Below are 72089 nucleotides of genomic sequence, written 5' to 3'. Positions count from 1 at the left end.
GTAGGGGTGACTTTTGTAATCTACACAGATTTATATTCCATTGCAATTCTGTTTTCTGGATTCCATGGTCCTGTTCCCTGGGGTTTGGGCACATTTACAGTGGCTGAAACACATACTTTTTTAAGTTTGTAAACTATATCTTTTAGAAATAAATGACCCCCAATTTTGTTATTGTTCATCATGTCTGAAAATAACTAATCCCCAACTTGCTGAAGATATGTTTAATAACATGCACTGACATTTTTCTTTATTGATGTTTTATTTTTCAGGATTGATGTACTATATCTACTGAACTGACTAGTCACTTCCTCATGGGTGCTCTAGATAATACTTATCTTAGTACTAAGAGGGAAGAAACGTTAATTAAACACATGGATTTTGATAAAAAGATCTCTCTCTCTCTCTGAACCTGGGTCCTCTGCAAGAATGAAAAACATTTTTAACTGCTAAGCCATGTCTCTAGCCCAGGGTATTGACATTTTAAAGATGCTAATGAAGAGGAACATTTGTCATTTAAAGCCAAGTCATCTATGAAGGTTCATTCACATCTATAGTAACTCAATAGTAGATGGACAAATCCAGGCATGGAAAAGACTGTATAGCAAAGCTAGATAAGGTACCATGAGCTTGACTAATTAAGAAGGAAAAAGTATGTGAGAAAAAAAATGTATATTTCTTTACATGACTCAAACAAGACTTATAGCTTTTAACTATTTAGCTTTCTGTTGGAGAGTATTCTAATTTTGCTATGCTTGTGCTCCATTAGAAGCATAGCAGTACTCATAGACTCATAGTTCTTATTGATGTATTGACTATTTTTTTAGGTTCCAGCTTAATAGGACCTGGTAAAGAAAATGACTTCAGTGCAGAAATAGGTTTGAAGCATAGCATCTTGAAGAAAGACAGATGTTGCTTCAGGGAATGTGTTTCCTTCACTTAGAGCAAGATTTAAAGCTAGGTATATATTGGGTTATTATTCCTTGATCTTGCCTGGTAGGAGTAATGCTACAGAAAATTGCTTCCTTAGAATAAAGATGTTCAAATAAAATTTTTGTCATTTGATAAGTCACACTTAGACCAAAATTTGAATAAATACAGGCAATCTATAGTGAATGCATACCAATCTTGGCTCTTCTAAAGTTTGTAAATTAAGTTGTTGGTTGTATCTATCCATTTACCCAAAGCACCTCATGACTATATCATTTTAATATTACAGGGTTATTAAAAAACCTGAATTCATAGGTAATTGATCATCAATATCATCTTCAAGCTATAGAAATTACAATGCATAGGCAGGGGAGGTATCTCAGTGAGTAAGAGTGCTTGCTACACTAGCAGGAGGACTAAGTTCAAATTCCCAGAATGCACTGGCATGGCTACCCATGTGTATGATAGAATCATAGGATCTGACAGAGACATACAGATCTCTATTGCTTTCTGGGTAGCCAACAACCTGTTTTAAGGCAACGAGGCAACTATCACCAGAGGAAGTGACACCCTTGATCTGGCTACACATTGTTCACATACCTATACACATATATATCTATATAATACATATTTGCACATATATACAGCATACATATCACAACTACCACTTAAAAATAAATGAATAAATGAATACATTAATTTTAGAACTTCATATCCTATGGTATCCAGGTTCTTGCTCAGATTCTGATTTCTTTGTTTAGTTCTGGATAGGTACATGATTATGAAAAATTCTTATGATTATTACCATATATTTTATGCAGTTGTGCTTTTCTTTTCTTTTTATCCAAATCTGCATGTAGGCCATTGGTGACACACAGGAATCTCTCCTTATGGCAGAGTTTGAAAACAGATGAAGCATTCATTGTTAAAATTGAGAAATTTCTCATAAAATCCCAAGCCTATGGCTTCTCTGGAGGACATTTACACTCTTGTAAACTAAGTCTATGTTTCTTCAGGGAAGCCATGGTCCAGAACAAAGGAAATGCTACTCTTAGAGGAATCTCAGGGTCCTCACCCTTTTCTGTTGCTTCTGCATGTACTCACTTTCCAGATCTCTGGGATCACTTTGGGGTCTCTGGGAGTCAATATACATTTGAAATGTTTGTTCCATCCTAGGTTAAGACTCACAATGCTTCTGACAATTGTAATGGTGGGGAAGAGGAAAAATAGAGGACTGGCTTAGTACCCTGGGAACCCTGTTTGCTTGGGCAAGGAATATATCCATTTCCTAAAAATGCACTGAGCAACCTGGGATGTACCTTCCTGCATCACGTTACTTACACTCCCCTAGTCACTTCTCTTAGCAATCTCATGGTAACACACATTCTCTATTCCAGAACAGCTTTTGATGCCAATGTGATGGTCCAGTTAGGTCTGCAGTGATTTAGAATATATGAATAATAAGGAAAATGAAATTTGAAGGCAGATCCCATGTTTTCCATCTTGTGCCTTTGCTTGACATGGGAGTAGGTATGAGTTAAATAAGTTATACCATGGAAAACTGATAGAGAAAAGTTTAGTTAACACGAGTCTGTCATTCAAAACAGAGAACCCTGTTGCAGAATATTTGTGTTTGAAGATCTGTCACTGTGACTGGTTTAATAGAGAGCTGAATGGTCAATAGCTAGACAGGAGAGATAGGTGTGATTTCCAGGGACAGAGAAGAGGAGAAGGAGGGATCTACATACAGGGGTTGAGGGGGACACCACTGAGACCCTGAAGAAGGTGGATATACTTACAGAGCAGAGGTAACCTAACCAAGTGGCAAAATGTAGATTAATAGTAACAGGTTATTGGAGTTACAAGAGGTAGATGGGGACAACCCTAGGCTAAAGGCCAAACTTTCATAATTAATAATGTCTTTGTGTTGTTATTTGTGGGCTGCTGGTACCAGCAAAAATGTACTATTACAGAACCACCCATACAAAGCCCCCAGCAACAAGCTCCTCCTCCTTTAAAACCTCTAAAAGGAAAATTCAAGGGACCCTTGAGTATTCTATAATTCTGGTGGCAAGCTGTCTCTCCTGGCAATGTCTCCAAAACTTACACATGGACTTTGCTCTTAACAAAATTTGGTACATAAGTTTGTCTGTATGTGTCTTTTTCAAATCTTTGAAGAGGCATCAAGAACCTGGAAACATACATCCAGACAGTGATGGCCAGGAATAACCAAATAGGGATTGAACATACTGACATTTCAGAATCTCATTTCCTGGGTGGCTTTAGATATCCAAAGATATGCTGAAGAATCCAAATAGTTACATGCCAGTCACCCAAAATAAGCTATGCTACCATTAGGTATGACATTGGTACCTACAGCTGCTCCAATTCCACAGAGTCCAGCAGGGAGTGGATATCTCACTTTCTAAGGAAGGCTCCAAAAAATTCTGCATACAGAGTCAACTCTGTGCAGAACTCTAGCACACAGAAAGGCTGTGAAGACTTCTGTGTTAGGCTATGAAGACTCCTGTACTGGTGTCCGTGTTGTGTTTGTGGAAATAAGACTTACTGTGTCTTTTATCTCAAGGTCAAATATGCTGCTGAGAGTGAGCAAACCCTGAGTTAGAATGCAAATTCTGTGTGTGACTGAATCTGTGCACTCATTTATTTCTCTGAAAAGAACTTTTCATTAAATTTTCAAAAGGGAGCAGCAACCCAGAGAAAAGGCTGAGGAATATGAGTACTTGACACATGTAATGCAGAAAATTAGAATTAGGACAATTTACCAATTTTGCTTCAGGCATAAACTACCTGTTTCTTATGTAATCCATTTGCCAAGCATCAACAAATTCATTTGGGTCCATTAGTTACCCTCACAGTTTGATTGTGCCCAGTTTTCAAATAACTTATTTTTTTTAAAATAAAAACAAATGTCTTCTGATTAATGATATTAAAATTGTTTCCACTGTATTAGAATGTTATAAATTCCCTTTTACTAAATGCGACAAAATTATGTGGTGAGATGGTTCACAATCATGGTAATACACACACACACACACACACACACACACACACACACACACACACAGAGGTTTTTTTTGATGCAATAAAAGTTTTATATCTGTAAAAAGAATGTTACACAGGGACAATAAACATCAGTGCCTTACCTTGTTCATATCATTTGTTTGATATTCAGTATGCATATTTGATAGTGTTTAACAGCTACTACCATCTTGGAGGCTTACAGTCATTCTTAGTGCCAACAAACTCAATCTTATTTTCAGCTTTATTTTCACAACGTTCTCTTGCTAAAGTCAGAAAGTCTGTAACTTTTGTAAAGAAAAGCTGCAATGTGTCTTAAGGCATTTTCTTAAGTTTATTTAATCATGCCAAGCCTGTCAGAAACAGTTAAAGAATCACATTTGTTTATTGGGGCCACATGGTGATTGAAAGAAGTAAAGTCAAAACCGAATGAAATAAACTAAATGCCCAAGACAGACAAGCACAGCCAACCCAGAATGCTTCCTGCAGTGACAGGGACCACAAGGAAATGAAGGGAATTCACAGAGGAGTCAAAAGCAAAGAGCAGATTCATATTAGAGTGGCTCCATGGAAAGGAAACAAATCAGGTTGTTTTTGTGGATATTGGCAACGATAAATCCTCTATATTCCAAAATTTTAAGCAGTCCTTTATATGTCACAATTCAGCTTTGATGTTGATTGTATCTTAAAATGAAATTTTCCTGAATCACCCTAGGTTTGCAGCTATTTCTCTTTTCAGATATAATGGAGATATTATCTGATGACTGCGGGTCCTTTCTACATTATTGACAAAGGCTGAAACTGTCATTCTGTCTGTCATCCCAGTGAGTGGTTCTGTGCCTCTGGCTCAGAGTCAGTATTTAGAAAAGTAATTTCTCATCTCTTCTTTGGAGTTTTTGTTCAATTTGGTTTAAAGATATTCACTCTCTTTCGGCTCACCCCAGTTCTGCCCCTACTTCCCTACCCACACCGATTTGTGTTATCAGTTTTTGTTTTGTTTTTTGTTTTACACAAATCAATTACAACCATGTATTCTTGGATGTATTTATGGAAGCATCGTCATACCACCTGGGGCTATCCTCTCAAAGAAAAATATTGTTGAATAGATGCAATAAATGTACAACAGGCAAGTTTTGAATATTTCAGTTGAAGATTAAAGATGCATATTGTTAATGCTTTTACTATATACACACATACCATGTTTGGTGTAATCTATGATATTAAAATATTGCATGAACAAAATCTGTATTAATTTCCAATTGGATTAAATGTCTTCCTGAATAACACAATTGCTGAATGTTCCACTTGTCTTTCTTTCAGAAATCCATGGTGTTTTTGGTCACTGGGTCTCTATGGTAGAGTCCTGTGGTCCTCATGGACAGAGCAAAATGTGCTCTATGAGAGCAGAATAGGGGCAGCAGACATGCAAATGTTAAGTGCACATGAGAATGATAGTGTCTGTTTTCTTCTCTCCCAATCTTCCCTACTCCATTCCTTCTTTCTTCCCTACATTCCCTTCTCCTTTCCCTTCACTATATTCCTTTCTTGTTGCCTTCCTTTCTTCTTAATCTCCCTCCCCTTTCCCCCTATCTCCTTTCCCTCCTTCTCTTTCTGGGTTTGTCTCTCCTCTTTCCTTTCTCCCTCACTACCAATTCATACTCTCCTATTCACCATTTCTGAAGCCTCCAAAAGCTTAGTTCCTGACAGCCAGGGCCAAGCATCACCCTACTGTGTTCTGAACAAGAAAATTAGCAAATTCTCATAGGAATGATTTAATATTATATAAGATATGCTTGGCTTGTTCTTTCATTATATTGAGTCATTTTTGATGGAATATATTTTAACATTGGTGCTTTTCAGAGGTTACCACCTTGTTTCTATTAATACATTTTAAACTTAGTAAGCAGTAGCTCTGTCTGGCATGGAGTTGGCACTGCTTAAAGACAGGGTTGGGTAGATAAGTTGCTGGATGGTTAATACTGTTCTTTTCAAATAAGCATTAGTTGTAATTAGTTGTAAGTACTTCTGCAAAGCAAAAAAAAAAAAGAATCTTCTTTCCATGAAGATGAAATGGAATATTCAACTCACTGGATGTTAATATTTTTATATAATTTTTAAAATTTATATTTGAAATAAGGTTGCTTCCAGGTTTTCAGCTATTACAAATAATGATGCTATGAACATAGTTGAACAGATGTCCTTGTTGTATGAATGTGCATCTTTTGGGTATATGCCTAAGAGTAGAATTAATGGATATCAGTCTATAAATTGTGAATACTACAATAAGTTTAAACAAAGCCAAGCATCTTTTTCAATTTAAGACATTTCAGAGACTGATATTCCAACATACCAATTATTCATTTCCAATAAGGGCTTAGAGTGTACAGTATTTCCAAACTGTATCTGATTGTAAGATATTTCCTTGTGTGTGGGACACTTTATAATAGGGATTCTCAACCTTTTAAACCCTGACCATTAATAACAGTTCCTCATGTTGTACTGATCCCAAACATAAAATTACTTTGATACTTATAACTGTGATTTTGCTATTTTTATGAATCATAATGTATATCTCTGTGTTTTCTGATGGTCTTAGGTGACCCCTGTGAAAGAGTCATTCAGCCCCTAAAGGGGTGGTGACCTATGGGTTGAGTCTTCTAGGGTTATGTTCTGAGAACTCACTTCTACAAGGTGGCTTTACATGGTAGTAATTCATAGCTATTCAATGTGTAAAGGTGTCAAGCTCTTTGGTAAGATACAGAGACAAGAATGTCTTAAAAAAAAAAACAGGTATGCACAATACTCACAAAGTATGGAGTCAGATTACAGAGGATTCTGTAGATGTGGGAACAGTCCTTGGGGAACAAGGAGGTTACTAGAAAGAAGTGGATATGAGGAAGATAGTTCATTCCAAAGACATGTAAACTGAATCAGTACTTGCTTTTTTTTTTTTTTTAATAACAAATGGTAAAAAAGAATATTGAGGGTACCTGAATGAAGTTTTGTTTGTTTCTTAAATAGATAAAGAAGTGAGATATTTTCTTCTTACACTGGCATGTTGGCATCTCTTTTTTTAATGAGAGGAAGAGAGAGATGTGTGAATGCATAGGATTCAAACATATCGTTATTTCTATGCTTAGAAATGTCACAGTGGAACCTGTTTATTTGTACAGTCAATAAACACTGATGAAGAATGGGAAAAGGGTGTGGTGCTGGGCTCTCCAAGACTGAAGAGTGTCTTGATGGAGATGCATTTGACCCGGATTCACATAGCTAAAGGGTGTGTGTGTGTGTGTGTGTGTGTGTGTGTGTGTGTGTGTGTATTTTTTTCTCAATACTTATTGCCACTTATGTAGTGCAATGGGATCACACTAGGTTTACTGTAGAAGAACCTGATAGGAGATGTCATTCTGTAAATATGTTTCTCACACTGGTTTATGAATAAAGCACTGTTGACCAATAGGAAAGGAAGATAGGAGGGACTAGGAGACAAGGAGGAAAGAGGAAGTAGTAAGGAGGGGTCAAGATGGAGAGACCGGGGAGATCACAATGCCAGCCCATTCCCTGGTAAGATGAAAGCATGTGGAAATATGTAGATTAACAGAAATGGGTTAATAATTAAGACAGAGCAGGCTGATAAGAAACTAGTACCTGGCCAACAGCATTATATCAAATACAGAGTCTCAGTGTGTTAATGGGGCTGGCGTGGCAGCATGACAAGACCAGCAGCTGGCTGAAAAACATTACTCCTTACAAGAAACACTTTTTTAAAAAATATATATTATTTTATTTTTTTATTTTACATATCAATCCCAGTTCACGCTCCCTTCTTCCCTCCCTCCCTCTTCCCCTCTCTCCCACCCTCACATACACCCCGACCAGCCTCCCCTCCTATCCCTACAAACTCTACATGTAGGGTGATACCCTCCAGGAGGGGTCATATAAATCTTTCAAGTAATTTGGCGTAGGGACTAGGACTTCTCTCCTGTCCTAGGTTAAGAGAGTATCCCTCCATGGGGGATATGCCCAAAAAGTCCTTTTGTGCACCAGGAATACATCCTGGTTCCACTCTCTGAGGACCCTTAGACTGCTCACTCCTTCTAGCTGAGACACATGCTCAGGGGGTCTGAGTCAGTCCCATGCTAGATTCACAGCTATCTGTCTGGGTGTCCATTAGGTCCTCCTTGTTCAGGTAAGCTGTCTATGTGTTTCTGCAACATGGTCTTGTCCTCTCTCTCTGCATCTGGATTCTAGTTCAGCTCAGTGTTTAGGTGTGGGTGTTTGCTTCTGTTTCCATCAGCTACTAGATGAGGGCTCCATGATAGTGGTCATTATCAGGGAAGGGCATTTATGGTAGCCTTTCCACTATTGCTCAAATTTTTAGTTAGGGTCAGGCTTGTAGGTCTCTGGACATTTCTTTAGATTCAGTTTTCTCTTCAATCCTATAATGGCTCCCTCTTTTATGTTCGTTCACTCTCTCTTTCTCTCTTGTTCTCTCTCTTCTGTCTTCTATTCCTCCCCTGACTCAATCTTCTGAGTCCCACTTAGTTTTCTCTCCTCCTCTTCTGTTTCTCCTAGTTCTCTCTCCACTCACTGACCCACCCATTCCACATGTGCTCTAGAGTACTTGTCTCTTCCCCCTTCTGTGAGGGACCTTATATGAATCTCTTAGAATCCACCTTGTATCCTAGTTCCTCTGATGGTGTGAATTATAGGCTGGTGATCCTTTGCTCTATGTCTAAAATCCATACATGAGTGAGTATATACAATGTTCCTATTTTTGTAACTGGGTTAGCTCATTCAGGATGGTTTCTTCTAGTGCCATCCAATTGCCTGAAAATTTCAAGATTCCATTGTTTTTTCCCCACAGAGTAGTATTCCATTGTGTAGATCTTCTTTATCCATTCTTCAGTTGAGGAGCATCTAGGTTGGTTCCAGGTTCTTAATATTACAAATAATGCTGCTATGAATGTAGTTGAGCACATGTCTTTGTTTCATGGATGTAGCTCATTTGAGTATATGCTTAGGAGGGGGATTGCCAGGTCCTGTGGTACACTGATTCCCATTTTCCTGAGGAACCACGAAAATGGCTGTTCAAGTTTGCACTCCCAGCAGCAGTGGAGAAATGTTCCCCTTTCTCCATATCCTCTCCAGCATAAGTTGTCATTGGTGTTTCTACAATTAGCAGGACTAAGATGGTAATTCAAATTTGTTTTGATTTGCATTTCCCTGATAGCTAAGGATGTTGAGCACTTTCTCAAGTGTCTTTCAGCCTTTTTGATTTCTACTATTTATTTTGTTGACTAGTTTCTTGAGTTCTTTGTATATTTTGGAGATCAGCCCTCTGTCAGATGTAGGATTGGTAAAAATCTTTCCCAGTCTGCAGGCTGCCATATGGTCTTGTCAACTGTGTCCTTTGCCTTATAGAAGCTTCTAAGTTTGAGGAGGCCCATTTATTAATTGTCGATCTCACTATCTGCTACTGAAGTTATGTTCAGGAAGTGGTCTTGTATACCAATTTGTTCAAGTGTACCTCCCACTTTCTCTTCTAAGAGGTTCAGTGTGGCTGGATTGATGTTGAGGTCTTTGATCCATTTGGACTTGAGTTTTGTGTGTGGCAATAGACATGGGTCTATCTGCAGTCTTCTACCCACCATCATCCAGTTGTGCCAGTATCATTTGTTGAAGATGCTTTCCTCCTCCCATTGTATACTTTTAGCTGTTTTGTCAAAAATCATGTGTTCATAGGTGTGTGGGTTAATATCAGGATTTTCAATTCGATTCCATTGGTCTCCTTGTCTATTTTTGTGCCTATACCAGGCTGTTTTCAGGAATATAGCTCTGTAGTAGAGCTTAAATCAGAGATGGTGATGCGTCCTGAAGTTCTTTTATTGTACAGGGTTGTTTTGGCTACCCTGTGTATTTTGTTTTTCCATATAAATTTGATTATTATCCTTTCAAGATCAGTGAAGAATTGTGCTGGGATTTTAATGGGGATTGCATTGAATCTGTAGATTGCTTTTGGCAAGATTGCCATTTTTACTATGTTTATCCTACCTATCCAAGAGCATGGGAGATCTTTCCATTTTGTGGTATCTTCTTTAATTTATTTCTTTAAAGATACAAAGTTCTTATTATATAGGTCTTTCACTTGTTTGGTAAGCATTACCCCAAGATACTTCATGTTTCTTGTGGCTATTGTAAAGGGTGATGTTTTTTCATAATCAATACAACTGAAATATGCTCACAATTCTTCCTTCTTAAAGAAATGGCATGTGATATAAGACTTTCTAATTAGACACAACTTCTTGCACACAGTGGCAGGTTCAGTGTTTTAATTCAAGTCACTGATAGTCAATAGAGGCTCAAATGTAATGACAGTCTCACAAAACAGCATTTCCTTGTCTCAGTTACTATTCTCATGTTCTTTTATAAAATACCTACAGAAAAGAAGTTGTTTAGAAGAAGGAAGAATTTACATTGAGTTTCTCTTTGAGTAGGCAAGAAGATGAGGCATCTTGCTTACATCTTGGTAGATCAAGAAGCACAGAAAAACGAAGGTAATAGTCACACAGTCTTCTTTTATTTTGTTTTGTTGAGAGTCATGGATGACATTACTCACATTCAAGATATTCTTGTTATGTCAGTTACACCTCCCTGAAATACCCTCATAGACATACCCAGAGCTGCATCTTCTAGATCATTCTAAATTCAGTCAAGTTGTCCATGTGATTATCCCATAAACTCTGTACATGATAGATTGGAGGGTGATGAACTGCAGATCTGTAGTTGGTAATTCAAGACAACTCTGTAGATAGACAACTCTCTATCTGTAGATAGAGCTTTCTTAGAATCAACTAAAAGTGGGGAATTTGGAGCTGAGAGAATGGTGAGGGAGGGATGTACAAGTGTCTAGACATAATTCTATTTGAAAATACTCTGAATTTTATTATGTCAATGAGATTTGTTTTTGAGTCCATTTGACTTAGGGGTTTTGTCTTTGCCACAGAGTGTAAGGGACATGTAAAGTTGTTGCTAAGTATTTGTGTGCCCACTGTTTAGTCACAAATGACTCCATTTTTAATCTAGAATATAAAATAGTTGATTAAATAAGTGAGTTTTATGTTTTGCCTTAAAACATATTTCACTTTCAATGGTATTTTCTGTGTCTTATCAGAGTTAGATGTCTAGAAGTGTAGACAACCTTATATCACAATTCCATGTCACTGGCCCGTTGGTATTCTAAAAGTATTTTTAACTGTAGTGTTTCACAATTCTGTTCCTTGAGGTTAACATTTAGGCAAATGTTTCAGGATTAAACAAATCAGCTTAATTTTACATTGGAACATGAGAAATCTACTAGTCCAGAGGAATTTTAGGATTTGGGGAAATTCCAGGGTAAAACTCAGCTAATGGCCCAGAAGTATAGATAAAATCTCAGCTGTGATATTAACTGTGCATCATTTATGAAGGATCTAATCGTGTAAACAGAGGGATATCTAACATGGCCATTATTTTCTGTGTGGTTGATTGGATTCACCAAGAGCTCTGATACAAATGACTGGGGAACCAGTTGCAGGCAAGCAAGACCTTTATTTCTGAAATGGATTAGACCAATATGTTGAGTGACCCATTTATTCTTTTCACATTGCATTTGGATTTCATTACAGGAAAAGTCAAAAGGCCATTTTCATTTTGGACTCCAGAAAGGTCATTTGTTACTCTTGTTTTTATTTCCCTGTTCTTAGTTTGATGATGAAGAAGAAGAAATTGCATGCTAGTAGTATTTGATTAGTCTCACCATGAATTCATTATTTTTTGACGATGCCTGCTGGGCTTCAGACTCTAATTGTGTCTGTCAACATGGTTAAAAAAAAAAAAAAAACATTTTGGATTTAGCCAGCCTACTGTAGGAAAGGAGGCGTCATATCTCCTGAAGTCTTTCTATGCTGGTGGTATCAAAAATCCCCTGAGAGATACTCAGCAAAGTACAATAAATAAAATAAAATAATTTTCCTTTATGAATAAAAACAAGAAAGAAGAAAAATAATCCCACGACTTTATTTTGTGGATTAATCTTGGTCACAGTCCTGAAACGATAAGGAACTAGGAATGTTAACGGCATGAATAACTCAAAAACTTCATCTACCCAAGCTAGTGTATTGAGTGTTATGACTCCACGTAATGGAGTCCATATTTTATTCCAAGAAAATAAATGAAATTAATCTTCTTGGTACCTGGTAAACAGCCTTTATTTGTTTAAATCCTATTTTTATAATACCATACCAACAGCTAACCATAAGAAAGAACTCTGAAAAGCCTCTTTATTAATATTAATTTTTTTAACTCAAGAAAGATAGCTTTAAAGTACTTGAGAATTTAAAAAAGAGCAGCTATTAAGGAAAAAATATGAGCAAAGTGGCTTCCAGCTGCGTGAAACCCACTAGATCTGAACACACCTATTAGTAAACAAAGGTAAAGGGATGGTGCACCCATTCTCTGGCCAGTTTACTCTTGGAATAAAAGGATAGCACATCATGAAAATAAGCTGGACTTCTGATTTTATATATTGATTTATTTTGAAACCAAGAAGATGCAAAAAGAGTAGTTTGGGATCTAATATCCAACCATTAACTTATCCATTTTCATACCTTCTCTTAGACAAAAATAAGTGAACTCATTCTTTTGAAAACTATCTTCTTTTACTGCCTCTATGCAAAGGCAAAAAACAAACCAGAACAATCAAACAAACAAAACAGAAAAAACATGGATTTTATTGTCTTCCGAATTTCCTAAAAATATCCCAAGGTCACGATTAGGATACAAATAAATTAAATCTTTTATCTTTAAATCTTTTGCTTTTATAAACAAAATATCTTTGAAGGATATCTTGTGTTAGAATATAGTTTGCTTCTATTTATATGATTATATTTTTAAAATGCTTATCAAGCTACATTCCATGTAAACATGTTCTGACATATTTTCCTTTACTAGAAAGCACATAAAAACACTTTGGTATACCATATACTAAAATGAAGATATGGATTTATTGGGGAAATTGTCCAATATTTGGTATCTTATATATGCAGTCAACAAATGTTTAAAATGGACTGATTATAAATTATAAATGGGTGGGAACCTTAGTATGAATGATAAAACAATAGATAGTAATTCTTATCCATAACAGCTTTTAATGGGATCGGATACATAATAAACAAGCATACACAAAAGACATGCTATTTGTTAGAGATGTTAGGACCATTGATAAGAGAGAAAGAAGTGGGCTACAAGTTACAAAGGGAAGGTGATAAAACCCCCACATTATATGAAGTGGTCAGGAAGGCCTTTTTGAAAGCAATATGTTAAGAGTGGGAGGTATCCATGTTGTGTATTACTGCCTCAGTTTCTCTGCTACACAAACAATTTCAGAATAATGCTTTATATATGTTCTGATGTACAGGTGCGTTTCAAAGTTCTATCACAGTGAGAGAAACTCCAGTGTGCAGAAATTTGTATATCTACCAGTACAAAAATGCTATTTATGAATATCAAAACCAAACATCATCTACAGGAAAATTAACACACTAAATTGAAGAGTAAAGGCATGTTATAAGCCATAAGAGATTTTGACCAAATCAAGGGAAATCAGACTCCAATATTCAAGTACGTTACTCTGTCTTAATTCTATGACCCTTTAATAATATAGTTTATCTTGTTATGGTGACCCCCAACCATAAAATTATTTAGTTGTCACTTCATAACTATAAATCTGTGATTTTATGAATTGTAATGTAAATATCTGATATAGAGGGTATCTGCTATATGACTCCTAAAGGGGTCATGACTCATGATTGAGAAACACTACCCTGTACATTCAAAATTGAATGGAAGTGATTTTCGGAAAGGCAATTCTAAACTATGTTATATGGAGTGCTTAAAAAATGAAATACTGTGACATTCCATGAAAACCAATTTTCTGTCACTAGAAAATGTTTAGGAAATGTCACTGTCATTGGTGTCAGACTATAAACTCACTAAAGGCAGGTTCCACATCTATGCTTCATATACATGAATCATTAAAGCCTAGGATGGTGTTATACACAGAATAAGTGTTGAAACCTGTTTGTTGAATATGGAATGAGACCAGAGTGGTGAGTTCTATCATAAAAAAATATCCCAGAGGCTGATACAGTGTAGAAATCTATAAAGGAGGAAAATACAAGACAAGTTCCATATGATAACCCCTTCATCTGTGAGTGTTAGGTTGTGAGATCATCCACTTTGCATAAAATAAGTATCTCTTAGCTTACATGGCTTTGGTTTTAGGTTGAATATGATGGCTTAGGTTGTGTTGTTCAGCCCTATTGTCTTTATACTTCTTTTCATTTCTTTCTTTCTCCTATATGATAACTGTCCTTGTTAGCTTTGGTTGTCAACTTGATATAGCTTAGTGTCATTTGACAGAAGAGGCCTCAATTAAGAAACTTTTAGGTCATGTTGATCTGATATCTATGGGGCATTACCTTATTAATTGATGTAGAAGGCCCCAGGCCATTGTTCTAGGGCAGGCAGTCCTACATTACATAAAAGTACTGAGCACAAGCCCTTGAGCAAGCCAGAAATCATTTTTCCTTAATTGGTTCCTGTTCTGGGTTTGTGCCTTGGGTTTCTGTTTTGATTTCCCTCAATGATGGGTTGTGACTGCAGATATAATGTCACCATCCTTCTTGGGTTCCTGTTGCCATTATTTCTCCTCCATAGTTGACTTTATCCTCAAACTATGAGCCAAAACAAGGTCTCTCCTATGTTGCTTTTGTCATGTATTTTGTTACAGTACTGAGAACAGTGACTAACCCACACCCTTTCCCTATTTCATCCCTCCTTCCCCCTCTCCCATGGTTCCTTAATTCCTTTTGTTCCCTCTGTCTTTTCTTGGGACATGATGAAGATTAAATGAAGCAGTTTTATATAAAGCCATTAGAAAAATATCTGTCACATAGCAAATGTATAATAGATGTTAATTAAAATAATGATGATCACTCCTTTACTTAATGTCTTTACTTCTTCTTGCATTTTTAATGGAAAGGCTCCTAGTCAAGTGTTAATCTAATTAATCTTAACAATAAAAACCAGAATTCAGATATCAGGGTAAAAACCTGGAAGACCAGAGAAACTTGGAGCAGGTGACAGTTGCTTCCTACCTGTCTCCTTCCTCTGTACAAAAAGGCCAAATCCTGTCTCCACCTCACCTTATCACTTCCTCCTGCTTACTTTCTGTACAGTCCTCCAGACCTCAAGTGGCTAGCTCCACCCTCTGACTCCAAGCAAGCTTTATTTGTCAGAATACAAACAAAATAACACACAACATCCTAGAGTTTTTTTTTTTAAATTTAAAAATATCAGCTTCTTATGTATTTCTAGTGCTTTCTCAACTTGGTAGGGAGTGAGTATTTCAAAGTATACACCATTATAAAGGAAGACAATGAACATAAAGCAAGTAAACAGCATGTGCTTCCATGGGAGCTGTTCTCAAATACTGGCCTTTTTCAACTTAGACTCACAGTTTCTATGTTACTCTTCCTAGGGATCCTTGAATGCAAGCTCAATATCACTCCATTGTGGAAGTAAACTTTCTTTTACTTTTCCTGTGTCCTCTGCAATGTGACTGGATGTATTAGTGAGGATTCCCCAGAGGAACTGATCAATTTGTTAAATTGGCTTATATAGTACAGTCTGAGGAATCTGCCTATGACAGTCTTCATACTAGAGGCCTGAGAACCTCATAGACACTTAGCCCACAATGTCTGGGGGATTCCTGGAGAGCCACTAGTCTCTAATCCGCATTGTAAGGCTGAAGAAGCTGCGTGTTGTTGCTAGCAGTATCAACAGAGTAGATGAATGTAACAGCCAGATAAAATCAATATCCAAAGCTTTATCCTTGAACCGCTGGCTTCCACTGGATTGTGCCACCCATCTTTTTCATATAAGTAGATCAAGAAATTCCCCAAGATATGTCCAATGGCCTTTATTTTCATTGATTATAAATTTTTCCTAGTTGACAACCAAGATCAATCATGACACTGGATTACAGATTCTACATTACACTAATACTTGCATCATTTTATATGTGAATGTATACATATATGTATAGTCCTACACCCATATGTATTTCATAAGCTACTATGATTTGGGCTAATGAGGTAGCTCAGTGTGTAATGGCACCTGCTGCTAGGCCAAATGTGCCTTGACCCACTTGGTAGGAATAGAAAACTGACTCCCACGAAGTTTCCTCTGACACACACACATACACACACACACACACACACACACACACACACACACACACACACACACACACACTCGGTGTGGTATGTTTTACCTGGACATAATAAATTTTTAAATGTAATGAAAGCCATGGTTTCATGAATTTAATAATTTGGTGATTAAATTAAGTATTTACTTGAATCTTGTATATTTTCACAGAATTTAAATTAGGTAATAGATAGTGATATGGGCACCAATCTGTCATCAGAAGAATCAAAGTAAGGTTTCAATTCATAAATGCTGGCTATATTATCTGATCTTTTGTATGTTATCAGAGTCTCAAATCTGCTTTCCTGTGTATAATCTGGAGTGACTTCAATGATTCACAAATTGACTATTTTATTCTATGCAGAGAGTTTATAGAAATATTATATCAAGAAATATTATATAGATATGATTTCAGCTATCAAGGGTGTTATGTTACAATATGCTCAAATCATACTTACAAAATTTACATAGTATTTATAAATATCCTGTTTTTAATCATATTTAATTATTTTAACACCTAAAAATAAAAAGTTGATTATACTTGAGCCAATAACATGTTAATTTTCTGCATTTTGCAGTTTGTTTAATTCAGATCTAAAAGCTCAGTGTAGTGACATGGCTGTTTGATATACAAAGCAGACCTACAGAGATAACAACAATGGGAAGCAGACACATGTTCCAATTCATTTTCCTTTCTTGATCAATCATTCTTTTACTGGTGTATATGTGTACATGCTGTAACATATGTATGTACAAGTGAGCAGTTTCATGAACACAGGTGTGTACATGTTTGTAGAGGTCAGAGGTTGGCATGAGGTGTCTTCATCAACAGCTCTGCACCTTATTTTTTTGAGAAAGGCTTTATCACTGAAAATGTAGCTCACTGATTTAACTACACTTACTTGCCAGAGAACCCCAGAGATATTCCTGTCTCTTCCTCCTCAGTGCTGGGGTTACAGGCATGTGCTACCATGCCCATCACATTACAGGGGTGCAGGGAATCTGGATGCAGGTTCAAGTGCTTGGCTAGCACTTTGCACCTAGAAAGGTGCAAAGCTAGAAAGCTCCTAACTGATATTTTAAATAAAGACTTTCTTAGCCACACTTGGCCCCTGACATCACAGGCCTCACTTATTGGCTTGAGGAAGAAACAGGAGACAAAAACTGTATGAAGTAACTGCTTTTTCTAAACATTTCATATATGTTTTCCTGGTATTAAAATGTTAGAAATTAAAAAAGAGTAAAGCAAATTTGAAATTCATATCTGAGATTTTGCCCTGTGATAAGGACAGAATTGAGGATAGAGAGATGACTCAGTGTTGAGTGCTTGCTGCTCTTCCAGAAGTCTTGAGTTTGGTTTTCAGTACCCAAGTTGGGTGTCTCATAAGCACTTTTAACTTCAGCTTCAATCCAGGCAACTCAATACTGATGCCCTTTTCTGGCCTGCAAGAACACCTTTATTAACAGGGCATACATGCACATACACACACACACACACACACACACACACACACACACACACACACATACACACATACATACACACACTCACATACACATACACATACAAGTCTTGTTTAAACATAACAGATTTGAACAATGAACTTTAGAGAAATAGTTACCATAAACAGAATTTTGTTTTCATTTCTAAAAGCCTGAAACGGCCATTCCAGTGGATTACAAGATTAACATAAATTCATTATTAAAGATAAGACAGGGACAACATGGTATGGGTCCACTTACATTTTCATTGTGTTATAACATTATATCAATTTCTATAATTCCTGTGTACTGAAGTTACTAAATTCAGAGTAGAAGGTCCCTTAGACTGATGAAATAGAGAGGAATTTTCCATTCTTGTGGAGGTAAAGGTATATAATTATTGCGGTAAATAAGGATCTGGATAAACAAATAGGCCGAATAGATGTTTATTCAGGGAGAAATAACTTACAACCTAGACAGATGAACACCAGGAAATTCAACCTGATCCTCTCCTGTCCGAGTCACGCCAGCAAGAGAGAGCGCCTTCCTGGCCCCCTCCGACCTCCTTCCTCAGGTCCTCTCCGCCCATCGCTCCACCCCCCCAATGGGCGTGGTCAGTGCTACAGAAGGACTACCTCACTACAATTCCCCTTTTAGTCTAAAGAAAAGATTTAGGCTTAATACAAAACTATATACAAAACAGTGAATAACAAGTGTGCTCTAAGAAAAGGAAAATCGAGAACAAAATGACCTACATATCTAGTCCTAGGGTGAGGGCATAATGGAGTTTACAATAGAGTTGTCCTAAGCTGGAAAACGTAAGTCTAGTACCTAATATATCTAACTAGGAAGAGAGAATAATAGTTGTGATAGTTTAATCTTCAACCTCATCAAGACCTGAGAAGGAAATTAACAATACTAGAGTAGACAGGAAATGCGGATGGACAACTTCCAAAAGGTGCAGCAAGGACAGAAACAGCAAGCCACCTGAACAGTCACTCTAGGTCTCACAGCGACGTTGGTACACCCAGATTTGGCTAAGGCCAAGAGAACTTGACAGACCACAACAACAGCAGGGAAATAGAATGGCTATCTTACCCTGACTTGGCAAGGTCAAGCAGTCTTCTATATTTGTCTCCTGCAAGCACATAGGACTGCATGTCCAAATCAGTGGTCAAGGTGGGGGCAATTCTATGCCCAACAGGCCATTAGCTGAGGCGAGATTGAACTCCAGCAGGAGCAACAACAGTGTCCAACATATTTTCGGGAAAGTGCACGGTGCTGTCAGGAGCAACAGTGTCTCATGTCAATGGAGTACTAATATTAAAACATTTAAATGCCATGTTCTGCATGTCTATGAAGTGATTGAAGATTAAGCATCTATATCTGACTAATCTCATAGGTACAGGAAATGTGAGTGAAGATAATCTGTAATACTCGGGAACTTAGCTAAAAAGACTGATTAAAACTTTCCTGAGTAAAGCAGGAACAAATACTTAAACAATATAACTATTTACATATACCTACATGTAAATCCCTAAAATAGAGGTAGAGTATAAGTGTCAAGACAAGAGGTAGAACTATAAAGGGCAGCAAGATAAATATCCCAAATTGTATCAATATACAAAATGTCATGAATACAGGAAAAGTATACATACATAGAATATGGTAAAAAATAATGTGCATAAAATATTATAAGTGGAAACATTTAACACAATATAACAAAATATAAACTTAATTTTACATAGCTTACCACATAAGAATACACAACAATGTAAGCTGTAAAATACTATCTCATTCTTACTCAAATTCTCAAGAAAATAGGCTAATCTACCTATATCCCATCTAAACCATACCTTTACCAACCATTCCCTATTCCTGTCTAAAAGATAAACCCGAGTGTAAGCATCACCCAATCCCAAATAACTAAAACCAACCCAAAGACGATGACTATTATCCCAAAATTCCAAGGGTAGGGAAAGGGGGTATAGTCATATTAAGATTACTTCCTGCTGAAATGGGACGATGATTGCTCCAATGGATCCTGTAGGAAGAAAATTTTTAGCAACCAAATTTCTCAACAGAACTGGCTGTGACATATGTAGTTAGTCACTGTGTGGCAGAAAATTCTTGACTGTAGTTCTATTTGAAACTGGCCAGGGTGTAATAAAAAGGTGCACCATTACAGCTAGCTAGTCATGAGTTGTCTCGAGCAAAACAGTCTCAAACCGGTTTTAGGGTGATGTTTGTAGTTCCGATGCATCAGGTTGAGTCAAGTGGAAATGATGATGTGGGGCCCCATCTTCTTTCCGGAAAGTTCAAAGACTGCTGTTAGGAATCGTTATTATTCCTTGTGGAAAAGTTACACATCAATATTAAAGTAAAATTTTCAAGTTTTAAGGTATGCATTAGGGAAAGACAACAATAAGCATTAAAAGTATGTGAGAAAATTAGGATTTCAGAGAGAAAATTGCATAAGATATGAGTCCCCAGATTTTGTTTTCTTCTGCCTTACACCAATTGGCTTCTTGATTTAAGGCAGAAACCATGAATTTAATCTTAACAACATGCTTGAATTTAGAGAAGGAAAGCCAAATCCAACTCCAAAGCCAGCATTGGTTTACAAAATTTGGGACTTCAGGAATACTAGATAGTAGAGAGAAATAGATTTCTATATAGAAATAGTTTACTACAATTAAATATTTTTTTTTACCATATATCAGATTCTGCTTCCTTAAGTGATTGTTTCTGAAGAGCTGTCTTCTCTTCTGTAGGCACCTACATGTTCATTGTCTTTTGGCTGTTTGATGATAGGTTTTCTCTGTTTTCCTGTAAAAACAAGAACAGAACACTTCCCCTACCTTTGAGAGGCCTCCGCACACCTCATAGGACCTAGTTTGTTGGATGACTTGTCATTTCTCTTCATTAAGATGTTTCTCTTGTTCAACTCGGATCTTGATTAACTTAGATGGTATCCATAGTTTTTCTTCTCCTGTAGATACAAATGCAAAACCCCTACCCCAACGTAACACATATCCTGCTTTCCATTCTGAGGTCAGTACATCCTTGAAATACACTGGCTGATTTAGTTCAGAAGTTTTTTCTATTGTCCAGTGTCTTTCTGCAGCTGTTTTTCCTTTTTCATCAGCATTAAGAAAGTTTAATGTTAATAAAGCATTATGTAATCTGTGTTTGGGTGTTTTGGTTCCTCCTGCCTGTTTATGGAGCATTTCTTTTAAAGTACGATTGGATCTCTCAACCACTGCTTGTCCTGTAGGATTGTGTGGTATACCAGTTATGTGCTTTATCTTGTAATACTCAAAAAACTCTTTCAATTTGCTGGAGACATATGCTGGAGCATTGTCAGTTTTTATTTGTGCAGGTATGCCCATAATGGCCATTACCTCTAAAAGGTGCGTTATAACAGAATCAGCCTTTTCAGAGCTCAGAGCAGTAGCCCACTGAAACCCTGAAAATGTATCTATAGTGTGATGTACATATTTTAATTTTCCAAATTCTGCAAAATGAAACACATCCATTTGCCATATTTCATTCCTATTTATACCTTTAGGGTTACTGCCTGGTGGTAAAGGAGTTTGGTTATAGAATGAGCAAGTAGGACATTTCCTTACTATTTCCTTGGCTTGTTCCCAAGTGATAGAAAAATCTTTTTTTAAACCTTTACTGTTCACGTGGTGTTTCTTATGAAACTCTGAGGCTTCTAGCACACTTCCTATCAATAAACGATCAATTTCATCATTGCCTTGTGCTAGAGGACCTGGCAGACCCGTATGGGATCTGATGTGTGTTATATATATAGGATGAGTCCTCTTTCTGATAGTATCTTGTAACTGTATAAACAATGAAGTTAATTCTGTATTGTCAGGAATAAATTCTGCAGTCTCAATGTGTAAAACGACTCTCTCTGCGTATTGAGAGTCAGTAACTATATTGAGGGGTTCTTTAAAATCCATAAGTACCATGAGAATGGCATACAATTCTGCCTTTTGTACAGAATTTTAAGGGCTTTGAACCACTTTGCTAATATTTCCTGATTTATATCCTGCCTTACCTGATTTATTTGCATCAGTGTAGAATGTATGAACTCTAGAAATAGGTGTTTTTCTTACAATGCGTGGAAGAATCCAAATAGTTTTCTTTATGAATTTGATTCTCTCAGTTTTGGGATAGTTGTTGCTAATTGTTCCCAAAAAGTTACTGCAAGCTCTCTGCCAATATTCGTTATCTTTCCATAAGGAAGAAATTTCCTCATTAGTTAAAGGTACTATAATTTCTGCTGGGTCCCTTCCTATTAGCTGACGAAGTCTTAATTTACCGTTTATAATCAAGTCAGAGATCTTTTCTATATATGTTTTCAGTTTTTTATTCTGTTTATGTGGTAGGAATATCCATTCTAATATGATATCTTCTCTCTGCATCAAAATCCCTGAAGGATATTCTCTAGATGGTAATATAACCAGAATACAGTCTAGGTTTGGATCCACACGGCCCACATGTGCTTCTAGTATCCTCTTTTCTATCCATTCTAATTCCTTCTCAGCTTCAGCTGATAGTATTCATGGACTATTCAAGTCCTTATCTCCTTTTAGGGCCATTTTCAAGTTTTTCAAATCATGCCCTTCTACTCCAATTATGGTTTGCAGTTGAGAAATCTCTCCTAGTAATTTTTGAAGATCATTAAGAGTCTGATAGCGATCTCTTCTGATCTGTACTTTTTGTGGTCTAATTTTCTGTAGACCTATTTTATATCCTAAGTAGTTGATAGACTCTCCTTTTTGTATTTTTTCAGGTGCAATTTGTAATCCCCAGCGAGGTAAAACTTCCTTTACTTTCTCAAACATTTTTTCTAATATTTCTCCTTTAGAGTCAGCTAACAATATATCATCCATGTAATGATAGATTATGGATTGTGGAAACTGTTTACGAATTACTCTAACGGTTTTTGTATGAAATATTGGCACAGGGTGGGGCTATTTAGCATTCCCTGTGGCAAAACCTTCCATTGATATCTCTTCACCGGTTGAGAATTATTATAATTAGGTACCGTGAAGGCAAATTTCTCTTTGTCTTGTTCTTGTAAAGGTATAGTGAAGAAGCAATCCTTTAAATCAATAACTATAATAGGCCATTCTTTGGGTATCAAAGAAGGCAAGGGCATTCCAGGCTGTAGAGAGCCCATTGGCTGGATAACTTTATTGATGGCTCTCAGGTCTGTAAGCATTCTCCATTTACCAGATTTCTTTTTGATCACAAATACAGGAGAATTCCAAGGGCTGGTTGATTCCTCAATATGTCCAGCATTTTGCTGTTCCTGAACCAGGCTTTCTAAAGCTTCTAACTTCTCAGAGGTCATAGGCCATTGTCCTACCCAGACAGGTTCCTCTGTTAGCCATTTTAAAGGTAGGGCTTTTGGTTCCTCTGTTCAGCATTTGTATTTTGTTTTTGTACTGCCTGGATATTTGGTCTCTGTCTTGTATAGTACTTAACAGTATTCTTTCCACAATCATGAGGTCGTCTATGGTTCCTATCTAATACAGGAGGAATGTTAATCTGTGTATTCCATTGCTGTAATAGATCACGACCCCATAAATTTATCACTACATCAGCCTCATATGGTCTCAACCTTCCTCTCTGTCCTTCTGGTCCTATACATTCAATCCATCTCGTGCTTTGTTTTACCTGAGCCAGGGTTCCAATCCCTAAGAATTGAACATTTACCTCATGCAGGGGCCATCTTTGAGGCCAAGATTTATTAGATATGATAGTTACATCAGCTCCTGTGTCCAGGAGACCCTCAAACAGTCTATTATTCATCTTAACTATCAATCTAGGCCTATGACTATTTATAGCAGTTTGCCAAAATATACGTTTTTCATTTCCTTCTGTCATGTTTGATTCAACTTCCGTCACTAGTTCGTCATCCAGAGCAGTATGAGTTTTTATAATAGGCACAGAATTTTCTAATTGTCCTGTGGGAGATTGTCTTCCACTGTGACTGGGAATGTTTGAACCACCTGTGACGTGGGGGCCTTCGAGAGGCCCCCCAAGGAGTTTCCCGATGGTAAAGGGTTTCCTTGCTTGTCTCTGGTCGATCTACACTCATTTGTCCAGTGTCTGCCTTTGCCACACCTTCTACATAACCCAGGAGGCTGAGGCCTTCTGTTTGATTCATTCCTGGGGGTGTTACTTCTAGGGAAGCTTTGCCTACAATTTCTTTTTAGATGTCCTATCTTACCACAGTTATAACATCTGACATTATGATATCTTTTCAAACCTTTGGGGATGGCTTCTCCTACCCAAGCTTCTAAGTCACCATAGTAAGGAACTCTGTTATCTTGATATCGTCTCTGACCTTTAGATATGGCTTCTCCTATCCATGCTTCAGTCTTATTGTCATTATACTCAATGTTGCCTGTATATAGGACCCATTCATCCAAGGGTGCTGATCGCATTTTTAAAGGCCAAAGCACCTGTTTGCATTGAGGATTCGCATTCGTATAAGCTAAAGATTCTATGAGTATTCGCCTAGCATCTATGTCTGCTATCTCTAATTGTACTGCCCTAGATAATCTTTCTAGAAAGATACTAAAACGTTCTCTAGGTCCTTGCTTTATCTTAGTATAGGGTTCTATCCTCTCTCCTAATTCATGAACCTTATCCCAAGCATTCAAAGCTGCTGTACTGCATAGAGACAAGATGTGTTCATCATAGGCAGCTTGGGTTTCTGGGTCAGCATAGAGACCCTCACCAAGAATTTTATCTTGGGGAGCTTTATACCCTTTCTTTAAGCCCTGAAGTTCAAGAGCTTTTGCTTCCTCTCTCCATAAAGCCCTCCATTCTATTTGAGAGGAGCTTTCAAGGACAGCTGATATTAATTGATCCCAATCCTTAGGGGTTACCTTGTTATTCCATGCCCATGATTCTACTAATTGCTTCACATAAGGTGAGTGCATGCCATAAGAGACTACTGCTTCCTTTATACCTTTTAAATCTTTCATACGTATTGGTTCCCACTGATATGCAACGACACCTTTTGGATGTTTCTTCGTTGCTGGCTTTTCATGAATAGATACAGGGAAAGCTCCCCTGACCCTAAATGGTGTGGAAAATTTTAAATCTTTTTCATGCCCTGTTACCTGTAGTTCTTCTTCTGATGTATCAGACTGAAGGTCTTCTAAAGCCTGAAATCTATTCACCATTGTTTCTTTGAGTGTCTGAACTTCTTGAATCAAATAACTTTCTAGAGACTTCATTGCATCAGTCAGTTTCTTACTTTCTCCAACTACAAATGATTCCATGTTTTTAATCTTATCATCCTTAGATATTATCTGAATGGCGTGTAAACTGCCTTCCAGAAACAATGTTCTATCCGCTAGCTTGCCATTATCCTCAGACATGGAAGAGATTCTGTCATCTAGTCTTTCTATCTGATGTTCCAGTTTTTTAAACTTATTAGTAGCTTCCTCCGACCAGGAGTGGGCTGTTTCTGCTAGTTTGTTAATGCATTGCATTGTTTCTGTTCTGGTTATTGAGGTATCTGACATTAAACAAATTATACCTTTCAGCTCACCAATGCCATCTTCAATATTCTGAACCTTTCTTTCTATATTTTCTATGCTTTGAATTCTATCATTTTCAATGTTTCGAATCTTTGTCTCTATGTTTTGAATTCCATCATTTTCAATGTTTCGAATCTTTGTCACTAAGTCTCCCATGGTTTGTACAAGTTCCTTATTGTTTGCTGTAATCTCAAACCATTTTTTTAAGAATATCATGTTAATGATGAAACCCATTGCTATTACAAAATAAAAGTATATATTGGTCCAGTCATAAGTTTCTTCTGCTAAAATCCCTTCTACATATGAAGTAAAATAATTCCTAAAGTTCTGCATAGTAAAATTATCTGCCATAGTTATGGAACAATTTATCTCAGATTTTATATCAGCTTAAATTGCAAAGGATGTTACAATTACCTTAGGTGTAATTCTGCTGTCCTGGAACTTTGATGCTTTTAGTTGTATATCTCAGCTTGTGGTAGCTACGCCTGGAGGTGTGTCATCAAATAGCGCCTAGCCGCCCAGGCTCGTCTGATCCCGGTTCCTGTAAAAAGTTCTTAACAAACTATGGCAAGCAGAATTTTGTTAAAAGGGGACTTTTGGAGTTACTTGTAACACAAGACGAAATGCGTGCAAGCCGGGCGGGTGCCCCTGGGTGGGTGCTGCCGGGCGGGTGCCGCGGAGAGGCTCTGTGCAAATGCAAAGTCCCGTACGGAAATGGGCAAAAAATGTTCAGGGGTAAGTGCCTTCTCAGGTCTGCTTTAGCGGCAAAGATCTCCTTTGCAGTAAGGAAGAGGCAAATGTCCCAAAGCTGTGGTGAGTCCACCTGGTTAAACCCTGCCCGTTGGGGAAGGTGGGGGAGGGGGCGGCTTCTGCCGCCTGGGGGGCAAAACCCAGGTAAATCCCGCTTCTGACACCAGATATTGTGGTAAATAAGGATCAGGATAAACAAATAGGCCGAATAGATGTTTATTCAGGGAGAAATAACTTACAACCTAGACAGATGAACACCAGGAAATTCAACCCGATCCTCTCCTGTCGGAGTCACGCTAGAAAGAGAGAGCGCCTTCCTGGCCCCCTCCGACCTCCTTCCTCAGGTCCTCTCCGCCCATCGCTCCACCCCCCAATGGGCGTGGTCAGTGCTACAAAAGGACTACCTCACTACATATAATATTTCCCTAGGACATTCGGGACCTTAATATTCCTCAGGAATGTGTGTATGTGAGGAGAGCCTGAATATCCTCAGAAGAATACCTTTAGCAACCCATTTCGTGTCACTTTCTTAGGCATGTCATGTGGTTTCTATAGTTTTCCACAGGTTGAGTAAAGGTAGTTCTTTGATGAACTCCATTATTGATCTAACCATTATCAGCTTTTTGTGTGGCTGACGGGAAAAATCTTCCAACTCCCTTCTCTCTTTAGTCTTTTCTACCTCAGTGACTTCTTAGAAATGATCTGCTGTTCTGGGCAAGTTGTTTTATTTTTATATTTGTGTGTGAGAGAGAGAAAGAGAAAGAGAGAGAGAGAGTGTGTGTGTATATACATATGCATTCAGATGTAAACTTGTGTGTTCTGCTCTGTTAACTTCATTACCTGGAGATCTGGTCTCTCATGGAGCCTGGTGCTAGGCTAATAGCCAGGGAAGCCCCAGTAATCCTGTCTGTACCATCCACAGTGCTGCGGTTACTACTTCCCCAAATCTGTCTGTAGCTTTTAAACATTTTCCAGTCACCTTTTTCTTGCTCATTGTGTAAATAAAGAAACAGTGTCTTGACTTTTGCTTATACAATATTATGTGACCTTTTGTTGGTCACAAGTTTCTACTTGGACTATAGTACTCACAATTGTATCTCCTTTTAAACTTCTAAATAACAGTGGTAAGCCCATATCTGATGATATTCCTGATCAATTACCCCAAATTTCATTCATTCTTTTGATTCTTAACATTCCTAACTAAACAGCCCACTGCCTTTATCTGATACATTGTTTCCCTTGAGTACAGACTGCATGTTTGCATTAAATGTGAGTTCTGTCACAAAGCTCAGACTTTCTCCCTGTTATACAGTAATAGAAACAGATTTTTATTCCTTCAAATCTTTAACAAAGATTTTTAATTTTAGTGTTTCTTCATAGAAGTTTTCTCCCTAATGTCTTCTACTTCCATCCTTGCACATTTTATCTTCAGCATAAACTACTAGGTAGTTATCCCATTGGGCCATCTTTGTAGAGAACCAAGTTTACTGCTTGTACTGTTTTTAGCTAGTAAACACAACAAAACAACACAAAAGCATCGCCAGTCTACTTTTCCAGGATGCATTAATTTTCCTACTGCATAAAATGGATAATTATTAGTTGTTAAAGAATAAATACTTTAATGTTAGGACATTAAAATAATACATCCACAGTCTTCAACCTTTAGCCCATGGAGGAATGACACTGCCCAAATCCAAGTTCATTGCTAATTGTAGCTGTTATAAATAATCCTAGGACTTAAGGTATAGGCTTAACTGATGGTTATCAAATGTGTGAACTATATTTTATGTATCAAAATATTGAATGTACTTTGATAATTACTTAACATTAACATTTTAAACTAATTATTTACTAGCTTGAGTCAGAATTAGTTTACTATAATCTCTGTGCAGATGAATTTTTAGATTTAATCTGTATTACTCTGACTTGTTTAAACTTATTTACATTCCTTTTTCAGTTTTCCTCACTGTTTTTACCTGAGCTTGTGATGCGTATTAGTTTCCTCCCAGATTGAAAATTTCATCTAGTAGGGGCTTCTTTAAAAGAGAAGGTGAACAACTCAAAACAGTCTCAGGAAGTCCCTGAAACTGGCAGGGGTCACTAGGCCCCTCCCTCCAAGAGTAAACAGCAATGACTGTTGAGAGTCACTCTCAGTGAAGCCAAACTGCAAAGACAACTCTGAGACCAGATCAGCTGCTTTGAAGAAACAGAAACTAGCTCAGTTCCCTGAAAGAGGCTTAAGCCAACTTGTCACTTGGAAAGAAAGGACACTCCAACCTGTTGAGTTGCCTGCAGGCTGTGTCATGTGCTTCAGTTTTCCAGCTTTTGTGAGTTGTCAGCCATGCCAGGGTGAATTTGGTGATGCAGATGTCTTCGAGTCATTTCTGCTCCTATAAGTAGACCCTCACTCATATTCTTGTAAGTAACCCCAATAAAACTCACTTGGTTCACCAAGTTGGACTTGGGTGACATTCATAATTTGGTCTGTTGGGGGCTCCCTATCTCGGGTGAGTAGAAATATATTGTATTGTCTAGGAATAGTCTTGCCACACAACAGCTGGCCTTTTGATGTCCTGACTACCATCTTTGCATATTTTATTCCTGGGGATGATATTATCAGAGGGCAGTCTCACTACACATGAGGCTTTGTGAGTTGTATGCTACACAGTCCTATGAGTATCTTGAATTGGACACTTGTGTTGAATATTCTCACTCTCAGAAATATTCAGTTATATAACCTATAGGGATAGAGGCAGTCACCCTAAGCAGAGGCATACTCAAGTTTTAAGTCAATAGATATGGGAAGTTATTGGTATCATTTAGTAACCCCTGGGTATTTTAAATTTCTTTGACAGGTACATTTTTTTCTTTTCCCATTTTAATTAATTTTGCTTTGCGCTCATGAGACCAAATGGCTTTGATAGAAAGTGACACAGAGAATCCCTATACCCTGGTTTCCTGGGAAACCAGGCCAAGGAGAGTCATATTACACATCCTGGTTTCCCCTAATGAGGGCTAGTGATAAGAATGTGAATGTCACTATGCAAGCCATACATCCCAGGAAATCATTATTTTGTAAAACCTTTAATGCATTTTTGCAGATTCTCAGATTAGAATGCAATCAGATATTTACTTATGTTTAATTACTCATGGGCCCTTTTATAGGTGTGTATTATGTGGGCTTGTATGCCTGTGTCTGTGTATATTGTTATTTTCACATTTTGAGGTATAAAAGTGCATGCATGGAGAATGATTTGTTGACTATGACGGCTTCCAGCAAGAAAAACATTTCCTGAGATATGAGTACTCAAGATTTTCAAGTTAAAAAAATACAAAGCTTTAAAATACCTTTAAATCCAAGCTGATTGTTTTCATCAATCAATCAATGCTTTGTGATGCTCATTCTCAGGGCTCAAACTCATTGAAGTACTCAGTTGTCTCTCTTCAAGCCTTTTCCTGACTACATTTATTTATTTCATTCCTTTACTTTTCATGAGTGATTTGACAAGCATCTCTTGGTTATTCAACTTGATTTATGATTCAGTAAGGAAACTTCTGGGAGCCAAGTTTTTAATTGCTAACATACAGCAAGTTGCTGTTTTTTTTTTCATACATTTAAAAGATGCATTGTATATACTAATAGTTTTTTATACATTGCAAATCTTATTTTAATGTAATAGACATTACTTTAGGAGGACATATATTTGTCATGTGTGTAATTAGTTCCAGATACTATTTGTTGAAGGTTCTCTAGCATAAGTTATGGACCGAAGATAAGTGTGGCCCAGATGCTCAGGATTTTATTGTGTAATCAGATAACAAATCACAAATACAATGAATGGTTGTGTTTGCAGACTCATAGTCATCTTTTATTACAGAGCCCATTCAGGGAAGACTAAGTTACAGTATAATTGACCACTGATATTCCAAACTATTTTAAGATTAACAGTGGTTGAGTTTATTACTGATTATTTCTGAATGCTGAGAAATCAGAATTTCAACTGTTTAAATATCATTTAAACACTATTTAATGTGGATTGAGGTTGCATTTATAGGCATATTGGGGAAGCTACATAATGTTCAAAAGGGATCAGTGAATTATGAATTCTTCCTAGGCAATTTGACTATGCAACCAACCACCATGAAAAAGAATTCTAACAGATTTCTAATGCAGCCATCTACCTCCATGTTTCCATTGTTTCCTCCCAAGCAGTAAAAGGAAAAATAATATACAAAAGAATGCCCTTCTCATAACTTAAATATCATCTAAACTTTAATAAATAAGATTTCCATGGATGTTTTCTCTTGACTGTAACACCAAGGCTCCATGGCAAAAGATGACAAAGTTAGCTATAAAACATTACCACCAATCAGAAATTAAAATATGAACATGGAAATGGGTAGACTGAACTAGGAAAACTGCAAAATTATTTCAGGAAAGAAAGTTACCAGAAGGAGGCCAGCTCTATAAGTTAAGATGCTGACCTGCAACCTTGACCACTTGAGTTAAATCCCTGGGACCCATGTGATGGAAGGAGAGAACCAACTCCCTCAGTTGTTCTCTGACTTCCAATAATTAGTATTGACTAATTAATAGGAAATAACACACCATACCCCAATGATGCTTATTCCAGGAATTTGAAGTTGGATGGCTCCTGAGAAATCATTAATAAGATACACCATACACATGCAGGAGGACATCATGTGTTCTTGAGTGAATGTTCCTTACAGATTGAATTATTGACAACTTGTCCTTCCAGGCAATGCTGTCAGGAGGTGGGGCCTTTTGGGAGGTGGCAGGCAGTGTCATCAGGAGGTGGCTAAGTTGTAATTTCAGAGTCAAATGGGATTTATGTAAGCAGTCCAGCTCAGATGGAAAGGTATCCCAGTAGTTGGGAGCCAAGAAATACTACAAAGTCACACCCCACAACAAACTCCATGCAAAAGATTTATTGGGAGGGAAAAAGCCAGGAGGGTGGCTGTCTCTGCTCAGGTAAGAAACAGTAGTGAAGTATGCAGAAAGCAGGGTTTATATAGAGTTTCTTGGGAAAGGGGTAGAACTTTCCAGGGTAGAGAGTGGTAGGATTTCCTGTCCATATTTTTGTGATTTTTACTTTGTAGAGTAGGGCACTGGGTCCAGCAATTAGGGCAGTTAGAGTGTTCTGTGGGTGGAACCTGGCAGTTGGAGCTCCTAAGGGGAGGGCCCTGGCCACTCTTGTGGCTGAGGGGCTTACAATTTATAATCTTGTTAAACAGGTTCATTTGCTGGTTCTTCCCTTCCATGCTGTCAGTAGTTCTCAAACTTCCTAATGCTACGATCCTTTAATACAGTTTCTCATGTTGTGGTGACTGTGAGCACTGCAGCTGGGATGGAAAGGTATCCTGGCAGTCAGGAGCCAAGGAATACCACAAAGTCACTCTAAACTTAGCAGCTTACTGCTCTACTCCAGGGAAAGGTTTCCGCAATATAACAACTCTGCCCTGGCATGGGAGGGTATTTCCCATGAAGCTCTGCTCTGCTCAGGTCCAGTGAAATGTTACAACTCTCTCTGTTCCGCTTAACTGAAGTTTCACCAGCAAATGTTACAGCTCTGCTTAGGTCCACTCTGGCAAAAGAAGGTCATCACCCAAACCCCATTCAAGAGATTTATTTGAAGGAAGAATCCAGAAGGGTAGCTGCATTCAGGGTGAGGTGGCAGCAAATGAACAGAGTATAAAGCTTATATAGGGTCCCTTGTAGAGGGCAATGCTTTCCAGGGTGGCTTGAGATTGGTAGGTTTCTATGCTCAGGGATAGGTGGGATTTAGTGCTCAAAGCGGCTCATGGATTGATGGAATTTGAATCCCTGTTCCCAAGTCAGAGTCAGTTTGTTTTTCCTTGGCCCCTTTCACTCTATAGTAACACACAGCCATAAAATTATTTTATTTCTACTTCATAATTATAATTTTGCCACTGTTATGAATCTTAATGTAAATATATGATAGGCACCATATCTGATAAGTAACTCTCAGAGGGGTGGTGACCCAAAGGTTGAGAATAAATGCTTTATTACATTGTAGGTAGTAAGTGCTTTCTCTCAGTCTGAAGACAGGTCTCCCCATTCTTCACTATGGACTTCCCAGCCTGTAGATCTTGAGATATGATGAATTTCAGTTGTTTATGGGCATTACAACTCATGGTATCCTCTTAGAGAAGGACAAAGTTATTAGGACATATATCTTCCAACATGTTTATACAAAATTCTAACTCCCACCATTCATGAAATCAAGAAAACAAAAACCATGGGATCTTTTCTTAGGAGAGTAAAACACATGTGTATGGGAGGGATGGAAGGAAGTTCATCTCCAATTCTAGTCAGTATAAAACTATCTTGAAATTATGTGGAAGAAAACATGGGGTTATAATATGGGTAAGAAGCTGAGCAGTTGTGGCTCATGTCTTTAATTCTAGCACTCAGGAGGCAAAGATAGGAAGATCTGAGTTCAAGGCTAGTGTGATTTACAGAGCAAGTTCCAGGCACCTAGGATTACACGGAGAACCTTGTCTCAAAAAAATAATAATAAAAATAAAATTATCTCTACTACACTAGGATAGGATTGAAGTCAGGATAGTCTCAGAAAACCCTGAAGAATCAATGGCATAAATAATTTAAGCAACATGATAATTCAGTTGTATAATACATTTATATACAGAAATCAAAAGACATTTTCTAACCGTGTACATTGTGCACACAAAAGCAAGAAAAGGAAAGCCCTCATAGGATACACAAAAATAGTTATATAAATTGAATAGTATGAATATTTTTCAGCTAAAGCAAGTCAGAAGTCCAAAAATATAAGTTTTATGAATGCCATTTTTGAAACTCATCATGCATGAGGTCAAAATGCCACAAAGTGCTATTTATGAAGTCAAATTAATATTAAAGTTCACATGGCAAAATAAAAATGCAAAAAAATCTATCAGTTACTTTTATCCTTGTTGATCTAAATACCCCACAAAAACAATGTAGGGAAGCAAGGGAGTATTGTATCTCGTAGTTCTAGAGTACAGTCCATCATAGCTGGAGAAGGTGTGGTGATAAAAGTGGCTCTCATTTTGTTAACAGGAGTGTGAAGTAGATGGTGAGATTGTATCTGTCAGGAAGCAGAAAGGGATGAATATTCTTCTTCAGCTCACTCTCTCCTTTTTATTCAGCCAGAGACTCTAACCTGTGGGTTGGTAGTTCTACTCAGACTTAATCTGTCTACTTTGGTTGATGGTGTTTGCGGATACCCTCAGTCACATTAAGGTGTGTTTTTATGGCCATTCTAAATGCATTCCACTTGGCAATGGAGATTAACTGTCACATCTAATAAGTAAATGTCCAATATGTAAACAGCTTTGTCAGGTGTCTCAGCCCTACCAGATATTTAAACAAACTTTGTTCAGGAATGATGATTAGATGGAGATGGTATTGTTACACAGGGAGATGAAAGATGCTTTCAATGTCTTAAAATAAGTTCAAACATACAAATAAATGTAAGTAATCAAAGTGATATTTCCCTATGCTTGGGCCATGAGCCAATGAGTAAATAGGAATGGGAAAATGAGGATCCAGTATGAAATGATATGACTAGCTCTTCATATTATCCCATGTACAGGAAGAGATTCCAAACAGCCAGAGATCAATCTATGCCATTCTGCAAGCACTAGAACCAAACATGAGTTAATCATGTTTTAGTCTTCAACTAGGGAAAAATGTCTATGTCAACAATTCAGATGCAATAATAAGAAAGATTAATAAGTAAAACAATATAAATTATATTTTATGGCAAAATATCACAGACAAGATAATGAAATGACTGCAGATCTTTTTAATATTATCATTGTCTTTAAAATTAAGGGGAGAGATGATCAGGCACACATCCTTAATCCCAACACTCAGGATGCAGAGGCAGGATCTCTATGTGTTCAGGGCTAGCCTGGTCTACAGAGCAAATTCGAGGAAGGCCCTGTCTTAAAACTCAGAAAAATCCTGTCTTAACAAAACAAACAAACAAATAAATAGAAATAAAAATAAAACAAGTTAAAGGGGAGAAGAAATGGAGGCATTAGGAAGTATTTCACAAGACATCTACATATATATGTTAAAATGTTTTCTAAATATGTGTAAAAGTGTTTGGGTATGCAAATGAACAGAAACATTGGACAAATGCCTGCCATATTGATGAATATGGAAAAATATAGTGGGTCAAGAGATATGGCTCAGTGGTTAAGAGCACGTTTTACTGTTGTAGAGGATGCAAGTTCAGTTCCTGGCACATACATGGTAGCTCACAACTACCTGGAACTCGAGTTCTAGGGATCTTACACATCCTTCTGACATCTACAAGCACTAGACAGTGATATATTCAGACAGACAACTCACACACACATACACACACAAGCACACACACATATAAATAAATAAATAAATACTATGATGTATTGCTGAGGAAACAGGGAAACAAAAACTTTTATATATCATGCAGGATCTTTTTAGAGGGCACATGTCCAATACACAAACAAAATATAATAATGGCTTTTGAGCCATCAATCTTACTACTAGGAGTTTTCTTTGCTGTGAAAGTACACTATGAAATACAGCAATAAGAAACTAAAAAGTTAGTACAATATGAAAATGGAAGTAATATGAGAATAAAAACTTTAGCAATTAAATTTCTCCTTTGATTATAATGTTAAAATTGAGTAAAGTAGTGGGTTTCACTATGGCATGTGAAATTATGTATTATATACTTTGATCATACTCATTCATCCATTTTCTCATTCGTCTTCCTCTTCCAAAATAGCTATGGATTCACATATAGCAGAAAAGCTATTTTGCTTAGTCTAGTGATCTCTAACTCGAACTGAAAGGATATGATTTTATTTTTTATGATGGAATAAAACTCCATTGTGTATATATTCAACATTTTCTTTATCTATTCATCTGACTGTGGACACCAGGATAATTCTGTGACTTTGAATAGTGCCACAACAATTGAGAGGCTGCAGATTCTCTTGTGTATATAATGATAATGTTAGGATTTATTAAATGTGAGTGTGTGGGTCATTTTAGTGAATGGTAACTGTGATAATGTTGTGAATTATTTATAATGGAAAAGTTTTAGATATGACCGGATTGCCCACTGACTGAATATTGCATGACTCAACACAGTGTATTTACATGAGGAAATGTATGTGCCTGTAGGCGAACTAATTATGGAGTCATTTCCAAATAATTCCATGACCCCATGGATTATAGGTTTGAACTTGTCCATGCTGCTAGATTATTTGTATTTCAAACATGTAGATGGATGGCTGGTCATGGAACGGATCAAATTCTGTAAGTTTTGTATGACCCAGTTGATCTGGGAAGTTTTTATCTGTGCACCTATGTATCTATCATCTATTTATGTGCTTGCCATATATCTACATACCTGTCTGTTTATCTCTTAATGAATAATATATATATATATGTATATATATATGTTATATACACATATATATATATGTGTGTGTATGTGTGTCTGTTTGTCTGTCTGTCTGTCTGTCTGTCTGTAAGTTCATGTGACATAAATCAACTTACAGCACTGTAACAAGTATTTGAGTTATCCCACATTAAAAGAATAAAAAGGTTATTGTGGCTCAGGGTTGCAGCTGTGAGCACATTGTCTAGGCCTGAGGTGGCACACATAGTATCAGGAGTTTGCGAGGATGTTGATTATACTGCTCAATCTTTATACACCTTAGTCCCCTGAGACTCAACCTGGAATAAAGTTGATTGCCAGCAAGCACTCTCCATCTTCTGTCTCCACCCCATCCCTACTCCCAGAGCATTGGAGTTGCATGTATGTGCATGCATGACCACACATGCTTTTAAATGGGTGCTGGGAACTTGAACTCAGGTCCTCATGTTTACATAGATACAATCCTTACCACGAGGTCATTATTCTGGCTCTTTTATTATTTAACAAAATGTATAAGACCTGAATGCCCTGCTGAATACTCTCTATACTGAAACAGCTCTTTGCCCTTTGTTGGCCGTCTCCACAGGCTGTGTCATTTGCTTTGAAGTTTGACAAAGTGATCTTAGCTCGGGATCCCGCTGCACAGGAAGGCTTTATCGATTTCTTGGAGAGAAGCAGAGACTTGAGATGTCGCTTTTAAACTTGGCTGGCAGATCACAGTGGCTTGTGATATCTAATTTACTATAATGAAATCATGGTGTTCTCTGGCCCTCTAGCAGAGAAGGGAAGGGGAAAGGTCATGGAAGGGAGGATCTTGAGCAGCCAGGTGTGAAGGACTGTTCATTCCCATAGTCCAGTCTCATTTTGAAAGATATTGGCTAAGTTCACCTACTCTGAGTTAACCAGATGGATTTCTCAGACAATGCAAGAAAAAAAAAATGTCTATACACTTGTGTGTTCATCAGTGTGTGCATTATGATCTAATTGATCAAGCAGTAATCTTTTTTGTTTTCATTTTGGAACCTCATAGATTATTGCAATTTAACTGTTAATATCTTCAACAGGGAATTTTTTCTTAGTTCTTAACAATGTTTTTAAGGCATTTTTCAGTACTTCTAAGTCTCTTCCTTCAATAATTAAGTCACCTAGCACTTGAAGAGGTTGTGAAGTCTATTGTACTCCTCTGTGGCTTAAGGTATAGTCTTCCATGGCCACTTTATTTTCATACTGCACATCTGCACATGGCTTCTAAGCATGACAAAAAAAAAAAAAAAAAAAAAAAAGGCTGATGATGACATACATTTTCTACAGAGTCAGCACCTTTCCAGGAATCTCTCAAGCTCTGAAGATGCTCTTAGCTCATTATCTGGTGTCCACATTATCTCTGAGTGGCCAAATCCCCCTTCTTCTTCAGGGATATAATGAATGGGATAAATTCTGATAAGGAGCAAGAAGACTTCAGTGTGACATCGTGATTCCATGTTATATTCTCTCTCACAAGAAATTGGTGCTGTAATGGAATCTCTAAGGCACACAAGGCTTGCTGAATCATTAGGACAGTTTGAATAGAATTCACTCTTCCTTTCTTGCTAAAAGATACTGTTCACAAATGCCTCAAAAATTAGTGTAGTTTTTGAGAAGGATGCTGGAATAGATACTCATAATCAGAGATTCTATTTTCATCACATCTTTTGTGATGGAGTCTATAACTCTGAATTTCTCTGTCTTTGCAATGGGGGGACTTCCTGAATATTTATTTGGTGACAGATGAAGGCATTTTTGCACACACTGTCTAATGGCTTTAGAGTTCAGAAAGCTTGGTGAGGTAAGTGGAGGTAGCTTCAATTCACAGATAACACTGAGTAGAGGGAAGATAATTTTTTTTTTTTTTTTTTTTTTTTTTGCCAAATCTGAAGGCTGAAAATGTCATAGCTGTTATTCAAAGCATCTCAGTCCAGGCAAAAGGGTCTGTGTGCTGTCAGTTATTTCTCTCATTTGTGTCCAAGAAGCAAATTAGAGTCTATAATGTAGAGCCCTATAAAGCACAAGGGAGGTCATTAATTGAAAAATTCCTATGTGAATACATGCTTACAAAGCTGCATTATAACTCACAGTTTTAATCACAACAGTAGATTTACTTCTCTTTGGAGCCAAAGCCACAGGAATCATGGGCAGTACTTTAATGAATTACTACACTCAACCTTCTCTTCAGACCTCCAGAGCAGGTTTGAGTAACTCTTACTGTATATCTGAAAAAGCAACTGGTCTTTGAGGGTTATCATTTAATTTACCTGTTTTTCGGCTTTGGAGACTGCTGGAATTGCTAGAAAACTGAAAATAAGGCCAGAGTCTTGGGGATTTCTTAGTTGAAATGTTACTGTTTTTCCAAAGTTTCACAACTGTTTATTTCAGAATTAAGAGGAAATTGCAACAGTTGGAGAGCATAGCTGACTATAACTTTTGTTGAAATTAAAAGATTTTTTTGAAAATAGAAGATACTTTTTTGTTGCAAATTGCATGGATCCTCTGGAGATATTGGAGTGGATTAGGATGCAAGAGACTCTTCATGTAATTCTGAATGGGGCAGACAAGGTGAGGTATTTACTCTGGGTGCTGTGTTCAAGTGTTTGTCTCACTTTACAACATTAGAATGGGCACCTTTATGTTCCATACTCCATTTGTGTAAACAGTGTAACCTAGGCTCTTGTTCTTTTTGTAGCTGGTTCATATGTATGTGCATATGTACTATGTATGCTTGTATCCATACTTGTATATATGTGCATTTCCACTGTAATATGCATGAGTTTTTCCTCCTGACTATAAATATAAATAGTTTTTCATTTTAAACTTTTACATTAAACAAAATTCCTACATGAGCCCTGATCTGGATCTGGAATCATTAGAAAGTAGAGTACAATGAAGTTGCAGGAGTTTATTCTACAGAGAACTGGTTATTCTCAACTACATAAAACACAGGTGGCGAACAACTTAATTTGCCATTATTGCAAATGAAGCAATTTACATCAGAGGTCTATCTTGCACAAATATGCTTTCATACCACCGAAAAGAATCATCATGCTGGGCAGGATCTACAGATGAAGAAGATGGGCTGATGTTTAGCTCATAATTCAAAACCACTTTTGTGGATGAGAGGGTTTGTCAATTGTTGAGTGAGCAGAAGAAAGGCTGAATGCTGAAAACACTTTGTGTACCCTTCCCTTGCTGAGTACCATGATTTTAGATCTCAGATTCTGAAATGAGTTGCTGGCATCAGGTCCAATGTGGAAGTTGATATTCAACAGAGTTTTTCAAATGCCATTGGTATTCCTACTACTGACATAAGGGGTATCTGATGCCCTCCAGTACTTGACAAAAGTAAAACTCAATGTTTTGGTGAAGGTAATATAATTTTGTCTTATTTTTCATTTTTTTGTCTATTTGCAATAAGATTTATGATAAAGTATTCATCACAAGTTAACAATAAAATAAATAGTATGGTATGAACAACAGACAGTTAAAACTGAAAATAAAAGATGAGAAGAGGGGGCTTCATATATTGGCATTATCAGATAAAATATACATTCAAAGATAAGAGTTTTAAATTATGAAAAATATAAAGATAAATCAAGAAATTAGCAAATGTCATAAATTCCATGTAGGGTGTAAGAGCAGAGGGTATACAGCTAATGAAAGAGTTAATGAAGGGGAACAGATACTAGAAGAAAAGGTATAAATTATAAGGCTAGAGAGACAAAAGGATGGAAACATTTCAGTATAGACATAGGAATCATGGAAGATACAGTAAGACTGTTTCTATATCTAAAATGGAACCCAGAACACTAGGAAAATGGAATAAGGTAGAAATACTATTTTAAGAAATAACTGAATATATCTGACAGATTCAAGAAGTTTTATGAATCACAAGTTTGGCAATATCATGTCAAACCTTTTCAACAAACTGACAAAGTAATGTGAAATGTAAAGAATATCAAGAAATAGCAAACATATCTACAGTAAGTAAAAGACAGTTAAGAAGCAACAATTAGATTAATATCTAAATTGTTAATTGAAATAAAAAATATAGATCATTTCTGCCCAGTGTGGATATAAAGATAGTAAATGAAATACTTGTAAATGACTCCAATAATACCATGGTAGTTTATTGCATGATAACCATGTTGGGTTATGTGTAGAAGAAAAGATTAAGCTTTGTGAGTCAAGATAATTTATGACAGATAAAAAAGAAAGGTAAATTGATCATTTTAATAAAAGTAGGAAAAAACAAACTGGAGCATGGCTCAGTTTGAAAGAACTTGTCTAGCAAGTACAAGTCCCAGGATTTATCCCCCAGCATATCACAAATGAGGCATAGTAGTACATGCCTAGTAGTGTCATCACAAAAAAAAAATAGAGGCAGTAGGAACAGAAATTCAAAGTCGTTTCAACTACATAGTGATTTCAAGGCCAGATATCAAAAGGTAAAGGAAAAAGAAACAGGGAGAATATTTTTAAATTTATCGTGTTTAAGCATATTTTTATAGGGATTTGTACCATTTCATCCAATCTTAGCTTTCTAGAAATATAAAAGACATTTATTAATTATTCTTTATCCTTTCCTTCAACTCTTTAATTTCTTGAAAAAAAAAGAACAAAACATTTCCATATTGGCAACAGGATAAAGATTTGATTTGTAAGACTCATGCAAGGTAAAGATAAAAGTCAGGTATAATGAAAATAAGACCAGGGAGATCAATATGTAGAACTCAAAATGAATTTCTCTATATTAGTAGTACCAGTTCGATAAGTTAAAAATGGTCACCCATAGAAGAATAGAGAAGCCCAAGTCTTGAAGAATAAGTAAAGCAGCTATATTGGACCTTCATCAAACAAATATAAAATAATATTGACAGTGACTCCTTTTGTATGTGTATGTACATCTTTGTGTCCATCAGTGACGCGAAGAGTCTCCCTGGATGTTGTTTCTCAAGAATTATCTACATGTGTTTTTGGGACATGATCTCTCAGTGGCCTGGAAATCACCGAATGTGTTATGCTGGCTGGCATAAATCCTGTGAATCTACTTTGTTATCTTCTTTGTGCTTTTAATAACAAGAAGAGCCCACCATACCTTTTACATGAGTGCTGGGGATTGAATTCAGGTCCTTGTGGAAGCAAGGCAAGCATTCTCCTGACTGAGCTATCTCCCTAGCCCCTGAATCTTTTCAAAACCATAAGAAAAGGGAATAAAGAACAATGTTCATGTACTAGACAGAAGATGCAATGTAGTCAGCTTGTCAATGCTCTGCAAATTGATCGACAGTTTCAATGAAACTTCTGTCAAACAACAGAATAGTTATAAAAATATTGTGTTTGCATATAACTTGACATGACAATTTGAAAATTTTATGAAAATGGGAAAAAAACCCAAACTAGTGAAGACACAACAGATTTCTGGCATAAACCAGAAATTGTTTTAGGTTTACGATAATTAAGCAAAGACAGCTGTCTATAAGAATAGACAACTGCTTCCATGGAAGATACTGAGAAGATACTTGAGAAGAGCCTGAAGCATAGGACAAGATTATTTTGTAAGAAGTTTATAGTTCAGAGCACTAAAACAAATCAGGCCTTTAAAATAAAATGTGTTTGTACAATAAGGAAATATATAAGAAAAGTTGTGATTTGAACCTCATCGCTCATGCAAAAATCACTCCCCGGAGGACTAGATGTAAATGTGAAAAAATAATTCTTAAATTCCCTAAGGGGGTAAAAAATATACCCATGACTTGGGATAGAGAAAATAAAGATTTAATTGAAAATATTCAAAAGTGAATTTTATAAAGTAACTAAAATTCATATTTTACCTTTTATTATTTATGTTTGTACATGTATGTTCTTGGAGGCCCAAGAGTTATAGGTAGTTTTGAGCCATAAACTTGGATTCTGGAAACTACTCTTGGGTCCTTTGTAAGAACAGCTCTCTCTTGATGACCGATACCTCTCTTTAGGCTCCAAATCAACACATTTCTATTGGGGTATTCAAAATATAATTAGTCAAGAGCTTACATTTATGTTCTAAAGATTTCCAAATTTTTATGTGAAAGCACAACTAGTGAATGACTTATAAGGGCATTACATAGGCACTAATAGTCAAGTAACCAGCAACCTCAGAGAAATGTTTCTGCCATAGCAATGAGTGGGTACTCTTGGAGTTTGGGTGTTGGACATTTCCCTAGATCCCCTGTGCTAATGGTGTGATCCCTGCATGGGAATTAGTTAAAGATGAGAAATGGAGGCAAATGTGAGTTTCTCTTGTCATTTAGGTTTACTCTCTAAATGTGGGTCCTTGGACCCTATTTCCCCTTTGATTCTTGTATTACTACCTAATACAGTTTGCTGCCGAATACCCTTATGGCCCAATGTGTTGTTTCACCAAGGAACAAAGCAGCAGGGCCAATTAATCATTAACTAGAACCTCCAAAATTGTCAACCCAAATAAGCTTATTTTCTTTATAATTGATTATCTTAGGCATTTGAGTATGGCGATCAAACACCACCCAACATGGTATGATGAGCCAAAGGACAATTAGGTACTTTTATATGCTCATCAAAATAGTTAGACATAAAGACTGGCACTTCTAAGGGTTAGCAAGAGTAGAAACACTGGCAGTTGATTCAAGACTGGTCACTAACCATGGATTATACTTTGATATCTGTTTCTGCGGTAGACACCATGACCATGAACAACTTGGGGAAGAAAAGTTTATTTGGCTTTCACTTTCTGATAACAGTCAGTTTTAGAGGAAAGACAGGTTAGAAACTTTAGCAGAAACTGGGTACTGGTTTATTTTTCATGGCTTGCTCAGCTTTCTTTTCAGGACTCCAGGACCACCTTCCCAGGAGTAATATTGATCATAGTCTCCTAGGCCCTCTGACATCATTCAAGACAATTCCCTACAGTCATGGTCATAGGCAGGTCTGATTTGAGCAGTTCCTCAATTGAAATTCCTTCTTCCTAGGTGCCTTTTAGTTGTATCAGTTTCATAACAAAATTAACCAGTGTTGTAGAATATTAGTTGAAGATTCATTACATTTGTTTATGCTGTGGAATATTTGTTTAATGGTACAAAGATGTTTTGCATTCTATTATGTTGCATTTGTTTAACTCTGTGAGGTTGTATTACTTTGCCTGACTAAAACACCTGATTGATTGGTCTAATAAATAGCTAAATGACTAATAGCTAGGCAGAAGAAGGATAGGCAGGGCTAGCAGGCAGAGAGAATAAATAGAAGGAGAAAGTGAGGGAGGAGCAAGAAAAAGTGGAGAGGAGGAAGTCGTGCCAGCTACCAAGCGATGCAGCAAGCCACAGAGTAAGAAGGAGAAAAAGATATATAGAATAAAGAAAGGTAAAAGCCCAGAGGCAAAAGGTAGATGGGATAATATAAGTTAAGAAAAACTGGCTAGAAAAGAAAAGGCAAGCTAAGGTCAGCATTCATAAGAAATATTAAGTTTCTATATATTTATTTGGGAATTGGGTGGTGGACTCCCAGAAAGCAAAGAGTTAAAAAACAAAAAACAAGCAAACAAACAAAAACCAAAACCAACTACAAACCAGGCCAATATTTAATTTGAGAAGTCAAGAAAAATTAGCAGCAGCCTTTGTGAGATAGAGAAGTTCATTTGAAGGGATGTCTTGTAAGTTTCTGCTTCTGTGGTTTAGTTGACCTCTCTCTTAATGAATGTACCCAGCAACTGAGGAACAAGAAGGCATCCTCAAAAGAAAGAGAAGAAGGCTAAAATCCACCAGGTATACGTATAGGAACCAATAAAGACAGTCTGAGAACAACTTTCCCTTCTCTTTCTACCTTTTCTCTTCTGCTCTAGACTTCATTTGCATTTCTCCCCTGGCTAACAGAGTCTGGTTGGGAACATAATTCTAAGCATAACAATATGAATGATAATAAGGTATGGTGTGTTTTTCATAAGAATTTAGCCATTTATAAGCAAATCAAAGGACAGCAGGTGAATTTACAGGGTTATGAACATAAGATGCTAGATTTGAGTTTCGATGTAGTGTTTTCCTATTTGTTTGATGGTGTCCAAGGTGCCATGAAGCTTTAATTGCACTACCCATAGTACCATGGATATTGTGTACAGCTGTGGGTATACCTCAACCTTAAATCACTTGCCTAGCATGGCCAAGACTCTAGGTTCTGTCCTTGGAATCACCCACAAAAATATGTCTCTTAAACATGTTTAAGGAATGAGTTACTATCTAAATGCATTTTAAAAACAGATCCTTTTCTGTCAGCAAGATGGCTCAGCAGGTAGAGGCACTAACACAGCCTCAAGGACCTGAGTTCAATCCCAGAGTCCAACAAGATGCCAGAAGAGAACCAATTCCAGACAGTTGATCTCTGATCTCTGCATGCTTGCTCATCATTCCTACACACACACACACACACACACACACACACACACACACACACACACACACACACTTAATTAAAAAAAACAGTATAGCATCCATGAAGAACATTAATAAATTATTCCCATTAATCACCACTACTGGACAGGTTGTAAATGGTTAGACTCTCGAAAGTTCAATGAACTTTTAAAATACACTGATACTGGCCTTGTCCAGACAGGTTCTGATCAATTTTATGTATTTTCTATCAGTACAGATAAATTAAGTTGTGATACCTTCTACTTAAAACATGCCTTAGCCATAGTTCAGGAAAAGCCTTCATTTGCATTCTCTAGGCCAGGCCCTCTGATTTGTAAGCTTTTTTCTGGTCATTTTTCTAGTTGACGGGACTCTAGCATCCATTGAGTTTACAAATCTGTCTGATGACCTTGAGAGAAATTATTAGAAGTCCTTAGGAGGTACCCAGAAAACATCCCCATTTCTATCAATACTATTCTGGGTGGCTGGTTACTCACAGGGTTAAACTCATTTATTTTCATTAGCTTCTGCCAGCTGTAGCTCCAATGGGTGACCTTTTTATGACCTTTGTACCAAGTTGGAGGATGAACTACAAGAGAAAAAGACTGTCTATGATCCCCTCCTCAAGGATTATGAAGAAAGATATATCATACAAGACAACAATTCCATTGTGAGATACTGTGTCTTAATTTACTGGTCCACTGTATGTATTGCAGATGGGGAAGTGAACAATCTCTTCTTAGAATTGAGAGAGAAGGCATCCACAAACCTTTACATCTTCTTCGAGTCCCTTTTCATTGGCAGGCATTCTTTAATGCTTTAACAGTTAAATCTCTCTGCATTTTAAGCACCACTTGTGTGTCCTGGGAAAGTACAGATGAGTGGAACATTAAAGGTCATGGTGTGTTGTTATTGAAAATGAATCCCATTTTGCCTCCACTTCACAGTATTCACATAGTTTTCATAAAATAAGTTCATCCATATTTTAAAATTTATGGTCGTGTGTTCCCATTTTGCCCTTCTCTAGTGTGTGGACTGTCAGTTCAGTTGTTAAAGTTTTATCTTCTAGGATTGTTGTAAACTGGGGGCATGAATTAGTGAAAAAATAAAAATGGAGAAAGACATAGGTATGAAAGTATTATGGCTGGGGACAAGTGGCACAATAAGAACTTTGGAATGAAGCTAAGAAAAGAATAACATTTGCAGGTAGTATGGATTCTCTATGTTTGTCTAGGTTTAGATAAAACAGTTTTGTGTGGTTCTTCAATTACAGACAAGAAGTTTGAAATGGCTTTCCTTTTCTCCTTTCTTATCTCCCAAATTTGTCAACAGTTACTTAACACAAGAATAAGTTATTGAATGCCCACAGTGTGCTTTAGGTTGGTAGTAAAGATATAAGGTGTACATTCTCCCAGGATTGCTTTGGGTTCATCTCTGTAACAGGGGATGCCTGTTGTTTGTGAAACTGCCCTTTGTCACAGGCTCCTTGAAGATGTTTCTTCCTTTCATATAGTTTCTTTTCTTGAGCCTTTTGTTCTTCAATCCAAAATGGAGAAATAAGAGAAGCTTGTACTAATTCCTTGATTCCTTGTTTACTATTCTCTCACATATCCTTCTCCTCAGCTGCAATCGGCATACATAATGGGGAATGTAAAATTGGTGGGTTACCACAAAGAAGACCTATGTGGTGGTTTGAATGAGAATGCTCCTATTGGCTCTGACACTGAACCTCTGGTTCCTGGTTACTGACTGACACTGTGTGTAGGCTTAGGAGGTGTGGCTTTACTAGAGGGGGTATGTCACACCATGGAGAACAGGCTTTGGGGTCTCAAAGCTTCTTGCCATTTTCAGTCCTGTACCTCTGTTTTCTGTTTGTGGTTCAAGATGTTAACTCTCAGCTTCCAGATCCAGCTAGTTTTGGATTTATGGTATATGGAGGATGGCACCTGTGTTGAGTCGGACTTTGTATTTTTTTTTTAGGCATGGACAAGAATTAGACATTCTCACACTATTATGTTATAAGTGATATTAAGTGTTCTGAGAGGTGTTGGAATCAGTTCTATGACTATTGTTAATATAGTCACTCTTAGAGTCCCTCTTAGAGTCTTAAGTAACCTATTTGTTTAGAGGTGCAGACAAGTTTTGCCCATTTTTCATTAATAAGTTTTGAAGAGGAAGGCCCCTTTCCAAAGCAAGGTAACTTGGGAAGAAAATGGCCCAGTTGATGGTTGATGTGGGAAGTCCGGGTTCATCTGGAGTGATGATACCAATAGGAGGAGAACTTGAATGGTATAGGAGGGCAGTCTGAGCAAGCCAGGGAGAACAAGGCAGTTCCTTGAGCCACTGCCTCAGTTCCTGCTTTCATTTCCTTGTGTGATTATTCCTCCATAATGGTCTGTAACCTGTGGGTAATAAACTCTTTGCTCTACCCAAGAAACAACGAATCCATCTTTCCCCTCTTTCCAAGTAAATAACATTTCCAAATTTTGGGTATTGCATTTTTTTAAAAAAAATCATAGATGCTATTACTCATTATCAATCAATAGAAAGAGACTCAATGATTTCATACTATGTGTCATTTCCACTCATTTATAAATGTAAAAATTATTCTGCCATGTGTGACTATGCTCAAACTTGTTTCCAATTTAAAAATGACCCACACTTAGCCCATATTCTGTCATTAAAATTGAACATCACAGGTGGAGAAATTTATAAAGGAAAGAAGTTTAGTTTGTAAATGGTTTGGACATCCAAGAGCAAGGCACTTGTATCGAATTCTTATCTAATGAAAGTCTTCTGGCCACACTGCATTGGAAGGGCATGGTGAGACAAAGTAAGGAAGCCAGATAGCTCATTTTAAAAAAAAATAGTAACATCACTTCTGTTGTAACTATTCATGCACAAAAGGATTAATCTACTTTTAAGGGCAGAATCCTCATGACCCAGTTGAGCCTCAGCAGTCCCTTCTGATTCTACTTCTAAATGTCTTAGATAAGCATTTAATTTTTGTGTGAGTTTTGTTAGATTCAGTAAAACCATAACACCTATACACTAAAAATTAAATATATGTCATGATCACTCAACTCCTAACTCTATGTTTCTTGTAGGCAAGTGAAGTAATTTTGTTTATCCCTGTATTCCTGGTGCTTAGAAGGCAGTACATGTTTGTTACATATTAGGTGAAAATACAAAATCGTTTCATCATTGATAGAGTATAATAGTGCTCTACATATCTAAAGTGAAATAAGATATCAATATCAACAGTAATTATCAGGCATTTTTAACATAAGTACTAGAAACTAAGAGGTCAAGGATGACACTTAGCTAGCCTAGGTGCTTTACTTGCTACCTACCCTGATGAAATACATGAAAAAATCAAGAAAAGGTTTGTTTGTGTTCATAGTTTACAGTTCACCATGGTGGAGAGACCATGGCATCCAGAGATGAAAGCATTCCACACTGCTGCATCTGAGGTCGAAAAGCAATGGGAGATGAATGTCAGTGCTCAACTCTCTTTCTCATTTTTTTTTTTTATTCCATCACACCTCAGCTGGGAGTGTTTCAGGTACTTCCCACAGTTAATATGTGTTTTTCCACCTCAATTAACCTATTCTAGATTACGTCTCACAGGCATTCTCAGAAACTAATCTAACCTAGATAGCCCCTCCCATGTATACCCACAGGTTTTTCTCCTAAATAACTCTAGATCCCAAGAAGCTGACATTCAGTATCAATTATCTATCATACTAGTCAATGAATAAGGACAAGTTTTGTGTCTGCAATGGGTAATGAGGCCAGTCATATATCACCTCAATCTGGTCATGGCACAGATTTCAGTATCAGATTCCTTTTTTATGAAAATATTTTCTGTAATATAAATATGAAAATGCAGTCAAATGACTATATGTTTGGAAATCTGATATACTGGATATATTGGGCAAAATGAACAATTGTATAACAGTGAGTGGCTAAATTAAGGGGCATATGGGAGACAGATGTCAGATCCATAAAGAAGACTAGGAAGATTATAAAGGGCAAATGGTGTTTTGCATGTCCTTCCTATTCATTTACTTAAACATGGCACCAAGAGGACTCATTCTGAGAGAATGCAAGTTATTATTGAAATGTAATGCCTTTTGGACATTATTGTGCATTTTGTATTTTTGCAACCCAGACTTAGATAAGGGCATTCAAATTTCAGAATGTAATCTTAAAAAGCACATTCTATGCTGCATCTGAGAGAGCACATTTTCTTTTGAGATCACCAGGAATTAATTAACTGCTTTTCTACCTTGTAATTCTATGGTGACCAATGAAAGTTACTGAGTATTTTCAAGATATGGCATCATGTGCTTGTTATTTTCTCTTTATAACTTTTCTAATGACTTTTAGTGGAACAGTTCTCTGTCTATGAAAAACAAGAAGAAATAAACTGTCCCAAAATTAAAGAAAAAAGAGAAAAAGCCATTTAATGAAATTATTTCCTTGAACTGTACTTTGCGTGAGGATTTGAAATTTCTTTCTTTTTCCTTAGGACAAATTTGATACAGAAAAATTGAACCCCAGGAGAGTGTTCCAAGCTTCAGCTTGTCTGAGGTGAGTGGTGTTTCATTAATTTTCTGTGAAATCTCCTTAGGTGACAGTATAATTATAATATTATACAGCTTAGCTAGATGGCTTCAAACGATCTGCCACTGCAACCCCAGAAAGGAAGGGTCATACAGGGTACAAGGAGGCTTCAAGATTCCATTTTGAAAGCTAAGTACTCTTGGCAAGGGACAAAACTGCTAATGGGTTTCTATATTTGATATAACTCCCATTGCTCACACGGTACCTTACAGCTCAGGGTGATGACTCAAATTCTTCAAGATGCCAATCACATTCTTTTACAAATCTCTTTGCCTTGGGTGAGAGCATATAAAAATGCACTGATTTTAAAGAGTCATGGGAAAAGAAAATGAACAAATTCATGCTTTGGTGTGAGGGTGGAGGAAGATAGTGTTGGGTATTAGAAATATACTCACAATAACTTGAGAGCCTCCTGATGGGGCAGAGCAAATGGGTAAAACATGTCACTGTTAAAAAGCAGCTTGCTTTCTTCAGTGTATTCTCTGAGAACATTAACACTCATAACTTCTTAGGAGGCTTTAATTGGCTATTTCAGTATTACATTTTTGAATTTATCACTATCCATCAATTTCATAGCAGAGTGAATGGTCTGTTGCTTTTAATGGAGGTTGTCATTAGAAAGAACCATAGCATCAGATCTAATAGCACAACGAAAAATCATATTTCTTATTCTATGGTATCTGTAGACCTTGGCTCTGTAACAAAGTTCAGTTTTCACCCATCTTCATATGGTACAGAGAAAAGAAGTATATTAGAGTCCAGGATTGTCACACTAAAATTTGGACTTTGTTGTTTCTAGCTTAGTAGTTTGGTTTTTAACTCTTCAAAGTGCTAAGTCAATACAAGTGAATTGAATGAAGGGGGATGGAAACAGAAGGGAGGCTGGAAGGAGAGAGACTTGGAAGAGAAGATGGAGGAGAAACTACGGTGAGGATATAAAATAAATAAATTTTAAAAAGGTGAAAAACAATTCAAATGTGTATATATATATATATATATATATATATATATATATATATATATATTATTAGGTTTCAGAGTACACACAATTCTTTGTTGCTTGCTTGGTGATATTAGAGAAATTATCAGAGGATCTTCTTAATGGAATGCTGGACTGAAAATAAATTAATGGGAAGCCACATGCCATATGACATTGAATATGGACTCTATGAATGATAATTTACTCACAGAATAAGATCTGTGGTCATATTAGTTAACTCTTGAGTCCTGACATGAATTGATCCTGAAGTTTTATATATATATTCTGTCTGGACTTGGTGTGTTATCCTATACAACTAACATGTGATATCAGAGATAAGAAATGGATGAATACTTTTTTCTTGGTAAGATTATAGATATTCCTTTTTATTTATTGTTATTATTTTGTAGAACTAAGGGTTGAGCCCAGGCCTTTGCACATGCTATCCAACCAAGCACTCCACCACTGAGTTGTCTCCCAAGTATAAAATTCTTCTTTAAAGGTGATAAGTAGCTTGAATAAACTTTCAAAGAATGCACACGATTTAGGAGCTTTCTTTTATATACATATATATTTATTTATTATTTTTTCTTATTTTACATATCAATCCCAGTTCCCTCTCCCTCCTTCCTAAGTTCCCGGACATACTTTCCCATCCCATTCCCCCTCTCCACAGGGAGGGTGATGCCTTCCAGGAAGAATCACCAATATCTGTCAAGTCATTTGGAGTAGGGTCTAGGCCCTCCTTCCTGCCTCTAGGATAAGGGAATATCCCTCCATGGGGATGTCCTCCCAAAGTCCTTTCGTGGACCAGGGATACATCCTGGTTTCACTGTCAGAAGTCCCTTAGACAGCCAAGGCCTTTTAACTGAGACCCACATTCAGGGGTTCTGAGTTGGTCCAATGCTGTTTTCCAAGCTATTAGTCTGGGGGGGGGTCCATGATCTCCCCCTTGTTTAGGTCAGCTGTCTCTGTGGGTTTCTGTAGCTTGGTCTTGTCCTCTTTTCTTGTAACTCTTCTCTCTCTGCAACTGAATTCCAGGAGTTTGGCTCAGTGTTTAGCTGTGGGTGTCTGCTTCTGTTTTTATCAGCTATTAGATAAGGGTTCTATGATGGCATACAAGTTAGTCATAAATCTTATCTCATTATCAGGGAAGGGCATTTAAGGTAGCCTTTCCACTGTTGCTCAGATTGTTAGTTGAACATTTCTCTAGAGTCATTTTTCTCTTCAGACCTATAATGGCTCTCTCTACTATGGTATCTCCAATTTTTTTTCTTTCTTTTTTTTTTTTTTTGTTCTCATCTATCCATCCCCCAACCCCCCAACTCAATCTTCCTGGTCCCACATGTTCTCCTCTCCTCCTGTTCTCTTTCTCCTAATTCATTCTCCACTCACTGTCCCCCACTCCTAATATGCTCAGAAGATCTTGTTCCTTTCCCCTTCTGTGAAAGACCTTTTATGAACCTCTTAGTTTCCTCCTTGTATCTTAGTTTCTCTGACAATTCCACTCTTAGGCATATACCCAAATGATCCCCATCCATGCATCAAAGATGGCTGTTCAACTATGTTCATAGCAGCTTTATTTGTAATATCAAGAACCTGGAAGCAACTTAGTTGACCCTCAACTGAAGAATGGATAAAGAAGATGTGGTACATTTACACAATGGTATACTACTCAGCCGGGGGGGGGGGGTGGTAAAAAAAAAAAAAAAACAATGGAATCTTGAAATTCACAGGCAAATGGATGGAACTTGAAGAAACCATCCTGAGTGAAGTAACCCAGTCACAAAGTACTCACTCATTATGTGGATTTTAGACATAGAGCAAAGGATCACCAGCCTATAATTCACACCTCCAGATTTTGGAGCTTTCGAATTGCTCACATATTAGTATTTGTGTTGACATACTCAAAATTAATGAAGCATTTAACTATCCCATGCTCCTTTGAATGAAGGATCTTTGATAGAAAAGAATACTCTTACATAGTTTTAATTCTGAGAACTTAAATGTTAACAAAATGCTATTTAAATTTTTTTTTTTTTTTTAGAAATTGAATGACAATCAAGTCTGTTCTGATATTTTTGGAAGACTATCAATATCACAATATGAAATTCTGAAACCGAATTCTTCTTGACTCTTGTAGGTTGGCATGAGGAAAATTTGGGCACAGTGACAACATTAATACTTTTAAAAGTCAATATATTTAGTTTTCCACAAACTGCAAGTATGACAAGTATAAAAATAGTCAATAATACATGAATTTTATATCCTTTCTTGAATTTGGGGGTGGGGAAGTAGTGTACCATTTTTTCTTCAGTTTTTTTTTTTTTTTTCTAATTGTATGGCCAAGAAAAAGTGAAGTTTAAAGAACTTCTAGATAAGTGTGGGAAGAGTAACATCTAAATGTTTGCATCTAGATTTTAAAGTAGAAAAACATTTCAAACATGTAGGTAGTTTTTATTGTATACATCTTATTACATTTTAAATATTTGTTGAAGAAATTATTTTAATAAATATCCAAACAACAGGAAGACCAACATGCAGGCAAGGAGACAGTTAATGATACATTCATTGTCTTCCTTTCTTCTCATTTTTTTATAAAGAAAATGATGAGGTTTCTATTCAGTCATAAAACAAAATGATCAGTATTTTTGTTTGTGACAAAATTGTTATGTATGAGTCAAAAACAATATTCAACGACTAGTGGAAGTAAACTGAAAATAAGGTGTATATATTTGGAAAATAATTCAGCTACTAAGCTGGGGATAATTATCCCCAGAATTTGTGTATAATAGATGTAAATTTTGACTGGAATGACATATTCTAATTTATGTGGTTACTTAATAGTCTGAATATTGTGTATAGAATATGAAAAACATACTTTGGATATTGAAAATCTTTCATGAGAATTTTTATATTGTCTGGCATATATATACTCAATCAATAAATAAAACCTCCCCTTTCTCCACATCCTTGCCAGAATTTGTTGTCATTTGTTTTCTTGATAATAGCCATTCTGATTGGGGGAGATGAACTCTAAAATGAGTTTTAACTTATATCTCTCATGTGGCTAAGAATACTGAACATCTTATAAGATACCACTTAGAATTGCTTCTTTTGAGAATGTAAGTTTGATTCATTAGCCAATATATTGAAAGGCAGGTTTTTTTTTTTTGTTCCTTAATTTGCCTGTGTCCTCAATATTAATCCCTGGTCTAATGTCTAGATAACAGTATTTCCCCCATCCTTGGAGCTGTTCTCATCTGCTTTTTGTTTCTTTTGCTGTGTAGAAGCCTCTTAATGTCATACAATCCCATTTGTCAATTATTTACTGTGATATTTGAATTATGTTCAGAAAATTCCTGACTACATCCTGTAGTGTTTTATGTATGTTTTCCTCAAAAGGTTTTGGGGTTTCAGATACAAAATAAAGTCTCTGATGAATTATACATTGATTATTGTTGAGGGTGGGAGATGCTGAACTGGTTCCATTCTTCTGCTTGTGGAAATCCTTTTATTTATAGCTCATTGTGCTGAGGAACACATCATGTAATAATAACCTTTTACCATCATCTCTCTATTTCCAAATATTCATCTACAGGCTGACCTTGCTTAATTATTGGCATATGAACTATACTTGGATATTTTTGTCATTGTGTGTTTCTTTAAGTTTTATCATCTCTGTGATGGGAAAGTACAAGAAAATTTTAAAATAATTTAGGGTTATACAGGATAAGCATGTCCCAGTGAGTGGTCATTATTCTTCATACTTGCAGGTAAATAGTTGAGAAGAAGATTGGTCATTGTCTTGGATAGTAGAGACCATCATAGTTTGAGAGTGAGAATATATAGATTCACTAGCAATACAGGAGGCAGAAACACATGTTTGCATTAAAAAAAAAAAAACAAAACAAAAACCTTCAAGTTTAAGAACAACACAGTTTGTGAATTCAATAAGTCATAAGAAATGAAGGATGATATCTGAATGACAGGACATTGGCTGCACAAAATATTGTTAGAAAATAACATGTTAAGAGCAAAGAATATGACAGCTGATAATAATTTGTTGATTTGTGTCACTATATTCAGCTTTGTGTAAGTATGTGTGTGCATGTGCGCATGCGTGTGTGTGTGCATGCATGCATGAGTGCATGCATGCATGCATGTGTTTGAATAGTCTTAAATCCAACAAATATTAAATGAAATGCTTAGGTGTATAAGCTTTCAAGTGTGTGATAATTAGTATTTTAGATGACTACTTAATGAATGACAAATCACCCTATCACACAGAATTTGAAGCAATGATTTATTTTTTTTTATAAATTACCAACTATTACATACCAACCCCAGTTCCCTCTTCCCTCCATACCCCCCAAACCCCCCAATCCCATCCCTCATCCACTCCCCAGGGAGGTGAAGCCTTCCAAATGGGATCATCAAAGTCTGTCACATCATTTGGGGTAGGGCTTAGGCCCTTCCACCATGTATCTAGGCTGAGAGAGTAGCCTTCCATAGGGAATGGGCTCCCAAAGTCCATTCGTGCGCTAGGGATAAATACTAGTTGCACTGCCAGAGGCCTCATAGACTGTCGAAGCCCCCAAACTGACACCCTCATTCAGGGAGCCTGGTTCAGTCCTATGCTGATTCCCTAGCTGTCAGACTGGGGTCTGTGAGCTCCCACTTGCTCAGGTCAGCTGTTTCTGTGGGTGGGTTTCCCCTGCATGATGTTGACCCCTTTGCTCATCACTTCTCCCTTTCTACATGAAGCAATGATTTATTTAGTCTTGTTTCCAAATGAATTGGTCAATGGCAAAGTTTTTGAATATCTGACTTTGCTTGACAGGGCTCTCTTGTGTGTCGTGTCTATAGGCACTTATCCCATTTAGGCTCCCTTTGATATGTATTAGGCCCCCAGCTGAGACATCTAAACCAATTTACTGTCCTATGCATATTTCATCTGAAGGAGTCACACTAGTCATATATCATTCTTTTTTATATTCTATTGTAGTTGCATCATTTTGCCTTCTCATTTTCTCCTTCTCATAAACATTTCCTTGCTGAAATAGGTCAAATCAATGACCTATTTCTCATTAACTGTTGTTACATGCATATATTGATATGTATGTACATATATATTCCTAAATATAACTTGCTCAGTCTGTATTATATTACTTGTATGTATATGTTTTCAGATGGCCATTTTGGTATTGGATAACAATTACAATTGAAGTGCTGTACCTTTGGGAAGACTATTTGTCCTGATTGTAGCATTCCATACTTGCCAGTAGTTTTTTTGTGTAGGTTTGAGATTTTGTGGTCTGTCTTTATGCTACTGGCTTTGACATTTTTAAAATTGTGTTTTGTATTTTTATTATTTTTTTTTTGCATACCCATCTTTATTGTCCTTGTTCAGCTCATGCTTATGAGTTGGTCATGTTGGTGAGACTCTGTGAGTGTAGCTTCTGAAATTACTAGGAGACACAATCTCACAACAAACTCTGATTCTCTGGCCCGTACAATCTCTCTGCCTCCTTGTACAGTGTTCCCTGAGCCTTAGGTGTGGGAGTTGTATTGTAGACAGATCCACTTGGAATAGCTTCTGTAACTCTTTATTTTGCTTGGTTGTAGTTTCCTGTAATGGTCTCTGTTGCAAAAAAAGATTTCCTTGATGAGGCATTAGGACTACGCATATCTGTGGGAATCAGGACAAATATGTAGAATGCAGTTAGGGATTATGCTGCTTAAATAAAGTGGTGGTTGTGGGTTCTATTCCAATAACCATGGTAGTTGTCTAGGTTTCCAGGACTAGGCATGATTTCCCTCTTATTGAACAGGTGCTAAATTCAATTGGCCAGCTGTTGGTTACCAACAAGGTATTCATGACACCACTCCACACTTTAGGTTATCTTGTCATGCTGGCTGTTGTTATGATTCATAGGCACCTTAAATGGGCAGAACTGTAAGGAGTAAGGTTTTTCCTCCCGCCGCTGGTCTGGTCCCACTGCTGCGCCAGCCCCAATTAACACACTGAGACTCTGTATTTGATATAATGCTGTTGGCCAGGTACTAGTTTCTTATCGGCTAGCTCTGTCTTAATTATTAACCCATTTCTATGTATTTCTATGCGGTCTTACGTGGTCTTCTTACCAGGGAAAGGGGCCAGCGTCTTGTCTCCCCAGTCTCTCCATCTTGACTCCTCCCCACTACTTCCTCTTTCCTCCTTGTCTCCTAGTCCCGCCTATCTTGCTTTCCTATTGGCCAACAGTGATTTATTCATAACCAGTATGAGAAACATATATACATAATGGCATCTCCCATCTCAGGACTGTTGGTTGCTTCCTTCCTTTGGAAGTTTGGAAGCTAATTTTCAGGGAGGAAGCATTCAGATCAGTTCTAGCTTGGCTGTTTCTGAGCCCTGCTTCTGAAATTCATGGTGTCTTCATCATTAGGACACCTCTGTGGGCAACCAAGGGATGTAACAATAGCCTGTAATGTTTTACATTACAGTGTCTTGGATAATGCTGACCAACAATCAAAGGAGGGCTTCTCATGCTTTGTTTTGGTGTTTCTTTTAAATGCTCCTTGGCTACTGAAAGAAGCTTGTCAGCTTATATGTGCAAGGCTTATTTTCTTATTTTAAAAAGTTTTCTCATTTTTCATTCCAATCTCAGTTCCCACCCTCCCCTTTTTTCTGCCCCATCCACCTTCCATCCCCCTTCTCACCTCCCATCTGTTCCTCAGAGGGGGTAATACCTTCTTGGGGAGTCAACAAAGTCTGGCATACCAAGATGAGGCAGGATCAAGACCCTCCTTTTCCTCCTGTATCAAGGCTGAGCAAGGTATCCCACCATAGTGAATGGGCTCCAAAAAGCCAGTTCATGTACCTGGAATAGGTCCTGATTCCCTTTCCAACCACCCCTACAACAGATCAAGCCACATAACTGTCACCCACATCCAGAGCGTCTAGTTCAGTCCCATGCAGGTACACCAGGTATCATTTCATAGTCTGTGAGCTCCCTCTAACATGGGTCAACTGTTTTCCCCATTGTCCTCTTGACTGCCCTTGTTCATATGATCCCTCCTCCCTCTCTTGAACTGAACTCCAGGAACTAAACCCAGCCCTTAGCTGTGGATCACTGCATCTGTCTCTCTCAGTTGCTGGATATAAGTGTTATGATGACAATTAGGGTTAAAGGTGGATGGCCCATTCAGACACCCTCCCCACTATTGCTAAGATGCTTACCATTCTTGGGCATATACTAAAAGGTTGCACAATCATATCACAACGTCATTCAGTCAACTATGATTATAGGTGCATTATTTATAATAGTCAGAACCTGGAAACAACCTATATGCTCATCAACTGAAGAATGGATAAAGAAAATGTACATTTATACAATGGAGACGTATATTTATGTAGGGGTTTAAAGGTTGATATCCTTATGATTTTTTTCAAACATCCTTGCTATTAATTTACTCCTCCCCTATTCTTCTGATTTATTTCTTTTCCCCTTCCTAGTTCAAGCACCCTCTCTGGCTCTCACCAGTTTTCCTGATCAGATCACATGTATCTTGCTATTCCACTCTCTCCCTCCTACTATTACAATAGTCTGTTTTTAATTTCCTTCTTTCTGCAGTCATTCTGCAATGCATATTTATAATGAAGATTTTGGGCTAGGATCCTCCAATGGGACAGAACCTTTGACATTTGTCTTTCTGGGTCTCGATTATTTTCCAGTTTCAGCCAATTACCCACAAAGTTGGGAAATTCATTTCTTCATTACAGATGAATGTTATTCAATTGTGTATATGTACCACATTTTCAGTATTCATTGGACAAATGAAGGAAATTTAGATTGTTTCCATGTCCTAATTATTGTGACTAGAGCACGAACGAACATGACTGAGCAAATATCTTTAGATTATGATGTTGAGCTCTTTTGGGCATTTTGCCAAGTGATGGTAGAGCTAGGCCATATGATAGATTTTCTTTTAGCTTTTAGAGAATTCTTCACACTGGTTTCCAAAGTTGCTGTGTTCTGTCCACAGTGAATGAGGATTGACACATATCCACATCCCCTTCACATATCCATGACCCCTCCATGTACCATGTTCCCTTTACATATCCATGTTCCCTTCACATATCCATGTTCCCTTCACATATCCACATCACCTTCACATATCCACATCCTCTTGAGCATTTGGTGTCAGTTATTCCATAAACTCGCAAAGTTGTTTTGAGTTGAATTTTCGTTATAGCTAGCAACAATGAATGTTTTTGAGAGATTTTTAGCCATTATTTTTCTTCTCTTGGGAACTCTCTATTCAGGTCCAGGCCTATTGTTTTTTGACTGGGTCATTTTTGTTTTTTGTTGCTCTGTTTTTCTTGATTCTCCATTATCTGAGTTATTTATATATTGATTCTCTGTTATTTGAGTTATTTATATATTTATGCTCTCTTATTTGAGTTACTCTTACATTCTGGATCATTATTCTCTGTCAGTTGTATAGCTGGCAAAGAGACTTTCCTATTTATATGTTTTATTTTCACAAGGTTGTTTCTTTTGGAGCTTTTTAGTTTTATGGAGTCCCATGTATCATTTTGTCCTTATTTATTGGGCAAATGGAGTTCTGTTCAAGGAGTCTTTTCCCCTGCCTAGATCATGTAGTCACATCCTTAATGGGAGTAGCAAAACAGAAAGAACAGGAACACTCATAAAATCCTCCTAATATTTAGGTTTAGAAAAAGCACATGATCTGCTTACTGCATTCTACAGACTAGTACAATTTACAGAGCTAATCTGTATTGGACAATGAAAAGGATAACATTTTGTTAGGAGGATGGCAAAATCCCATGGCAAAGTAGTAGGTACAGGGAAAAGAGGACTATTATGGACATTTCTGCAACTTACCACATCTAATATGCAATTGTTACAGAATTGGAATTAATGAAAGCAAATTGCATGGCTACAAATCAAGAATTTTCTTTCAGGGTGATTTTTCAATAGTGCTTGTTATTAAATTATTTGTTGACTTTTGAGAGTACCACATAGGTTAGATCCTTCTGTGATTGGAGGACTTTTGAGAATAGATGATGAGACTATGTTATGAGCTTAGGCAGACTTGTAGCTGTAAGGATGGAAAATTTTAGCCTAATTTTCCCTAGACTCTGCCCCCTAACTAGTGATTTGTGACTGCCACAAACTGCTGGTTAAAGAGATTGGAGTTCGCAAAGATCTTACGGACATCCCGCTGGCTGGGGAGGTGTTGAACTGGTTCACCAATGGGAATAGTTACATGGTACAAAGTAAAAATAAAAATTGGCTGGGGCAACAATGGTAAATAAAACCCGCACTGTTTGGGCCAGCAGCCTGCCAGAAGGAACCTCAGAATGAGTAGCTGAGCTCATGGCCTTAACACAGGCCTTGCAGCTGGCCAAAGAAAGAATCTGTAAACATCTACATGGGCAGCAGTTTATGCTTTTGTAACTGTACATATGCACGGGCCTATCTATAAACAAAGGGCACTTGCTATACCTCAGATAGAAAAAAAACTTTACCCTACTCAGAAGGGTTAGAGGACGTCCAGCAGATACATTATCTAACCCATCTAGGGGCTAAACATCTGCAGAGACTGGTTAAAACATCCTTTTGTCATGTTCTGAGACTATTGGGCGTGGCCAACTCAGTAGTAAAACATTGTGTGCCTTGTCAGCTTGTAAATGCTAACCCTGCAAGAATGCCTCCTGGAAAGAGACTGAGGAAAAGCCATCCAGGTGCTCACTGAAAAATGGACTTCACAGAAATAAAGCCAGCCAAATATGGTAACAAGTACTTATTAGTTTTTATAGACACATTTTTCAGGATGGAGAGAGGCTTACCCTACAAAGGAGACCTCAAGCATGGTGGCTAAAAAAAATACTGTTGCCCAGGTAAGTCAGGGACTGGCCAAGACGGTGGGAGTTAATTGAAAATTACATTGTGCATACAGACCCCAAAGCTTAGAACAAGTAAATAGGATAAAAGAGACCCTCACTAAATTGACTGCAGACATTGGCATTAATGACTGAATAGCTCTCCTAACCTTTGTGCTTTTCAGGGTTAGAAATGCCCCTGGACTGTTTGGGCTCTATGGTGGGGGGCGCCACTGATAAAATTTGCCTCTGTACATAGTGCTAATGTGCTGCTTTTCCAAGCCTTTGTTTACTAGGCTTAAGGTGCTCAAATGGTTGAAACAGCGAGCATGGAAGCGGCTTAGGGAGGCCTACTTGGCAGAATAAAAGTTCTGAAAGTTCCACATCACTTCCAAGTTGGAGGAGATTCAGTCTACATTAGATGTCACCGCACAGCAACCTTGGGACTTGGTGAAAAGGCCCACTTTGTGGCCGTTTCAGAATATGTCCTCTTCCCCTGGACCCATCCCTGTGCCCCTCAAAGGTTATGGGACCCAGGAACAGCCTCTTACAGCTACTCATTTTTGTTCCTATCTTGTTGCTCACTGTTACTTTTGTTAGGGAGCAAATGAGTGTGGTCCAAATTATGGCCTTTTAGTTCTCCTAGTTCTAAGATTGATTAGAACTTTACCAGAGAAGAAGTAGGGAATGTAAGTAAGGATGGAAAAATTTAGCCTAATTTTCCCTAGACTCTGCCCCCTAGCAGTGAGTAGACAGTGCGGTTTATGGACAGCACCTGTGAGTGAATGAGAACAGGAAATGAGCTGTGCCACACTACCCAGAGGCCCTGGCGAGGGCAGACTTCCTGGGCTAAGTGCCGGCTTGTCACACTACCCAGAAGCCCTAGCAAGAGCAGATTTCCTGGGCTAAGCACAGGCTTGGATAGTTCAAATTGATTGGTCCACACTGGATGTTATGAGATGATTGGTTTGTGATGTGCTGGCTTTGTTGTAACCCTATAAAAGATGTCTGAACCCTGTACCCAGGGTTCCCAGTCCTCTACCCCACGTGGAGTGTGGCTGTGGACTCCAGTGCACTGGAATATAAAAGACCTCATGATTTTGCATCAAGACAGTTTCTTGTGAGTGATTTTGGGGGGCCATCTTTCCTGAGTCGGGGCATGAGGGTTTGAGCCCTCTGTGGGTCTTTCATAGCTACAGGGAGTAGACCTAACAAAATTCCTGAATTCCTCTCCAAAGCATTCCTTTCTGTGTGCCCTATCATGCTTCATCTAAGCTCTCTCTTTATCTCTCTCAGAGAGAGACAGAGAGAAAAACATCTTGGTGTGATGATTCTGCTAGCCTCTCCTTACATTTATTTTCCTCTACCTGCCATTTTCTTTCACACAAATGTTTTCCCTAGCAAACTCCTTGGCCATTTAAAACCCTGTTTTCACATTCAAAATGCACCTCTCAGAGGGCCTATACTCCCACATATCTCCATTAATTAAGAAAATCATAACTAAAATGGAGAAGTTATCTTCATACATCTGTAGATATAGATATAGTTATTTATCTCTTTGTGTCTTTTTTCTCTTAATCTCTATGGGTATCTTGGACAGTAGGATATAGGCAATGCACCCTGTGATGCTCTGTTGGGTAGGTGAAAGCACTTGACTTCAATCTTGTCGGAGACAGCATAACTTGTTCACATACTGCATATGCCAGGCCAGCATGATCATGAGCTTCTGGGAATTGCCCTGTCTCTTCCTTCTGTATCATTTTAGCAGTGCTGGGATTGTGGGAAGCTGTACTACATCTGGATTTATGAGAAGTCTAAGGATTTGAACTTAGGCCCTCACACTTGTTCCACAACTACTTTGTTTACTGAGCTATCTCCCTGACCCTCTTTTATTCTGTTCTTGATTGACAGCCCTTGTAGTATATTGGAAAATTAATGTGTGTTTCTACTCTCCCATAATGATTTCCCAATACTTTACAACAAGGCTCTTCTGTTTTCCTCCCTGTGATTTGTATACTGTGTGTGTGCTACTGTTATTGTCTTTCTGCTGACAATCACTCAGGAACTGATGTGACAGCTGTGTAATTCACCAAACTGTTGGCAGACCTTAACAATCCAATAAAGCAATACTGCCTAATTCGTCCTGCTCATAAAACCCTGAGGGAGTTTGTTGGAAAAACTGGCTGTGATTGACTGAAATGAGAGAATACACAACCTGTTGAATAGTAGTCCAGGATATTTATTGTAATAAGTGTGTAGCTAAAATTTGAATATACTAAAGTGCATACTTATGTTATGCATACATGTCCTTCTTAATCTCTCGGTATTTCGGTAGCCCTTTATCGACACAGAATCATTTACTAGATGATCATTTTTCTCTTTGACATTACTATTTCCATTATACAAGAAGACAGAAGTCTTGTCCAAGGAAGGGAAAAGGAGATGGTTCTGGGAACTCACTAAATTGTAATGTTTTTTTGTAAATATTTTATTGATATATAATTCCTGTCCGTGAATTTTAGTCTATTCATGGAGCCTTCAACTATCCCCACACTCAAGTTTATAATACTTGAATCAGTAAAAAGAGAAACCCCATGCCTTTAGGGGTTATTCCCTGAACCCCTTCCCTTTATTCTCATATTCCTAGTGTCTTAGTTAGGGTTTCTTTTGCTGTGAAGAGACACTGTGACCATGGGCCACTCTCATAAAGGAAAATGTTTAATTGGGGCTGGCTTACAGTTCGGAGGTTCAGTCCCGTATCATCATGGCTGGTAGCATGGCAGCATGGAGGTAGACATGATGCTGGAAAAGGAGCTGAGAGTGAAAGTAAGCCACACTGGGCCTGGTCTGAACAGCTTAAAACTCAATGTGAAACAACTTCCTGACAAGTTCTGTTCTTTGAAATCATTTCTTCCATAATTCCCAATCAAAATGCCTTTGCATATCTGGGACTGAAATGACTTGTCCAGTTAGTAAAGTCATTTGTGTTACAACTGAACAGCCCCACCTAGGGCAATTTCCTTCCTAACAATGCTTCCTAAGACAGAGAGCAAGGCATAGCCTTACACACAAATCCAAGTCAACAGTCTTTGATGTTTCTCACTTAACCAGAATCTCCATGACAGATATTTTATTTATAACTCCTATTGTTCTTAGAATGCTCTTCACTTTCGTTCTGTACTCATCAGTAAGTCATTTCTAAGACGGATTTTTAACAATAACCACACTTTAGTAAAACATCATATAGAAAATGAAAAAATTATTTCACTGAAATTTGCTCCCCTTCCCTTTTTCACAGCCATTTTTATTGATACTTGGAGAATCACCATAGAATTTCCTAGTGATATAGTTTGAGATTGTGATGTTACTAACTGAGTAGGTTTATAAAACTGAACTGTTTTTGTCTTGTCCCTCTTTCCACTGGAGGTAATAAGAAGAAACAGTTGAATATTTCATTTAAATTGGCTGGGCATGCACAAACTAACAGACAGATACAGGAACACTTGATTGCTTCTATTTGTAACTTACACCATAACCTACAGGCAGGATGCTGTGCTGGAAAATTAAAGAAGGAAAGGACATTTTGTTCAGTTACTTTTATCATCAGGCTAATGGACAGCTTTCCCCCACCCTACCCAAATAATGTTCTTGCTAGTATTATACCCAATCTTTCCAGGCTTCCATTTGACACCTGGAATTGAAAATAAGGTAATAATAAGCCTAGAGTTTGGTGAGATTGTTTCATTTCATTTTTTGCTATTTCTTGAGCACATTGAGAATGTTTTTGATCAAGAGCCAGGGTTACATTTCCTATATTTGTATGAGAATTTGAGCCTAACAGCTCTTCAATAGTATATTTCACAAATAAGCATGTGTGCAGGAGTGCATGAGGTTTCAGAGAAAATGTATCTTCTATATATACTTTTTAAAAAAGATGATGAAATGAATTTGCTATATCTATTTCTTTGAAGGTGATAAAATGCCACTAGGGTCTGTTCCCCTAGTTGGATTTTCAGTTACAAATTAATGATAAAGCTCAGTGCCCACCACAATTATACATATAACTTAATATTATTTCCCTAATATCTTCTTGACAATACATTTTCTTTTGGTGAGTCAAAACAAACAAATAAATAAATGAAGAAGGCAATGATCCTAGAATTTCAACACCAGTTTGAATTTTAAAACATTTTAATTTCTTGTTCTAGGTAAATCATACAAAATTGGGTCACTGGGAACCAATGTTACTGATTTGGTTTGCTTTGCTGATCTCTGTAGAAAGTCACAGTGAATGTTTATTTTAATAAATGCTACTCAGTATAAAGAAAATAAGCTGACACTTGGGACTCAGTCATCAATGAGGAAGCCAGGGATGTCCTCAGGAAGCCTTAACATCTACAAATTGAAGGATGGGAAATAAAGAAACAAGATTATATGATTTAGCAATTCCCTTTACTCAGAATTTCTGTATCAATCAGGATACAGATTTTTTTTCAAAGTTGTTTTCATGGTGTTAAAAATTTTATCACGGTTGTCTATCATTAATTAGGAGACATCTGATACTGTTTTAAATATCCACTTTGGCATATGTTTGTAATGAAATGAACACAAGTACAGTCAGATATAAACCCAGCTCTTATGATTTTAATTGTTGCCATGTTCCCCATATCTCACCTCCTGTGATGTGTGTTGGAGGGACTCCTCTGACTCTAGAATTGAGTGTTTGGCATACTCAGTGTTGCCTAGAGATGAGAGAAATGACAGGAGGTATTTAGGTGAGTTAGAGGGTTAAATAAAAGATAGCATCTGCTTGTTTGTGAATTGATACTCACCCCCTCCAATCGGGTCTTTTGCAAAACTGCACTGAGTCAGGTGTAGGTCACTGATTTCTGCTGAAAGGTCCTTGTATTCACGTCTGGAAATGAAAAGAGAGGCTTGGATTATTTACTAAAATGACATTTCCAGCATCTAAAACCATGGCAGCTTGATGATTGAGCTGGCCCTCTGGAAATATTGCCTATTCCCCCAGCAACTCTCCCTTAGTCTACCTCAGCCATTGCTCCGTGCCACAGATGGTAGCTATGTAGAGCCACAAAAGACAAGAGCCCTAGTGACATAAGAATAAGCGATGTTATTTTCCCTTGGGATTTCTTTTACACAACCATGGTTGCTGACATTTCCTGTTTTTTTGAAAGGTGAAGAACAGACAAGGGAATAGTATGGATAGAAAATAGCAATGAATAAATAATATTGCAAATATAGACTTTTTATGTGCCAGAGGTCAGGACCTAAATTCATGTTTAAGTTTTCAGATTTTTTAAAAATCGTTGTTTGGTTTTCATTATAAAAATTGTATCTCTTGTCTTTTGAGATAATTCCACAATTTCTTGCATCCTCATACTGCTCTCCAATCCTCTTGAAATGCCCTAGCTTGCTCTCTTTCATATTCATGGTCTCTTTTTATCATTAATCATTATTGTGTGTGTGTGTGTGTGTGTGTGTGTGTGTGTGTGTGTGTTCCTAAATCCATAAATTACACCCTGCTCAGTTTACAATGTTATTTGAATGTATATTTTTAAGACTGTCCAATTGTTATAGGATAACCAACTGATTTACTCTTCCCTGGAGAAGATTATATTTCCTCTCCTACACTAAGTTTTTCTTAGTTGCCTATAGTTTTTTGTGTGTAGGGTTGAGGCCTCCTGGGCTTTTCCCATCCACATATCCATTGTCTTTGTTCAGCTCACATTTAGGCATCCATATAGGGGACTTCCCAAGTGTAGCTTCTGACATCCTAGGAGACACAGTCTCAAAGCAAAGTTTCTGATCCCCTGGTTCTTACAATTTTTCTTTCTTTTCTTTTGGTTTTTCGAGACAGGGTTTCTCTGTGTAGCTTTGGAGCCTATCTTGGCACTCACTCTGTAGCCCAGGCTGGCTCAAACTCACAGAGATCTACCTGTCTCTGCCTCCCAAGTGCTGGGATTAAAGGCATGTGCCAAGACCACCTAGCCAACTTTTTGACCCCTCTTCAGCAATATTTCCTGGGCCACAACAGCAGAAATTATGTTGTAGATGTATTCACTGGTTCTGAGCTCTGCAAATCTCCATTTTGATTGGTTGCAATTTTCTGTAGCGATTTCCACCTGTTTCTTAAAAGACAGGAGAGGACTGCACTTATCTGTGGGTATAAAAACAAATGTTTAGATTCTTATTAGGGGTTATGCAAGTTTTAAAAAGTGGTGGTTGTAGGTTCTCCTCCAAGATGTATGACTTCATTATCCCTGGGTAGTTGGCTAGGTTTCCAATATCAGACATGGTTGACTCTTGTTAAGCAGTTCTTAGGGTTTCTGCCTTAGTCTTGTGTGTGTTGGGATTTCAGGCATGCACTGCTATGTCTGGTTTAAAGATAAATATTTATTAAAATGTTCATCCTCTATATTTCTGAGAAAAGCTTAGAAATACATCACCTTCATTTTAAGATAGAACTGCCGTGTGTACTCAGTTACCTATTTGTAAGATGTGATGGTTTCTGGCATGTAATTTCACCTTTATGTGACTTATTTTTTTAATATGTAAAACTGGATGATACCTGTGTTATTTATATCCCAGAGATGTTTAGCAATGATGTTTACATAATCTCCTGTACATTATATAATTCAATGGCATGCAGTATTTTAGCATGTGGATTACTTGGGCTGTTTCTATATATTCATGTTATAATATTTTAGGTCTCTCAGAGAACATAAACAGTGAGATTGTATTTAATTACAGCACAAATACAATTCAATTTTCCTATTATACTTGTGTTGAGGGTTACATATGAAGCTTCCAGTGACTTCATAGTGTCCTATGGATTGTGTATAAGTCAGAGATCATTGCACTCAACATTCTTTATTAGACTTACATTAAATAAGATAGTAGTAAGGCATTTTGTCTTTGATCAGGAAGACCAAATTCTAGCAACTTAGAGTTGCTAAACTATTCCCAAAATTTTGGGAATGTTATCTTATTTGAGTTTATATTTGCCATTTACAGCATCCTATTAAGATAAGTAATAAAATTTATTAGTAATAAAGGTATACATACACACACATATATACACATACATACATACATACATACATTCATATATATATATATATATATATAGTGTTCCTGGTAGTTGGAATAGGTATGGCCCCCAATAGATTCATATGTTTGAATGCTTGGTTTATAAAGATTGGCACTATTAGGAGGTGTGGCCTTTGGAGTAGGTGTGGCTTTGTGGGAGGAATTGTGTCACTGTGGAGATAGGCTTTGTGGTCTTACATACTCAAGCTATGCCCAGTGTAGTACAGTCTCCTTCTGTTGCCTGCAGATCAAAATGTAGAACTCTCTGCTCCTTCTATAGCACCATGCCTGCCTGCATGCTACCATGCTTCTCACCATAACAATAACGGACTAAACCTCTGAAACTCTAAGCCAGCTCCAATGAAATGTTTTCCTTTTTAAGAGTTTTTTTTTTCATCATTGTGTCTCTGCACAGCAATAGAAACCCTGGCAAAGACAGGCTTCAAGAAAAAAACAAAAACAAAAACAAAACCCCCCACAAATTTTGGTGTATTATATTCCTATTACAGTACCCAGATTGATTAATATCAAAAGTCCTTTTGAAAATATTATTTACTTAGTGATTAAATATTTGGAAGACATCATACATACTTTTAAAACTATGCCCTTACTTGATATTTAAGAATTGGAGGAAACAAATCTAACATTGGAGAAATAAGAAGCGAGGAAAAAAAAAGAAAGATGGGGGAAAGACTGAAAGGTTGTAACTAATGTTTATTTAAAAAATTATGTGCTAGGCTTTTGCATAAGCTGAGAAATTTAATTCTCTAGAAAACCCCTTGAAAGAATTTTTACCTTTTTTGCATTACAGAAAATAATGTGATAACAATGGCAGAGACAATATTCATATAATAATAGACAATGTTACTGCTTGAATCTATGTAATTTTTTCAAATATTTAATCTGCTAACTTTGCTTCACAAGTAGTTAGTGAGCAAAAATGATAAACATGGAATTTTGAATGTAGTTAGGGATAAAATGATGAAAATACACCAGGATTTATGTTTTCATGAAGCTTAAGGGTGGGTTGGGCTGATGGATAAAGAAATACACAATTGCAATATGGTTTAAAACTCATAGATAAGATGTAGAAGTACATGTTTAGACCCTTGGACCCTGTGTGCTTTGTAGGGCATTTGAAATTCATTACCATTATTTATGTATTTTCTGTGTATTTGTTGCTTCTGGCACTCATGTGAATGGCTGTCTGTTGTATCAGCAGGTCTGGAACCTTGATCTCATCAAAGCAATTATATCAATGCACAACACTACACTGTAGAAACTACCTCTCCGGTGTCTTATGATTTGTTACATTGAGTCATCTAACATTCCAGGCAGAACAATTTATTAATTTACTGCTGAGAGAAGCTGGCAGAAGCAAAGATTAGAAATTATGACTAGGAAAGTGGTTAGAAAAGAAACTAATATATTTCTATTGTAAATATATGTTAGTGTGTCCTCTGTTAAGAGCAAAGTAACTGTATCCACATAGAAAAAATAAGTCAGAAGTGGGCATACCTGCTCAAAAGAGAAACTGGAGAGACAAGTCAAATGGCATGCAATCCTTGTTGGTTTGATTCTAGAAGATAAATGTCTCTGTAAGTGAAACCATTGGACTGTGAAGTGAAGTACTTTTCTCCTGAAAACCTTGGTCTTGACACAGTGTTAAACATATGAGCATTTGATGCATTTTAAGTAATGAAACCACTTATGATGTGTGTTTCCTTTAAGATGGGTTTCAGAGGAGTCAGAGGGAGACATTGCAGCATTCCTGTGCTGGGATGGGAGGTAGTGATATTATTTTCATGGTTTCAAAGTGTGCCCCATTTCATCACCACCCAGAATTCTCCAAAGTCATTCCTTAAACAAAGATTCATAACCCCTTAGTAAGATATTTTCAAATTCAATAAAAAGCATATTTTAAAAATTATATGTCATGATCAAATTGGATTCATTTCAAAGATGAAGATATATTCAACATATGCAAATTGATAAATGTAATACAGTATATAAACTGAGCCAAGGACAAGAGTTGTATAATTGTTCAGGTCCAGTGGTGCACACTGGTAGTCCTGGCATTTGGGGATAGTGGCAGGACGACTAAGAGTTCAAGTCATATTTGGCAGCTTAGAGAATTGGAGGGCAGACAGTTCTTTAAGGGACACTTTCTCACAGAAACAACAAAAATAATAATAATAGAAAAGCAGAGCTATGCAATCATCTTAATTGATGCAGGAAAAACCTCTGGCCAAAAAAAGAAAATCCATGATAAAGATATGGAAGAAAACAAATAACAGGTTCATTCGTACCAACCTGATGATGGTTACACATGTCAGACCTATGGCCAAGAGAGTACTGAATGTGCCAGGTAGATGGCATCGTCTCTAAAGTCCCCTACATGCAGCACTAACACAACTCTGGCAGATAAGCTTGTGGCCCTCAAACTCCCAATGCACAAAGTCTAACACTTAAAGTTTGAATGTTTCTACCAGCTGTGTTGTCAGCTGTGGCTTTAAGTTGCTGCACTGTAGTCTTAGTGTTTCCTTCTCTTTCCATAATTCTGTCACCCTTTGCTCTGTGACCTCTGCCCTCAGAAGGATTTTAAATGTCATTGACTTTGTGCTTGTATATCTTTCATCTTTCTGAGAGAATGTGGGTATTGACTTTTCAGCTCTGTACCGTGTTTGACCTAAAACTGACTGCTCCTCCATGTGTGCTGTAATGCTGGGCTACATCTGTTCTCATTTCACTGTCTTAGTTGGAACAAATTGTCCTTATTATTAGGAATGAGTATATGTTCCCCACAGCTAGTGTACTGCTTTGATGAATTTTAATACATTGTATTATCCTATATTTATTCTTCGGTCATAGTTAGAACAGTAGTGAGCTGTTATGCACAATAGACAATGTGCTGATTATCATGACCACAAGCAACTTACAAGAGAAGGGGTTTTTTGTTTGCTTTTTCCCTTATTGTTCCAGAGTACTAATAGCCCATCATGGCAGAGAGGCATAGCAGCCAGAAGCAGGCATGGTGGCAGGAGCAGGAACTGAGAGATCACATCTTCAGCCACAGACAAAAGGCAGAGGGAGGAAACTAGAAGTGGTGTGATGTAATAAACTCTCAAAAGCCCACCCCCAAGAGATGCACTTCCTCCAGCAAGAACACACTACTTTCCTAAATATTACTATCAACTGTAGACCAAGTGTTCACATGCCTGACACTGGGAGACATTCTCATTCAAACCACCACACCTATTCTCAAAAATAAATAAAAATAAATAAATGTTATCAAGGCCATCTTATATTTAGGGAGAGAGTGAGAGAGAGGAGAGAGAGATGTTTTTGATAGTGATTATATGTATTAACCATGCTTTTACTGTTTGATTTTCACATATGAATCATCACGCTATTTTAAAATGGTTAACTCCCCGTAGCATTTCAAACATCCTGATATGTTATGGTAAATGTTATACATGTGAAAATTCTGTAATTTCAAAAAGTCAGAACCAGAATATGACAAGGAAACTGTGTTTCAAGGAGTGTTAGGATATTAAAATACCACCATGTTTGCAAAACCTAGATTTTCACGGGGATATTGATTTAAGTCAAGTGTATAGACTTATTTATCATGGACATTCTTCCAGCCTCACTAATCATATGCATCCTCCTAGTCTCTGAGAATGGGGAAAGCTTTTCTGTGGAATTACAATTAAGAAGTGTTTTATAGAAAATGGGCTTGGTGAATTGGCACCTGGTTATTCTTTTCCACTGTGTGTATTAAGACTCACTAATTGCTTTTATTTGGCAGAAAGCCTTTGTTATTACTTGGTGATTGGGCTTCCTTCATTGATTGGCAGCCACATTGCTATAGCAACATAGAAAATAGGGTGCTTCCAGCCAGGGGAGCTTCATTTCATGTAGAAGACCCTGTAGCTAGATTTATCAAGTTGAAATTTCCAGAAAAGAAAATGCCCTTAAAATATATAGTTGAAAAGTGACAGAAACTCATTGAACGATCACATATTAGCTTGGGAACTACATTGAGAGCACAATAGATTACAGCATGTGTGCAAGTTATGAGTCAAGATTGCTCTGTGCTTTCACACAGAAGCTTAGGCATGCTTTGATGATATAACTTAGAACATTTCTTTTAATGGTACTCTTTCATTTGAACCTGCAAACATGAAATATGTTTAATCTGCAAGAAAATACATTATACAAAAATACATTATACCAGTTTCTTGTAAAGAATGTAAGGAAGGAAGCCAAGGAGCTATGAGGGCCGCTTCAAGGTTAGGCAGAGATTTAGTGCTTTCAAACACAATTAGTGAAGAGGGCATAAAGAAGCCACAGAAAGAGGCAAGATGGCAACAAATAAGGAATTAAGTAAAATGCTAATGATTTGCATAGCTCTTTCTCTGAAGCAAGCTTTAGAGAGAAGGTATGTATGTGCATATACAGAAGCAGAAATGAGGTGCCCACTGCTTCTTCCTACAGTTGTGTTATGATTCTCATTAGAGAGCAGTTTCCATGAAGACAAATGGCCACCTGTTCTCTGAAAAGATTCCCAACCTATTTGAAGAACTACATAATAGAAATATTTTTTTTTTCTGTGTCATGTAAAGTATATTCCACTGATAACTGGACATAAATGTATTACTATTATTTAAAAAAAGTGTGTGTGTGAGTGTGTGTGTGTGTGTGTGTGTGTGTGTGTGTGTGTGTGTGCGTGCATGCTCACAGAGACCACAAGAGACCAGTGCATCCTTTGGAGCAGGTCTTACTACCACTTATGAGCTGCAGGATATGTGCACCGGGATCTGAACTCTAGTTTTCTAAAGCAGTATTCACTCTAATATTGAGCAGTATCTCTTGCCTCAGATAATAACCATTTTAACATTCATTGTACAACTATTCTAAGACCACTAGCTATGTGAACAAGGAAGGAAGGCTTACAAAAAAAATGCCTACGATGGATTTGTACTTTAGGGGTAGGTAATTTAGAGGAGTGATATAATTAATGGTAGGGAATATAATGGGGTGCCCAGTTTCTTGTGTAGCATAGAGACCATCTCATAATAAAGAGAGATCTGTGGAGTGTCCCTGAAGTTACTATAGTTGCATAACATAAATATTTTTTCATGAAAAAGGCAATAAAATTAATTGCTAAGGCGTATAGACCATCAACAGTTTAGCCATCTTACATGACACTGGGTCTTCAGAGGAAGCAAGGTAAGGAGTGATTAAGTACTACAGAAACCATCTGATTTTGATGTCACTTTGACCATGCTAGAGAGTACTAGGAACATACTAACCAGCACAAAGTGTGTTCCATCTCCTTTGACTAAATGTAATTCAATGTTGTGATTAGAATATTGTATCTTCTAGATAAAGCCTTGATTCTAGACTTCTAAGCATTTTTTGAGA

The sequence above is a fragment of the Phodopus roborovskii genome, unplaced genomic scaffold (genome assembly GCF_943737965.1).
Source record: "Phodopus roborovskii unplaced genomic scaffold, PHOROB, whole genome shotgun sequence".
NCBI classification, from domain to species: domain Eukaryota; kingdom Metazoa; phylum Chordata; class Mammalia; order Rodentia; family Cricetidae; genus Phodopus; species Phodopus roborovskii.
This window is presented reverse-complemented; position numbering follows the sequence as displayed.